This window comes from Dipteris shenzhenensis, chromosome 3, assembly GCF_047967505.1.
Source record: "Dipteris shenzhenensis isolate YYH24624 ecotype China chromosome 3, Dip_SZ_1.0, whole genome shotgun sequence".
Taxonomy (NCBI): domain Eukaryota; kingdom Viridiplantae; phylum Streptophyta; class Polypodiopsida; order Gleicheniales; family Dipteridaceae; genus Dipteris; species Dipteris shenzhenensis.
Genome location: NC_141598.1, coordinates 16,978,885 through 17,050,973, shown reverse-complemented (window position 1 = coordinate 17,050,973; position 72,089 = coordinate 16,978,885). Strand labels below are relative to the sequence as shown.

The following is a 72,089-nucleotide window of genomic DNA, read 5'->3' as shown; positions in this document are numbered from 1 at the left end:
GTTTGCTACCTCAAAATCTCCAAACAAATTTGGATCCTCGGGAACCTGGAATCAACGTCTATTGAGTTAACTAGCAAATGCCTTGACATTAAAGATCTCTCTCTCTCTCTCTCTCTCTCTCTTTCTCTCTCTCTCTCGTGCCCATCCCATTCTCTTACACTCTTGTAAACAACATCTAGTGCAAAAGAAATATCAAACTTACGGTAAATTCCTCAACACAAGATTACCTCCTCCACGTCCATGTGATGATCACAAGAACAACGTTGATTCATTCATAGATAGGAGCCTTTAAACATTTCTAAACAAAGGACTATCTTGGAACACCGCCCATTATACCCTCCAACTTCATTAAAACCTTTCCACGAAATATCGGCGCTCATTCCTCCACATAAATGAACAAAAACAACCTCATGATGCATGTGGGAACCTTTTACCCACATAAACCAAAAAGACGTCGAATTCCATTTAGCACACGTGCATTTATACTAGTAGCTCAAGTAATTGCACCCTAGGGTAATTATACTTCTTATTGTGCTGGCAAAGCTCTCAAATATCCTCGCCATACGAGTATCTCAAGTAATTACACCCTTGGGTAATTACACTCCTTATTATGCTAGTAGAGCTCTGAAATATCCTTACCATGTTCACAAAATGGGGGAGGGCTCTCTTAAGGGCATTCCTCTCTCTCTCTCTCTCTCTCTCTCTCTCTCTCTCACACACACACACACACACACACGAGCTCAAGCATTCAGGGTGGTAGCTCAAGTAATTACACCCTAGGGCAATAAGGAGTGTTCTACTCTTAAAAGAAATCTCAAATGCCATTAAAAAATGTCAAGAAAAAGAAAAAGGTCATTCGTGAATGTTATAGTGGTGTAGGGGCTCTCAATCATAGGGAAGTGTGTGGACAATGGTAAGCCATGTGAGTGAATAGGAAGAAAAAAGGGGAAGGGGGGGGGGGAATGTTCACTTCTCTCTAGTTGATTTGCGCTCTCATGATGAACCTGCACTCAGAGAGTCTCTTAATGAGCCTACACTCACATAGAGTCTATGGAAAGGCATGTAAATGAGCATGGAAGGAAAGTGAAATAATATTACCACTTTGTCTTCCCACCCTTTCAACAATTATGGCACATCTCAAAGTACACCCAACAACTTCCTCGATTTCATTTGTCATGACTTTGCCACCTTGCTTGAGTAATTTGTTGTGAAAGTATTAGTTAGATGATCTAAAATGAACTTGAAACAATATTATTCACACTGCAATAAAGTTAGAAGTTATTCCTTAGCTTACTGTACTAATCCAAAAATGTTATATTGTGATCCATATTAGACAACAAAAGGTGGTAACAATTGCTAGTTTTGAGTATCTCATTGATTCAATCAAACCCTGTATTGCAAATGTGCATGCCAATTGAGTTTCTTAACAAGCCAAAATATAGAAACTGAATTCTTAATGTATGGTCTCTAGAAACACTACTCTGAGGAAAAATCTTATAAAGGACTTTCAAGGGTCGAGGGTAAAGGGATGCTAAGAACTATATAGCTATGAGTCTTGGTTTGAGGTTCCCAAAAATATTATCACTATAATGTTCTTTTTCTTTTTTTGAAAAACATGCCAAGTGCATTGGTCTTTTTTGTTGGCACTACGATCTTAAAATCAACAAATGAAGTTTGTAGTGTAGAAATATAGCATTGGCCCTAACAAAGGCTCTTTAAGTCAAACACCACTTGCTCGAATAGGTTAATGGAATATAGCATTGGCCCTAACAAAGGCTCTTTAAGTCAAACACCACTTGCTCGAATAGGTTAATGGAATACCAATGGCAAGCTTTTTCGAGCTAAATTTAAAGAAAGAGTACTAGCTATGTTAAGCTTGCTAACGTAATATATGGGTAGGTGGGAATAACTTAATGGAGGATAGGTACGGTGGCTCATTGCAAAGGTTAGAATCGTCAAATGAATGGACCTAATTGGTGGGGACTTAGAACCTCCAATTAATCAAAAAATCATTTTGCAATATTTAGCATGAGCTCAGGAGCTATTAAGAAGGGTAGCTCCACAAGAGCATGCCCTAAACCATTTATGAAGAAATCCTCCTCTATAATTCCATATTTTGTGCAAAAGCTAGAACAAAATCTAGGTTATCCGTAGGAAGGAATGAAGTCATAAAACATGCACAGTGTGACATGATACACATTGCTTACTATCTTTTAAATACATTTTGTATTGTGTCACACTATACGTTTTGTATTGTGTTACACAATGCTTACTATCTTTTAAATACATTTTGTATTGTGTCACACAATGCTTACTTTCTTTTAAATACATTTTGTATTCTGTCACACTATACAAAATGCTTACTATCTTTTAAATGGACGAAGCAAGATAGTCAATGAGCATTGTCTAATTCTTTTGTACTTTACTTATATTGGTCTCCAAAAAAGAGAGTCTTGAGCAAGACAAAAAATATTGCAAGTGATATGATACCCATCAGAAAGCATAGGATGGTGCACCTGAGCACCAAGGGGTCTATTGGTACGTATACCACATAGGTATGAGGGATTCCAAAGAGTAATAAGAAGCTCCTCTTTTATGTATGTGTGCCACATAGTAACAAGAAATTTCCAACAAGTAATAAGAAAGCATAGTGGTATGCATGCCACATAGGTAAGAGGAATTCTAACAAGTAATAAGAAGCTCCTCTTTTTCAATTAAACTTGAAGTAGGCCCAAATTAGATCCTTCTAGTGTGGGTGAATGCATGTCAGAGCTCGGTGAAAGATCTCAATGACCATGAAAATCAAGGATTTAGCCTTTTTTGAAAGCCAAATGTACCAATACTTATATAACCATACTAGTTTACAAATATATAACCATCCTAGTTTACAATATCACCTACCTCAGATGTTTGTCCTTTCCACTTACACACAAGAGAAGATAATTTATGCATGGGACAAAATCTTAATGATTATCTGCCATACTCTTCTCTTTTATAGTATCGATAGGCTTCATTCTAGCTTTCAAAAGGTTATTAGACAAGTCCATGCCTTGTTGGAGAGATATCCTATATTTGTATTCACCCTTCCTTTACATCAAAGAAAGGACCATCATTGCATGCGACCCTACCTCATAGGCATTATTTCTCTATAAAGTAAATAAATTTGTCAAGATGCTCCACACATGTTATTTTCAATGAGGTGTTCATCTAATCTCTAGTCAAATGTGCTAATAAACAATGAGAGTCACAAGTTGAGATGTTTAAACTATGAGTTATGGATCATAGAAAGCTTCAGCCAATTTTATTTTATTATTCCCATTGAAAACACGAGAACTATTTGTACATGGCAACTTGCACAATGGATTGAGTCATGCGCTTGTATGTATTGTGACAAGAAAGTAGTGCGTATTCTTATAGCAATGCTTCAAATAATTTTTAAATGTTCATATTCTAAAGAAGATCAATGTGATGTTAATTTGACCTACGTTCAATAATATTAATAATGGTTGTTGTTCAATAAAGTCCAAAGAGACTTGGTCATAGTGGCCAAAATAGTTTAAGTCGCACAAAAGATGAATACATATGTGGAGTAGTTAAACAGTTCAATTGATGAGTTTCTCAAATAATTGGGCCAACATATCATCTTGTCAATTCCATTTGTGTGCCTCGTTTTCATGGCATAAAGTGCACCTTAATGAAGTTGATAAGTAGAGTGGATTGCATCATCCTATTTGAACAAGAGAAATAACTAAATTAGAAACAAATGTAGTACATTCATTCAAGGCATGCATGCTTTTTTGACTCTTTTACTAAGAAACTAATGAAGCATTTAGAAAGTAAAAGTTTCTTTTATGTGTACCATGCATCAATGAATGACTTCAAGATCTAACCTCTTACTAATTGTGTGCAAGTGATTAAAAATAGGAAGTAATAAGCACATTTATAAGACAATCTCAAGTGCCTCCTTTAATTCTGCACTATTGCTACAATAAGCTTCATGTTTTAGGTTTAAACACAAATCCCTCCTTTTGCCCCTACTTTAGGATACTTATAGAGGCACCACCATATGCTTTTACCTTGTACTATAGATGAGCATATGCCAGTAAATTGTAGAACCTATCAATAAAGGCTAGCACCATATTATAGGCATGAAGAAGCAACAAAGGAGACTCATACAACTAGCCTAACTTTAAATATGATTTTTAAATTGAGACACCAACCTTAGGCACCCCTTCTGATGAGGAGAATTCGATTTGGAGACTTTCCTCTTGGGTTTCAAGGCATTCATCACTACCTTCATATGGTGTTTTTTTTTTCTTAGTATTTTCATTAGTTTTGTTCTATTCCACCCTTCCTCCTCCATGTCCACTACCTCAACAACTATCTCCACTACCTCAACAACCATCACCACCACCATAGCTACCATATCCACCTTGAAAACCATCATCACAACCAACGCCATAACTACCACATCCTCATCCACTTTTATTCCTCATCTATAACCAATGGTACTCATATGGTATATGCATGCATATAGGAGAGGATGGTGGTGGTGCTAAGAGCACTATATGACAAGGAGCAAAAGACATGCAAATGCGAAGCACACATGAATAACATTTGTTCCCAAGCAACCCTTAAACCTTTGTAGACTTCATATCTAACATGCAACAAAATGTGTGAGTCCACCAAGAGAAGCTTTGCATAGAAATTTTGCAAGATACCTACTAGATATAGCCATGGTCGAGTGGCGACCTCATAAAATTACAATTGCAAGGCTGAAAAGTAGCCTCATGTGGGTAAGGCTTTATGGAATCATTTGTCTCATGCCCCTTAATTTATGGAATCGTGTGGGTAAGGATTTATGGAATCATTTGTCTCATGCTACCTTCACTTTTATTTACCCCTCCATGAACTTAATAGTAAAGTGCTTCCAAAACATTTGCAAACTGCTTTGGCTTTTTATTGTCCAAAACGTATGATGATCCTTATTCAAAATATTTTCTCCATTGTAGCAAAGCTTCATCCTAGTAAAAGTATATAGAAGTTAGGCCTTGAGTAGGCCCTTATAAGGCCACATTTATGTGCAAAAAACTACTGTCATAATCAAGTGTGCACTTATCAAGAGTAATGCTTCAACTCAAAGGGAAAAGAAGGCAAAATTATGATGTACATTAAAGCCCTTGTTGCTCTTTATGTCCATCTCTATCTTTAAATGCTCCTTTTTCTTTTTCTATTGGATGACATGAGCACTTTCCATATACTAATATATATCCAAAACATTATCATGTAGCTAGTAAGGTTGGGGGGAAATCCATTTGATCATGGGGATACTCCCCATTTGTGGCCATTGAAGAATTATATAAAGCATGGTGTGATTTATGTAAGATACTGAGTATCATGCTTGTATCATGCCCATTCAGTACCATATGCATGGCTAGACGACCATCAATGAATGTTTTCCTATGCTCATGCAAAAAACACGGTCTAATGTGACTTCGACAACACCTGAGAGAGTGTTTTTTTATGGTTGTGCATGAGACTATAGCACCCTCACTTTTGCTTGCATTGAGAATGTAAGACTCATATACATATATGCCCTTCTTGAATAGCATTGAGTCATGGCTAGTGTTATTCACAAAAGTAGATTATGCTCATCTTTTTTAAAATATATACATCTATAATGGTATTAACAAGGGTGGTCAGCCCCAAAAAGGAGGACCTTTATAAAATTTAGCCCACCATAGGGACGCAGCGCCCAAGGCCTACACTGCACACAGCGTTCAAACCCGCTAACCCACTATTAGTGACCATCCTAGTTCATACAGGCTTCTACTAACAACCTGCTCTTTTTCTTGGACTACCGACCCAAAGTTATATAGGTTACTCTTCATCGCAGCTAGTATTGCAGACTCCTTATGACCAAGAGGGACTTGATTTTGGAAGACCACTCTATTCCTCACCTCCCACACCACTAGGATAGTAGCCATCCTCACATAAACCCATGCGGCTGATAGGGTAGATTGCAAGCCATGAACCTCCCCTGCTAACAGGAGCAACCATCTCATGCCCAAATGGAACTTGGACATTAAGCCCGCCCTTCGAATCGTACCCTCCACTCTACACTAGACTTGGTGGGTGACAGGATAGAGCCATGGTAGGTGGTGAACCAGCTTGACTGACTTCCCACATAAGGGGCAGACAGGAGTGATTGATAGGTCTTTAGCCAGTTTCCCCCTAAGGGGTAACCGCTGCAATAGCACCTTCCAAAGAATGAACTTTGCTTTAGCAACACTGTAGTGCTTGCAGATTTTCTTGAGTCTGAGATTCCACCATCGAGGGCTTTGTCTGAGGGACCAATGGCAATTCAGATCCTACACCAAGGAATTACCAACTATCAGGTGGTAATAAATGAACCTGGCAGAACGTCTCCTCGGCCCCATTTTCCCTAAGGTCCACTGACAGCTAGTCGAGCAAACATTGTTAGTAAGCCACTGATTGGGAACTCTCCCCATCGCCGCTCTCAGGAGGTCCGATTCTCCGTCGTTGAGCGCAAAGTTTTGTTGAAGTGTCTCCATCGTAAACCCGTTAAGTCCTTCCAAATCCTCATGCCTTTGCAAAACAATCTCTTGGCCTAGGGGAGTTCATGGAGAGCAAACACCTCATCCATCATTGTGAATGAAATCCCCCACCAAATATTCTCATCCAGGCTTGCATCTCCCCTAAGACCAGGGCATCCCTTCCATTCCAAATGCTCCATGCATTCCTTCCATGTGAGGATTCGGCCCCGCTATTAGATCTAACCCAGCATGAAACTTGACAAAATCTTGTGATACCAAACCAAGCCAATAGGCTAGGTGCCGACCCCCCGCCCCTTCCCTTGTACAATGAAATATTTGGCATTCTAGGACCATGGGAGGGATGAGTCAAACACAATGGGTAGCCATTTGCAGATCAATGACGCATATTCTCAAGCGATGTCCAATAATCCTAGTCCACCTTGAACTTTAGGGACCTTCATCGTGTCCCAAGGGATTGTAATGGTGGATTCAATGCACAAACGCAATCCATCAAGTGTGATGAAAAAACAAGGGGGCACTAATTGCTTGACCTTGGCAAAGAGATTTTCCTTGAGAAGGTGCTTGTAATCTGCAGATTTGTAGATGTGTGAAGTGTCGATAACCAATTTTGGATTGTAGAAGCTTCTCAATGTTTGTATCAAGCAAGGCATGCCTCTCTTGAAGTGTCCTTCATCTTGTTTAAACTTTTCTCACATGCAACCATATGGAAGGCAATATGTGCCACACCATTATTTTCATCATTTTGAAGAAAAGATTCTCTGGCTACATTGCGAAACAACGGTCAACATTCATCAAATCCCATGTTGCAATCCCTTGATAGGATGTTCACTTAGGTATGTTGTACTTGTATGGTTGCCCAAAGAATAGTGTGGGGATGCTAACTCCTCACAAAATTTATCTTTGAATATGCTAAGAGGAGAACCACTCCAAAGGAGCAACAACTATGGTTTTGTCTTTAAAGTCCATGACTTACTGGCTTGAGTATATCCTATGAAGCAAGGTTTTGGTTTCCAAGTCATCCAGTCACATGTTTATGGGGTCTACCTCGTTGGTTGAGTGTCCTTGTTCTTGTGCTTGTAGGTTTTTGATATGCTCCATTCAAAGATGGTTAGCTTGACTTGGTTCTGCCTATAGAAAGGGTAGCTTGTTCAATGCTTGCATTGTGAGCACAGGGCACACAAGGCCCCTCTTGTAGTTGTGGGCATAGTGGAGCTTGTGTTTTATTGCAACTATAATAGTCACATCTTCAGCTAGAAAGTGAGGAAGCACGCATTGGGCTCTGTCAATGTCCACAAAAATGCTGACAATGCTACCACATGAACCTACATGACCCTCACATGTTGGATTCTAATGGAAAAGAGGCATGCCTCAATGCCATTAAGTTTGCTTGTGTGTGATGTTTTTAGTGCTATCAACATGTTCTTGATGGAAAGTGTGGATAGCTTGTCGTTATGTAGTTGTTTAGGCAAACGGAACACGTCAATTTGTCTTTTAGTCCTAGTAGTGCTGGAGTTGCAAGTTCATCAACTCAAAAAAAATTACCATGTAGATGCATTTAATTTAATCAACTCTGAAGAGAATGTCGAGTGGGAACAAACACAAGGAAATCTAGGTGTGTCCTCCATCTTTTTGTTGTAGAATGACTTCACTTACACCACCATTCTTTTCCTTTTGCTAGATCCTATTGCATGTTATGATTGTCCTGATCCTCTAGTATGACTTTAAGTGCTAGAGAAAGATCTCTCTCTCTCTCTTTCTCTCTCTCTCTCTCCCTCCCTCCCTCCCTCGCTCCCTCCCTCCCTCCCTCTCTCTCTCCCTCTCCCTCCTTCTCTCCTCTCTCTCTCTCTCTCTCTCTCTCTCTCTCTCTCTCTCTCTCTCTCTCTCTCTCTCTCTCTCTCACCTAGATGAGAGAAAAAGGTCTTTGAAAAGATCTATCCATTCCTATGCTCAAGAGTCCTTTGAGAAGGAATGGAAGAAGTTGGCATGACAAGCGCAAAAGCTCAGGGAAACACCTTTGGGGTTCAAGGAGAAGAAAAGACCTCTCAAGATCCTATAGAAGCACTAGTAACTAGTGGCGCGGTGCTTGAAAGAGGAGAATTCGAGCTACCAACAAGTTTGCATATAGTCTTCTCAGAAAAATTATATGTGCAACATATACTTTGTCTCTCATAAAAAATTTGGTTTTGGTTTTCTTTATGAACTTCATGGAGGATGTATTGGGAGAAATGTACATCAATAGTATTGTCACTACACACCCTTTGAAAACTTTATTGAACCTAGCTCAAGTCCTTGCAATACTGAAGGACCCAAGAATAAAAGGATTTAATGTGCAAGTTGCCCACGAGGTAACGAAGGGCTTCAAGGGCATCTTGGATGCAAAGGAGATTCCATGGAGCTAATGATACTGCTATAAATCTTGCCTAGTGGGAAACAAACGATTGTGCCATAGAAATGCTTGGACGATAGCATGGTGTAATTGGCATAGTCAAAAGCAACTTGGTATTTGGTCATTTGAGATGAAGGCTTTCACTAATGTTTATTTGGATGTCCAAAATGTGTGCGTTGCCATGATTGAATCCTATAGAATGAGAGAAGATGTTAAAATCAACTCTCGTCTTTGTATTATAGTTTTCTTAATTTCATTTAATGTATCCTAACAAGTTTCTTGTTCATGCAATAGAGTGGAATGATGAGGGAATGATAATGTAGTTTCTATTATCAAATGGCTAAAGATCAATTGGTCAAAGAGCGCAAGCTAGAGAGTGTGTGCATTTGCATTATGAATAAGGCCTTGTGCTTTATTCATGGATAAGGAAGTTGCAAAGATTTGTCAAAAAAGTATATGGTAGCTTTTAGTGTTTGAGATTCTGAATGATTTCCAAGAGCTATTGAAGTGGGTTCTAGATGGAATAGGCATCCCACCAACTACTTAGAGACAAGAGGAAGGGGAATGACTATTAGCGGATGAGCATGTAATATTTTGAAATAAAGGGCATCTTCCAGGTGATTTGAAGACACTAAATTGCTTCTATGGTTGTGATATAGGTGCAAATGAAAAATGCACGCTTGTACTACACCCACTCTAAATGGATGCAAAAGGGAAGCTTACAATGGGAAAATGGCATTCTCTCTTGTACCTAAAGCTCATCCCTTGACGAAATAAATGACCCTAGGTGGGAGCAATTTTTCTAATCTCATTGAGAAAGCACACATCGGAATTGTGCATGATGAACTAGGCACAATCAGCAAGTTACTATATTTGCATCTAGGTTATCCTTGGAATTTGAAGTGTCTACTTATTGCATTGTAAAAGCTAAAGATCTATTTTCAAGGATGGTATTTTATGGAGGCCATGTGAAACTTAAGGAGGACAATAAAATTTTGAGCAAGACACAAAAACCTCATACTACTAGAGTGTCCATGGGTGGAGAAATGGAAGGAAATTCTTGAGGAACCATAGTGCCAAGAAAGAAACACATATCTTGTTTCACACCATCTTGGGTTGGGAGTAGTAGATAGCTCTATGGAAGTGCACTCCCAACCAAGATTCACATCCTTAAACAACTAATTTTAGAGCAAAAAGTGTGTACAAACTAGATGCATAAATAAATTTGCTTTGAGTTAATGGTGAAATCATAAGGGAGGAGTCACATAGTATAAATTATCTGGTAATTGTACTTACATTGCAATTTTGTGCAATATCCTTATGTAGTTTTATGTTGCTAACACGATGCATATTGATGTGTATAGCATATTCTTTATGCACATGCACCATGCTTTGCAGAGAAATGGGGGACTCTATCCATTTGGAATCCTCAAGGCATGGAGACATGACAATATAGAGCGAATGTGGCATACTTCAAGAATTCAAGGCATGGTGGTATCACCCATAACAATGTGTTACGCACAATGGGTGACATTTTATAGATGTTTGCCATGCAAGGTTCTCAAGAATGAGAAGGGTCAAAGAAATTGAAATTTGCAAAAGCGATTCATCCCATGACAAAGACTAAGAGACGTGCTACTTGGAAATCATCCATAGGGAATCAAGGAGTTGCACTTTGGTTGCAATATAAGTTAGACACGGGAGTTGATGCACCCATAGAGAATCTGGAACTATTGAGTGAATGTAAAATTTTCTATGATGAATAAACCAAAATTGTTTTGAATCAGCCAATTATTCCAAAATTTGCAAAGATGTAGTTAGGTAAATGTGCCTATAGCTCTGTGTGTGTGTGTGAAGAAATCACACTATAGAGAAAAGGTAACCTACGTCAACAATTCAAGGCATGGTGGTATCACCTATAACAATATGCTACACAAAACATTTGACTAGTTTTACAGATGTTTGTTAAACAAGACTCTCACTAATGAGAAGGAAAAAGGAATTGAAAACTGCAAAAAAAGTTCATTCCATGGCAAGGACTCGAAGATGTGCTACTTGGAAGTCATCCAAGTTGAATCAAGGAGTTGCACTTTGGTTGCAATGTAGAATTAGATAAGGGAGCCCAAAAGCTATTGAATCAATGTAAAATGGTCTATGATGAATGGATGGTATTCTCTTTAGAGTACTTTCATTTTCATTTTTATGATTGATTCCTTCTATGGTGTACTTTTTGTGGGTGTGTTGTGGGTCATACAAGGTGGCTATATGTCTTGCAGCTCCATTGTGTATCTCTTTTATAAGAATTTATCCTCTACAATGTGTGTGAACATTGCTTCCTTCAATCACTTGTAGTCTTTTGACATTATGTATTATTATCTGTAGCTACATTAAAGAAAATTGTTTGTTACTCCTAGAGACATTTTTTGATGTATGCATTATTTGGGATTTTTTGAAGAAAGTAGCATTCCGTTCCCCTTAAGAATGGTTTACGTCCTCGAAAACAAAATTGGGAAACCTCCTCTGGAGATTGCTTACCCTTTCCCATGTTGAACTCTCTTTAGGTCTATCTTTCCACTTAACCAGACATTCTTGCCATATTGTGTGTCGTGTTCTTTTTTCTTGTCTATCTAAAATTCTTTCTGGTTCATGTGGTAAAGATGCAGGTTCAATGAGTTCAACTAGGACTTCATTTCCAATGAGATTATCATCATCTCCTAACTTTCTTTTTAGCCTGCTAACATGAAAACTGGATGTACACTACATCCCTCGGGTATAAGGCTAATTTGTAAGCAAGTTCTCCAATACGTAGGAGACTTTGGACATTTACTTGTCTTTAGATATTTTGAAGATTTAGGTACCTTAAGGTAGACTTTCTCATTTACTTCAAACTCCAACTTTCTACGGTGGGGGTTTGCATAACTTCATGCTCTATCCTAAGCTCTTCTTATGCTATCTTTAGCTAACTTAAGGGTTTGATTCATCTTTAAGAAAGTCTTTGGCCGCTTGAACCTTCTCTTTTTCGAGTCCCACTGTCATTGGGGCTCTTGGTTGAAATCCATACATCATCATGAATGGACTAAAACCTGTAGCTGAATGTTTGGCACTGTTATATGCAAATTCTAATATGGAAAAATATTATTCCCAATTACTTTGCCGTCTACTTACATATGCTCGAAGCATATCCTCAATGATCTGATTGATCCTTTCAATTTGGCCATCACTCTGTGGATGATCCATGGTGCTCATATTCAATGAAGTTTCTAACCTCTTCAACACGGCCCTCCAAAAATGGCTATTAAATTTGCTATCCCGATCACTAACAATACCGGCTACCGGTGGCCCATACAGTCTATAGATATGCTCCACAAATAGCCTGGCTAATTCTAGAGTTTTAACATCTTCATTAACAGAAATAAAATGAGCAATCTTGGTCAACCGATCCCCACACAGAGTTGTGTCCCCTCTGTGTCCTAGGTAATCCCACAATGAAATCCATGGAGATGCTTTCCCATCTGCTAGATGGAAAATCTCTAACGCGTGTAGGAGACCTCCTATCTTAAGGCGCTGAGCCTTATTGACCTGGCATTTTTGGCACTTCAATACATAATCTTGGACATCCTTACCTATTCCAGGCCAAAAGAATTGTCTTTTCAGAAGCACATATGTCTTCTGAATTCCCGGGTGTCCAACACTCGAACTATCATGACATTCAAAAAGAATTTGGCACCTAATGTCATTATTATCCGGGACACATACTCTACCCTTATAGAGCAAGTAGCCGTCCTCAATAGTATAATTTTTCCACTTAAGTCCTTTATCACCCATCTGTGGTGTGTCGCCATTTCCATGCAAGTCCTCAGTGAAAGCCTCTCGATTAGTTGGATCCTATTTCTAATTTGCTTTCCATATTTCAAAGAAGTGAGGATCAAACTCACATTTCCCCTTTAAGGACTCCAGGAAATCATTCTGAAATTGAGTAAAACTCAATTCATTAGCAATTGGCATTCGGCTAAGAGAGTCTGCTACCACATTGAACTTCCCTTTCCTATATGTCAATTGTATATCAAACTCTTGCATTAACTCAGCCCATCTTTCTATTCTACCTTTAAGCTCCAGCTGATTACAAATCCACTTAATGCTCTTTTAATCAAAGATGATCTCAAATTTTGCACCAACTGAGCCTCTGGTAATTTTCTCCCATCCACGATTTCCAATGATCCCCATCTCGTGAGTCCTCTTTCCTTTTCCATCACCCTAGAGATCTCTCTCTGGAAACCTCCCCCTAGCCCAATGCTTGCAAAGCGGCCTCCTCCCTTGGTGTCATGTGTCCCACTAGGGACCTTACCCTTCTAGCCCTCTCATGGGCTCCCCTTTGCACCTCTTAACTAATGTCTAGGCCTAGGCGCGACCCTAGACCCAAACCCTCTAGGCCTCATAGTATGCAAGCACCGTCAAGCCCTCTAGTTTCCCACCTAACCACAATCACAACACACGGTTCCGGGATTATGGCTGACGTAACACTTAAAGTCTCTGTTGATCGGATATCATCAAATCATGACTAGCTACAAAATACTCAAATGTGGAACCAAGGTGAGATTGGAACATTAAAAATCCAGCTGGTATATTCATGAAAGGAGCAAAAAGGTTAAAAATCCATCGGGGTTGAAAACTGAAGCCCAAAAAAGGAAGCGTGATGCCATCCAACCCAAGAGGATAGTCGATCGAGACTAAGGCTTCTCGACAAAACTAGCGCAAGATAAGACTATTGGTATAGAACTATTGACAGATGGTCGAAGAAGCTTACGACAAAACTTTGAAGGTCGAAAATGAAGTTGTGGGATTAGTTATGCTGCGTGATGATCCAAACACCTATTATGGCAGCATTCCCTAAACAAAAGAATGGAAAACAAGTTGAAGGATCTTCATTGGGCCTTTTCTTTCCCTTTTTTTGGCTTTGGTATCTCACGGTGCTATTGTTGTGTAAAGCAGAGAGTGGCCTGACCCAGTAAACATAGTTTGTGCCGTGGTTTATGTGATACGTGTCTTGGTTGGTCCATATTTGGTCAATTGTTGATCCGTATATTGTATTGAAATTAGTTGGTCCATGCTGTAGGTTCTCATCACATCTTGTAGTTCTTTTTTTTTGGATGATTCAGTACTATAGTGAATGTTGAGGTCTCCTATGATGTATGTTATCATCGCCGAGGTTATTATGTCTAGAATTTGTTTGATTATTGTTGTCATGGTTTGTGTTTTGGTTCTTGGGGCCTTGTACATGTTTACAAAAATTATTTGCTGGCTTTGTGTTGTCTGAAATTGTGTTAGTAGTGCTTCACAGCCATCATTTATAAAAGCCTTGTTGTTCTAGTAATGTTAGATGTTTTTTGTAGTATGTGGCAATACCTTGTCCTTTGGTCATTGCGACGTTGTGGAATCCGGGTAGCTCAGTTTGTTTTGTAAATCCGGGTACCTCCCATTGGATTGAAAGGGTCATTGGTAGAAGGCAGATTTACGGTGGAGTTTTTTGAAACGATCGGAGGATCTGGAAAAAATTCGCTTTATTGGATGGTGTTTGAAGAGAAATTATGAAGGGAAGCTGCAGATAAAATTAAGCGAGTATCGATTCGAAAAGGCAGGAGAGCAACACCTTCTGCAAAATTTATGTCTTCTGGATATTGCTCTGTGGCAAGAGGCGCCTTTTCCTGTTGAGAGCGTACGTCAGAAAGCAGGGCATCCTCCGGTGCACATAGTCGTTGGTCATTTTGGGACTTTGGTTCGTGGACATCTTCTGCAGTAAAAGAACAATACAAACTCCTTAGCAGAATCACTCTGGCACAAGGAAATTAGCTTTCGTAAGAAAGAAATATTTCGTGATTCGTGAGAGGAAGACACAAACTTAGACTTATCAGCTGGGACGGATTACAGACGCAGAAGCGATTTGTTTTAATCATTACCATCAGGAAGCAAAGCTAAACCCTCGTTCGGTGGCTTTTTGGATTCGGCCATGTTCACATCAACCCTGGTAACATCATGATTACATTAAAACCAGAAGCAAAATTGGATATAAAGCAAAATTGGATATAGACTTTAAAAGGAATCGCGAAAAAAAGAAATAGTTAGAACCTCTTTCAAAGTCCCCGCTGCTCGTATCCATGGAGCCCCCTGATCCCTGCGATTCATTCTGGGAAGGGGACTTCTGTTCGACATAAGATAATTGGAAACAAAGGATCAAGGACAGGGAGCAGGAAAGGAAGGATGAACGAAGATAGGCACAAAGTCGATCGATACAGCAAGGGAAAATGGAAATCGGAAACGGCCTTTTGTAAGTCACTGTCACGATGTCTGTTTTCGGAAACAAAGACCTGTGCCCATGCCTCTCAGGTGTGCCCATGCCTTTCCTGACCCTTCTAGCGACGTGATCGACCTCGTGCACAGAAATACTATTAAAAAAAAAGCTACTGAAACTGCGGAATGGAAAACGCAGACTTGGATGACTAACGTAAGCACGTGATGGTTTACATCCGTGAAACTGGGTCCCAAACCACCATCTCTTGTGCGCAGATCCCGGGGGTACTCCTCTGGCGCTTCCTGCAAATTCTCCAACGTTATTACCGGCCACTCAAGCAAAATCCTTCCTCTTGGAAATGCTTGTACAGGGTGAAAGCATGACTGTCACTGGAACAATTGTGAGGATACGCGAATGTAGTTGTCTGCATATAATTACAACCAAGTAAATACCATTTGGAAGAATCTACAGTATATAACGACAGAATTCAGCGTAGAAGGAGTGATCTTTGGTCCCACGAGCACGTAAGTAAATACAACGGAGCCAAACCACTGGCAAACGTGAACGCCCAGAACGTCAATGTCTTGCATTCACTCGAGATTACTTGGTCGTGACCTGGACCATACAAAGAGATCATTCCTTGCATATATCTAGAGGGTTCCATCTTTAGACAAAATCGCGCAGTTTGAACCTCATGGCCATCACGCGGAAGGTCGAGCAGTCGCAATAATCAACTAACCTAGATAAATCCTGGGATCATGCTTAAATTTGCTGCACACCTCTATGCTTCATAAAAAATTCAGCGAAGTCTTTGAAAAAAATTTAAGCTTCAAAATGAAGTGACACTCCGTACAAATCCATTTTAAGCTGAAGATGACAATTGCACAGACTCCCAGACTAATGCCAGGCCCTCCAGATTCTAGAGCAGGCAGACTCACATTATTTGGGATACATATTAGTAGTATAGTAGATAAATTTTAACTACTAACTATATGTATGTACATTATATGTTGAAGTCTTGGAGAATTGCTTGAGCTTCATGAATGCTGCGCTGGTGAAATTCTTGGGAGTCATATGAAGCCCAAAATTCTAATGAAGCTCAATCTGCTGAGCAAATTTAAGCACTGCTTGGGATACATGCGAAATGTTGCATGAAGCAACACGGATGCAGCCTTTACTTTCGCCTTTTGGCCCCAACTCCCTATTCTGAACAGCCTCCGCGTGCAGGCCATCAGTAGATGCACAAGTCACACCCCCGACTCTTAAGCGCCTTCCTCGACACCAGCGTACATGACAGGTTGGTGCGCATAGAGCCCATTAGCAACGCCTCGAAACAGCCTTTGAGGAAGGAGCACACGACTGCGTTCACCGGGTTGCTGCTGAGCTGCGGCCTCACCAACTCACCTTGAAATGGCACTCCGCCTGAGAATAGGGCTTCGGTTGAAAGGGCAACTCGGAAGCAACAAGAATTGTGTCGTGATCATGCAAGAGATGGATCTGGATGGCGACACAGAGCGATAGAGAATCCAGGCAATGAAAGAAAAGTGACAAATGAACGATGGGCAGAGGGAAATGTGAGCGACCTCGTAGACGTCCATGCAGCCAACAATGGCACAGCACGTGGAGATGCATGTGAAGAAACAGAAGCCCATGCGGGAACGAAGGAGCCAACACCGAAACAACATTTGTAAAAAACCCCATCGGCGGTGGAAATCCCCCCAAAAACATTTTTTGCTTTTAATCAAAGCCTTGAGCAAAGAGTTGGGAGATCACTCATACTTCATTTGGCACACGATGATCTAGACTTGCTACCAGCCCAATAGTTTAAACCCAATATTGCACAACATATGGAGTCAAGGTTCTTGCCCCAATATTGCCAACCCACATAACATAGAGTTGGCAGCCATTCGACAAACAATTGAAGACATTGCTGGCTGTGGATCTCAAGCACTTGACTTAATACACGCCAGGTAGCTCCTTCCATGGAGAATCATGACGTGAACGTTGGGATTTGACACCTTAGAAGCCAATGATTGTATTGTTCGGGTAGATGCTTTACTTTTACAAAGGTTCAGCTCAATGAACACAAGAAAAGATACACAATACCAAATAAAACGGAATCAGAAGAAAAGCACGACACTCGTACCAACACCTTGCATTCAGGATGTCCCTTCATCTGTGTCAATCTTCGGACCCATTTGACAAAGTTTTTACAAGCTCTGCAAGGAATAAAAAGTAAGAAGCAAGCATAATGAAAGTTGAAAAGGAAGTTCGAGTAGAAGGTACGGGCTAAAATGAAGATTGACAAGACTTGAAACCTCTTTGGAAATTCCACTATATGTGTCCATAGAGTCATTCGACATCCATCACTACAATGCTCTTTCGACTTGCACTCTCACTATCCAAAGGCAACGAACCAAAGGTGCGCTAACATCAATGTTATAAGGCAAAGAATTCGACGCTTATTAAATTCTAGAGACCCATTACTCTCAAGCATCGCACTTACCTTCCAGAAGTTGACCTTTTCCTTCATGGAAAGCCCTCCTCATAGCAGCTCCCTACAACGTAAACGTTCATGGTCGGCTCAGATTAGATTTGAGCTGTCCGATCGACAAATGTGCACGATAGAAATCACCCTCCCAACTTGGATCCAAGGGTGGAAAAGAGGCACTCGATGCGCACCGTTTAAATGTCTACATGCTCATTGTGATCTCAAGCATACACGCGACGTCAGCACGCCTCCCCATGGCATCCATGTTGGAGAATGTGTCGTGGTTGAGCATTTCGAGCAGGAAACTACTTGGAATTCGACTGGCGACGGCTGGCAGCCATTTGTCGAATTCCAGGCAATTTTGTGCCCTCCCTCCGTGAATTCCATCTCAATTTCCTACACACATGGCCATCTACGAGCGACACATCCATCAGAGGCCTACTCTGGGCGGGAGGGGCATCCGATTGGATTCGAACGCGGGAAGCCAGCTCGGGTGGGCGAACACCAACCAGGGTTGAAACCTGGGAAACCAGCTGAGGTTGGCGAACGCCAACCGCTTGAGCTGCCACTGCTATGCAACAACAAAAAAGAAGATCTTGGGAATGCCATAGCCATGGGTGACCCATAGCCATGGGTGACCTTCCCCTTTCGACTTTTTTGAAATCATCTGTTGCATGCCGCATGTTTTCTTCTAGTTATGATCTGGTTGCTTGCATTTCATGAACTATTCGCATGGAGATTGCTGTCGACATGCAGGAGCTTGGAGACAGCTGCGGTCTCTTTATGCGCAGCATGTACAGAACCTTGGCCAGATTTTCAACAGCCGTGGGGAAGGATCCTTCGACTGGTTCTCTTCGATGTGCCGCAAAATGTTCGTGTGCAGGTATTACAACACCCACCCAAAAGCTTTCAGTCTTCAGTACCTCCACCCATTGTGGAAATTGGTTTTCATTGGATCATTTGATTACAGAGTGCTTATGGCGGAGCTACTTCAGGGATCCCTCCCAGTGGTGGGATAACCGAGGAAACAAAGTTAAGTGTGTGAACGATCTGCACTGTTGAAGCCGTAGAATCAATCGTTATATTGGCGAGTCTGATGAGTCTGTTGCCAATTTTAACAGAGAAACCCAATGGCTCCTGATCTCAAGCATAAAATTACCAAGAAGTCGCTGTGGATAGACCCTTGGTACAATCCAGGTTGGGTCAAAGAAATGTGGGAGAAAAAGGAGTCCGCAAGCAACGGGGCCACAGCATCCAATCGTCAGGCAGGGCCAGACTCTGAAAACCGTGGCTTCGTTGAGGAGCTAGGAGATTGTGGCAGCAGTTGCACGGTCAGCCTCAGGTCTGGAGGGCAGGTGAATGCACAAGAACTGGGGGAGAACAGTGATTTGGAGATGCTGAGCTTAGAGGAGGCACTCACTTATTTGGAACAGATGTCCCAGCCACCTTCGGTTGAGAACTTTATATGCATTTTGCAGAAGTGCAGGAAAAAAAAAAATTTAGCGTATGCCAAGCGCTTGCTTGCCAACATGTGCAAAAGTGGCCTGGAAGCTAATAGATCTTTTGGAAACTTCCTTGTCCCATTGTTAGTGGATTGCAGAAGTATAAACGATGCTCAGCAGGTCTTTAATCGATTGGTTGATCGGAACGAGTACGCTTGGACTTCTCTCATCATGGGTTATATTGAGAGTGGTCATTCACAGCATGCCCTCGACCTGTACCAGAAAATGCTACAGGATTCTGTACATCCTAGCAAGTACACGTTTGTGGCCCTAGTGAAGGCTTGTGCTAGGTTGAAAAATATGGAAAGAGGCCAAGAAATACACGCTGAGATTAACAAACAACAATTGGAAATAGATCCTTTCGTTGGCAGTACCTTGGTCGACATGTATGCCAAATGTGGCTTGCTTGCAAAAGCACGAGAAGTGTTTGACAAGCTGCCAGTTCGGCATGTAGTCTCGTGGAACATATTGATTGCAGGATATGCTGAACATGGTTTTGGTGAGGAAGCACTGAACTGTTTCAAACAGATGCAACTGGAAGCCCTCTCTCCAAATGCTGGCACGTTCGTTTGCAGCTTGAAAGCCTGTGGCACAATAGGAGCCATAAACAAGGGCAGAGAAATTCATGCTGAGATTGCCAAACAGGAACTTGAAAGAGACCCTCTTGTTGGCAACACCTTGGTAGACATGTATGCCAAATGTGGCTCACTTGCAAAAGCACGGGAGGTGTTTGACAAACTGCCAGTCCGAGATTTAGTCTCTTGGAACATACTAATTGCAGGATATGCTGAACAGGGGCTTGGTGAGGAAGCACTGAACTGTTTCGAACAGATGCAAGTGGAGGGTCTCTTTCCAGATGCTTGCACGTTTCTTTGCAGCTTGAAATCCTGTGGCAGCATCGGAGCCATGGACAAGGGCCGAGAAGTACACGCTGAGATTGCAAGACGGGGATTGGAAAGAGCTCCTCGTGTTTGCAACACCTTGGTTGACGTGTATGCCAAATGTGGCGCACTTGCAAAAGCACGGGAAGTGTTTGACAAGCTGCCAGTTCGAAATGTAGTCTCGTGGAATATACTAATCGTAGGATATGCAGAACACGGCCTTGGTGAGGAGGCACTGAACTGTTTTGAACAGATGCAACTGGAGGGTGTCTCTCCAAATGCTAGCACGTTTCTTTCCAGCTTGAAAGCTTGTGGCAGCATAGGAGCAGTAGACAAGGGCCGAGAAATACACGCAAAGATTATCAGACAGGAATTGGAGAGAGATCCTCATGTGGGCAGCACCTTGGTCAATATGTATGCCAAATGTGGTTTGTTTGCGAAAGCACGGGAAGTGTTTGACAAGCTGCTAGATCGAAGTGTAGTCTCCTGGACTGCACTAATTACAGCATATGCAGAACATGGTCTTGGTGAGGAAGCACTGGACTGTTTTGAACAGATGCGACTAGAGGGTGTCTCTCCGGATGCTTTCACGTTTGTTTGCATTTTGAAAGCTTGTGGCAGCATAGGAGCCATAGACAAGGGCCAAGAAATACATGACGAGGTTTCCAAACAAGAATTGGAAAGAGATCCTTTTGTTGGCAGCACCTTGGTTGACATGTATGCCAAATGTGGCTGGCTTGGAAAAGCACGGGAAGTGTTTGACAAGCTACCAGTTCGGAATGTAGTCTCGTGGACTGCGTTAATTGCAGGATATGCCCAGCTAGGAGAAAGTAAAGTTGTTTTCCATATGGTTGATAGAATGAGTGAAGAAGGCATAAAGCCAGATGGGGTCACATTCCTTAGTGTCCTTTATGTATGCAGCCATGCTGGTCTTGTGGATAAGGGCCACAAGTACTTTGAGGCCATGAGCAAAATCTATGGTATCACTGCAACTATTGAGCACTACATTTGCATGGTTGATCTCCTTGGCCGTTCAGGCCAATTAGATGAGGCGATAGCAATGGTAGAGAAGATGCCTTTCCAACCTGATATTGTGGTCTGGACTACTGTGTTGGGTGCATGTCGAAAGTGGGGTAATGTGGTGCTTGGAAGACGAGCCTTTGAACATGCAGTACGATTGGATGAAAAGGAAGCTGTAGCTTATGTCTTGATGTCCAACATCTATGCAGATGCTCACATGCAGGAGGAGGAGGAGAAAGTGGAGGCAATGAGACTGAAAGAACAAGCATGGAAGAAGCCAGGGAAGACTTGGACTGAGATAGATGGAATTGTGCATACATTTGTAGCAGGGGATACAAGACATTGTCAAAGCAAAGATATATATGCAAAGCTAGAAGATCTTTCCCTCAAAATGGAACAGGAAGGCTATGTGCCAGATTCGCAAGGTGTCACAGGATGTATTCAATGATGCAAAGAAAGATAGGTTATGCTACCACACGAGAACTTGGCTATCGTGTGCACCAAAGGGGACACCCATACATTTTGTCAAAAATCTTCGGGTTTGTGATGACTTTGGAGTGGCCACTGCACTTACATCAAAGATAGAGCAGCGAACTATTCTTATTAGAGTGGTCAATCGCTTTCATGTCTTCAGAGAAGGAAAGTGTACTTGGGACTGTTGTTGATGTCGTAGCATGACGAGAGCCTGTCTCCCTCTGATCTGAAATGTTCCTGGCTAAAATGATTAAATGATTTGTGAGGAGGATGAATCTGTTGTAAAATTAAGCTGGTGTAGTTTCAGAATTGCAGTGTCTAGAAATCAAGTCTGCAGATTCTATAAATCAACGACCCTCTATAAATCAACGACCTCAAAAGGTCTCTCATTCCTTCAAAACTTCGTGCAAGACTCGGTGGTGACATGACCCTGGAACCTCTGCCTCAACATGTTCATCTGCAGATTGAAGAGAGTCAGAGTCAACTGTTCGTTCTAGAGGCTGAAAAGATGAAGCCCTAACATTCAATGCATCCACCTATCCACACATGCGCGTGCATGCACACACAAACATGCACGTGTGTGTACACATGTGTAGGCACATACGCACACGCTTGCACACATGCACACACGTCCACATGTGCATGTGCACACATGCATATGCATATGCTTACACGCACACGTGCACACAGCTCCAAGCACATTTATTGAACTACATCTTTACAAAATTTGGAATGAGCAAATCACTCCAAACAATGTTACTTTATCCATCATAGAACATTTTACATTGATTCAACAGCTTTAGGGATCCCTTATCTAACTCTACATTGCAACCAAAGTGCAACTCCTTGATTCCACTTGAAGACTTCCAAGTAGCACATCTCGTAGCCCTTGTCATGGAATGAACTATTTTTTGCAGTTTTCAATTCCATTTTCTTTCTCGTTCTTGAACTCTTGCCTAACAAACATCTATAAAACTAGTCAAATGTTTTGTGTAGCACATTGCTATAGTTGATACCACCATGGCTTGACTTCTTGAAGTAGGCAACCTTTGCTTATTGTGATATCTTCACACAACACACACAGCTCTAGGCATATTTACCTAACTACATCTTTACAAAATTTGGAATAAGTGACTAATTCAAAGCAATTTTAGTTTATTCATCATAGAAAATTTTACATTCACTCAGTGGTTTCAGTTTCTCTATGGGTGCATCAACCCCCTGGTCCAATTTTGTTGCTACACAAAACATCTATAAAACTAGTTAAATGTTTTGTGTAGCACATTGCTATAGTTGATACCACCATGCCTTGAATTCTTGAAGTAGGCTACCTTTGGTTATATTGTGATATCTTCACGCAACACACACACACACAGAGCTCTAGGCATATTTACCTAACTACATCTTTACAAAATTTGGAATGAGTGACTAATTCAAAGCAATTTTAGTGTATTCGTCATAGAAAATTTTACATTTACTCAGTAGTTTCAATTTCTCTATGAGCGCATCAATCCCCTTGTCCAATTTATGTTGCAATTAAAGTGCAACTCCTTGATTCTCTGTGGAAGAATTCCAAGTAGCACATCTCTTAGTCTTTGTCACGAGATGAATTGCTTTTGCAAATTTGAGTTTCTTTGGCTTATCATTCTTGAAAGCCTTGCATGAAAAACATCTATAAAATGTCAAACATTTTATGTAACGTGTTGTTATGGGTGATACCACCATGCCTTGAATTCTTGAAGCATGCTACATTTGCTCTATAGTGTCATTTCTCCATGCCTGGAGTATTCCAAATGGATAGACTCCCCCATTTCTTCCCAAACCATGGTGCATGTGCATAAAGAATATGCTATACACATATGTATCGTGTTAGCAACATAAACCAACACATCGAATGTATTTATCTTTAGTAGCCATCAGAGGATGTCAATGCAGGGATGCTCATGGACCTGAGCCTTTAAGAACAAGAGGCAAACGTAGTCAAAAAGTATGAGATTGCGAAGAAAACAAACCATCGATAGAAAGCAAGGCAGAAGCAAGCTAAGGCAGATCAGGCTTATGTTGTAGTCGACATGGACAAGAGGCGAAAGATAGAGAATGAGGTTGTCATTCTTTCAAAACAGACAAGCGGAATGGAATCAGTAGGTAGCAAGAAAGGATATCCTTAAACAAATTATTTTTCATCCTAGTGTCAAGAATTTATGCAATGGAAGTTGTAAGGAGTGATTGCATCCGACATCTACAACACCTTAACCCATGTCAAGCAACTGCAAACCTGTGATGAAGTTTTCTTCAAAACGTCTACCATGATGATGGTATTGAATTATGATGGACCAGAAAACTAGGAATTCAACATTACAAAAGCTTCGGAGATTTTGGGTGTCCATAAAAGGAACTTTTACTCTACAAAATCTTGTTTGTTCATCGAACATCGTGTAGTAGCATTACATAGGAGGTTCAGGATATTGTCTTTGTATTTTGGACTTAGGAAACAAGAGTTTCTCCCAATAAGAAAGATGTTTGTCAAAAGGGGATAGGTAAAAAGAGCTATGTGAAGCACCTTGTCCATCTTCTTGAGGAACCACTGGTCTAGTGCACTCACTACTTTGGCTTTCATGGGGCTAGTATTAGGTACTTCCAACTACTTTAGAAATTCATTGCCTCCCCCTAGGAATTCTATGGCTATGTGGATTGCTTTGGATTGAGGTTCTTTTTTACTGCAATGAAAATGTTTTGTGGCTACAAGAGGCCATAATGAAGAGCACATGCAATAAAGCTACTAGGTGCTTTTTGGCTACTTTGTAACTACTTTTTTACTATCTCAAGCAATAAAAACTCTAAGTAAACCTGTTTTTGGGACTGCTTAAGAATGCTTTGTGGGCTATGGATCCATGATAACCTGCTTTGAGACTCTTTGACAATGCTTTGTTTAAGACTGTTTGACACTGATTTGTTTGAGACTGCTTGGAGACTGATGATGCTTGCTTTCAGACTACTTTGTTGTCGTTTGATAATTCTTTCAAACTATTTTTTGATAGTTTGGAGCCATGATGGACTACTTTCAATATGCGTTGAGATGTTTTTGGATTGGTTGGAGATGCTTTCAGATTGCTTGGAGCCATGATGAACTACTTTGATAATTGTTTCAAACTGCTTCTTGACTAGTTGGAGCCATCATGAACTGCTTTGAGAGTACTTTTTGACTGGTTGGAGCAATGCACAACTGCTTTGAGATTGCTCTGTGAGTGCTTCCCTCTTGGTTGGAGCCATCGTTAACTTCTTTGAGACTGCTTTGAGATGGCATTCTAACTAGTTGGGGCAATGAGTAACTGCTTTGAGACTACGTTTTGATTGATTGGAGCAATGAGTAACTACTTTGAGACTACTTCTTGACTGCTTTCTGACTAGTTGGAGTAATGAGTAACTTCTTTGAGACTTCTTTTTTATTTCTTCCTAATTGGTTGGAGTAATGAGTAACTGTTTTGAGACTACTTTCACACTACTTTGTGATTGGTTGGAGCCATGATGAGCTGTTTTGAGTTGTTTTAAACTGCATCTTGATTGGTTGGGGCCAAGGTTATAAGAACCAAGCATGCTTTGAGAGTTGCCAAGGTTACAAGAACCAAGGTTTCCTCTGCGCCCACAATTGATTGTCACCAAGTTCAACTTTCTTGCCATCCAATAGATATTGGAGTGATGCACGAAGTGATATCGCAGTTTTGGCCGCAAAGAAACCTATGGGATGGTATAAATGTGAGACTTGGCAGCAATGAACTGTGGCTAAATGCAACCTTGGTTCTTGTAAAGTAGGTGAGTCTATTATGAGAGCATTGTTGTTTATTATGTAATGAGAGCAATATTGTTATTATGTAATGAGAGCACAATGTAGGTGACTTTAAAAAGAAAAGAAAAGAACTGTCAGTTTGTGTTACTACTTCTGAGACCTCCCCTGCTCTATACGTTGCCATAGGTTTAGCTCTTCCAGTGATTCAAGGACACCTTTCCACAAAACATAATTCAACAATGCCCGTTGAGTGCTTGAAGCCCCATTTCATAAGAAAGCTAAACGATAGGTATACATGCTGTTGCATTTATCACATGCAGATGGTTTTTCTCAAGGATGCAATCAATCAGCTAAGGACCTACAGTTTGGTGTTCATGGAGCATCTTGCAACTATAACTATGAGATGCAAAAGTGGGTGGATGCAAAGCTTTTGAACATCTTTGGGATTCTCTAGTGTGCCCCAAACTTGTTGGAGCACCATTCCATCATCGTCAATGTCTATTGGGTGAGTGCAAAAAATGTGATCCAAAGAAAATGTCATGTTACCCTTGTGAGATGAATGAAGTTTTCAAGAAGGTGATGGTGAAGGTCTTCGGGAATGTGGAATTAGGAATCACTGCATTATAAAGGTGCATGACACCCTCTTCGTCCAGCATTATTTTATGATGCATCATAGGTGGCTGAAAGATCAAGGGTTGGAGCTTACCAGGCATTTGGTTTGGTCAGATGGAGTAGCCTCCCAATTCAAGGCTAAAAGACCTTTCTATTTCATTTCCTTTTTTTTCCCTCTTTTCGTTTCCACATTGTTGCATCTCCATTTTCGTTTTTTCGTATTTCGCTCACAGGTTTGCAAATGACATGGAATTTCCTTGGATCTGGGCATGGCAAGGGCGAGCATGATGGAGCTGGGGCTATTGTGAAGAAAGCATTGACACATGAACAACTAAAGCAAAATGGAGCCACCTTAAAATGTGCAACTAATGTCTCGGGTTTCTTGAGGACCAACTTGTCACATGGGGTTACTACAAGCTATGCATCTAAGGACCAACTTGTCTCATGGGTTTCTTGAGGACCAACTTGTCTCATGGGGCTACTGCAAGCTATGCATCTAAGAAAAGGAATGTAGCACTAGTGTTTTGGGAGGTTAAGGAAGGAGATGTTGATAGATATATCTGATGGGATCATCAACTTGTGCCCAAGACACAATCTATGGACTATGCCATAGGAGCTACACAAGAGGCTAAATGGAGATAGCAATGAAAACGTTGTCATGCTGCTGCAATGCTTGTATTCAAGATGTGTCCACCTAGGAATACTACATCATTGTTCCTGATAATGTAGATGATTAAGGTAGTGATAAGGAGCTCATTGAGCCTATGTATGCACAACATCATGATGTGATTAGTGATGCTCTGTGTGGGGGACAATTTTGCAGTGAGTATAGAGATACAACATAGGAGGATTTATTCTATGGCCATCAAGGTCATCCTCGCTATAAGCTACTTGATCATAAATTTGAGGTCTTATTATACTCCCACCTTGTAAGGTCAATCAAGTTTCCACTAGAAGCCATTGAGGGAGAGAGAAACTATCAAGGCTAGAACAACTCGATGATGAACCAACACGCCATTCGTGTTCAAAACAAGAGCACGGTGTTCCTGTCTCTTACTTTTTTGTGTCTAGAACAAGAGTACGGTGTTCTTGTCTCTTGCTTTTGGTGATGTCGTCACGGAGGGGGAGCCAGCACAGGCCTACTCTCAACATGCCATTTGTGTCCAGAACAAGAGCACGGTGTTCCTGTCTCTTGCTTTTGGGGATGTAGTCAATTGGAGGGGGAGCTTGCACAAGCTTACTTTCCCAATTCAAGTTTGGTATGGCAAATTCGCTACTACAATGAATGACTCCTACCTTAACTTCTTTAACCTTGTGCGCTCTCATTTGTTGATCTGGATAAGACCCACCTTCTTTAGCAACACTCATCTTGGGCCAGAGTTTGAAAGGCCCTTTCACATATGTGACTAGCGCAAATTCTTCGACACCTATACAAACCACGACATGATTATGTTCTCATTCATAAACCCTAAACCTCTCTCTGTCTCTTGCTCTCTCCTAAATTTTTCAAAGGAATGCCAATATCTACACTCCCAAATTTTGGAATGAATAGATTTCTGTGATACAAGCATTGAAAGAAAAGCTATTAGTTAAGTTTTTTAACTTCATTGAGGGAGTGATCAGTTAAGGAGAAAAAAATGCCGACATCTATCAAAAGATCCTACTCTTAATTCTTCACATCTATGTATGATGATACTTATACATTTTGGTATGTTGATTAAATATTTTTAATGTGTGCTGGTACAAGGCACTTTCTCGTAGTGTTCAGACAAAGAACATCAACACTCAATTACATAAGGCTATAACCCCAACTTCAGTAACATGATGCTTGAATACATGTGGGTATAACCCAAACTTCTAATCTAAAAGCTACAGCCTCTTGTAGGTCCATGTCCTGTGGTTGGAAGCCGTACTTGCTTTGCGGCTTTGCCGCAAGACTCGACATTACTCGGGGTTCTAGCTTTTTTCCCCCTAGGGTTAGGTAGATCATCTGATGGACTCCCCTCCTCTTCATAGTTCTTCTTGGAATTTTGCTTTGACCATCCCTTTAACTAATTTCCAACAGTTTGTCCCTCTAGCTGCTCAGCTTTGTGGCTGTAGTATCTACTCTACATTAGTGATAGCATCTATGAAAGTTTCAAAAGATGGGTCACGGACAACTATCCCTGCATTGACTATCTCCACTTCATCTCCCAACTGAATTACATTCTCTTCTACAATTGTTGGCGTAGGACCTGGGCTTAGGTCGATAGTCTTTTTACGTATTCCGCAGCCCACCAAAGGCATAGGTTCAACGTCCTTCTCGTGTTCTATGCTACCCAGAGAAGGTCTAGGTTCAAAACCAAATGTGTGCACAGGCTCGTGTCTTCCAGGCTTGCCAAATGACCCAGCCTACAAATTATCGACAAATACTACGTTGCAAGAAAGAACATGTTAATTTTTAAATGGAGATTCAAGCATTACAAAGACACATATAAACCAGTGCCAAAAATACATATAAACAATTGCCAAAACACAAGGTATGAGAGACTAAACACAAAATGCATGCAAAGCAGTCCAAATTACATACAAAGGAGGCACAAATTACTCACAATGCAATAGCATACACATGCAAAGCACTACCAAAACACATGCAAAGCACTTCCAACGTAGTCACACTGCCAAAGCAGTCACAAAGCACATCTAGTGAAGTTTTAAAGCACATGCAAACCACAAACAAAGTAGTCACAAACACAAAGAAGTGCCCAAAACACAAAAACATTGCCCAAAACAACTATAATCTTTGCCAAAACCACATATAAAGTAGTGCCAAAACACAAGGTATGAGAGATCAGACACCAAAAACATGCAAAGAAGTCGTAAAGCTTATACAAAGTAGTCCACAATGCACAAAGGTATGAGAGACCAGTCACAAAGCGTTGCCAAGAACATGCAAAGCACGACCAAAGTAGTCACTAAGCACATCTAGAGAAGTTTTAAAGCACATGAAAACCACAAACAAAGTAGTCACAAACACATAATCAATGCCAAAAACACATAAAGCATTGCCCAAAACAACTATAAGCATTGCCAAAACCACATATAAATCAATGCCAAAACATGCCAAGCAATCATAAAGCACATACAAAAAGACTCACAAAGCAGTAGCGTACACATGCGAAGCACTGCCAAAGCAGTCAAAACGCAAAAGTATGAGAGACCAGTTTGATTTTCCAAACATTTTTGTTACATTTGAGGAATTCCATGTGGCACTTGCACAAGACTCTCAATTGAACATAATATGTAACCACATGGTTTGATTAATTCAACTAGACCTTCCTAACCTAGCCAAACCAACCCAACTCACCTAACTAGAAAAGGTTGGTTCCAACAAGCCCAATTTTTGTGCCCTTGACTAGAACTAAGGCTAACCAAGGTATTTTCTGTGATAATGGATGACCGAGACACAATCTTAGATGATGCTAAACATCGATATATTAACTTGACAATGTATTGAAAAAATAAGTGTTCCTTGCTATTGAATCCACCAAATTGTCAAATGGCGATTTCAAGCATACTAGTTTTCCAAGTGCACAATGAGTCTTGTTCTTTACTTGATAGCAATGAGATAACAATCCAAAGCATTCCTACATGCTTACTCAATGCACGCATACTTCCTTGGAGAAGATTATGACACTTACAAACTACTTCGAGCTGTTTGATATATTCATGTGCTTCGTACATTGTAAAGAAAATCTCGTTCTTATAGCAATGAAATAACAATCCAAAGCATTCCTACACACTTACTCAATGCACACATACTTCATTAGAGAAGATTATGACACTTACAAATTACTTGAATATACTTCGGGATGTTTGATCTCGCTTTGACCTATTCAACCATGCTTTTATATAAACATGAAAATTTGTGTGAAAAACCCTCTAGTAAATCAAATAGAGAAATGGTGAGTCTATTGGAACCAATCTGGAGAGTGGAACTTGCATAAAGGCCTTGTGGTAGAGTAAGTGAAAAATAAGCCATGGTTCCACTTTCTCATAAAAACCTCTACTCCAAATGGCCATGAGAGGGTGTACAATATCCTTCTATGTCATTTGGAGCGACTAAGAAGGATATGGGGCCCATCTAAGGCCTCTGTGCATCTAGATCTCCAAATGTACCATGTGGAGACAATCTCCCAATTTGAGCCTATAGAGGGTCCTAGCGTTTGTGTAAGGAAACCGGCACACTGTCTAGAGTGATAAACAGAGGGAATGGCCTAGTCCAAATCCACTCCCTCATAAAAGTTTGATTGTGTAAGCCAAGCCATCATCTCCAAAAGAAGTTTACATGGGGTAAGTCATAAATACTTCCAATATGCTCTACATTAATGTGATTAAAGACTTTTTATTTGCTCCCCATCAAGTGGGAATCTTAAGAAGGCTCTAGAGTTGGTCACGTGTTCCTTGGATGGTGGTCCAAAAAGAAGAGAGTTCTATAAGGAGCTAATTCATTCACTCCCACTCTCCACGTCCCAAGGAAAGTGTGGAGTAAGGATGACCCATGATAGGTGATGGCTGTGGGTCTACCTACGATCAACCACCATTGAATCCAACCACTCCAATCATGTGAAGAATACCATTCTCAATAAGCTCCTACTCTAATAGTCTAGCTAGTCTCAAGCCCTCTATGGCCTTGTAAGAGGGTCCCTCCTCCTAAGAATGCTCCTCAATCTTCTCACTATGGAATGCTTGAAAATACAGAGCTTTTTCTTCTTTCTACAACATTTTAGTATTGTTGTGCATAGCAATCCACGTTACATACTCAAGAATTTTGCATGCTTGAACATTTCAATTTAATATGTTTAGTTCCCCCATCAGGAGGCAAATGGACTTTTTACAAAAGAACCTCATAAGAGGCATATTAGTAAAGGATTAGGGGACTAATGCAAACCTCCTGGTGGGGTCCCAAGGCATTCCCCCCCCAAAACAAGAGAACAAGTGTCCCAACCCTTGTTGCCCAACACTTGTCGCAATTCCACATCACCAATCTAGGGGGCCACTACTCACAGCATTTTCAAAATTTTAATGGACACTTCGTGTTGCCCCCCTCATCTCTATCCACCTCCCTCAATTCCATGCTCCTTCCAAGCCTACTCCTTCCCAACTCTACCCCTTGTCCATGCCTCTTGCTCCTCCTTGCCTACCTGAGTCTATTACCAAGATATCCTCCTCATATAGGAACTTTCAAATAAGGTATCACCTAAACTTAGCAACCCCTATCAATGCTCAATTGTGGACCCATTCCCAAGTGTTTCTTATTGCTCTTGGTGATAATTTGGCCCTTGACCCCAACAAGAAACAACACAAAAGTAGATAGTGGTAAATCCCATTCTGTGGACCCATTCCCATGTGTTTCTTTCTTGCTCTTGCTGACACTATGGCCCTTGGCCCCAACAAGAAACAATACATAAATAAGTAGTGGAAAAATCCCATTTTGCAACCTAGTTTGAGTAACATCACCCATAATTGTATCACATCACCGATCAAGGTAGCATTCATCAAATAAAAGATCTTATAGCATATGTTCCTTTGAGAGACATGAGCATATGTTCCTGAGAGACATGAGTATCCTCATATTGGCATTGTAGTAACTCAACCTTGGCTTTGATGAAAAGTAGCATTCCACTTCAAAATTGATGTCAATTTGGGTTTTGGTCAAGTCGATTAATATACCCATCAATTGCCAATCCTCATAGTATCCACCTACTCATTGCTTAGATTAGATTTAACCTCCATTAGGTTACTACGTCCATGCAATTATTGATTCTAAATGTTTTTCAACACAACTAGAAAATACTCCTAAGAAATGGATATTCAACACAATTACCAAATACTCTTAAGAAATGGACATTCTTTCTAATTTCATCAACTTTTTATGTTAAGGGAAAAATAATGTCCCAAATTTGGTATCTTGAGGTCCTTGAGGCCTAAGTCTACTTCACTCTTGGTTAATTTGAGTATGCTTCTACTCGTATTTCTTGTGAGAAATTTTTTAATTGCATGAGGAATGGAGAATGAGAAATGGACTTTGAGCAACAACTTGATGCTAACCATATCAATGCAAATCAAAATGAACATGTGGTGCAAATCTCATCTATACACGATTCTAGATTCATATTATATATATATATATATATAAAGCTGCTAAAACTTTAGATGTAGCTTTGAGAAAAAAGAGGGCATAGATCTTAATGAGTCCATGGCTGATGACAAGTTCAAGGTATGATGGTGGGCTCAATGTGAAGGTGATGATGAGAATGGAAAGCTTTGGCAATGGGGATTGCAATAATGCAGGTGAAGGTGGGAACAAGGCATCCCGAGAGAGAGAGAGAGAGAGAGAGAGAGAGAGAGAGAGAGCAGGCTCGACATCCCTTTCCAAATGCTCCGACCAGCCCCGACTATAAGATAACATTTGTACGGCCTATACTGAGTGCAACAAGGTCATCTTTTTATTCCACCAAACCATTTGGAAATGTTAAGCATGTAAACCTACAATTGTAAAATGATTCCTATATTACATTAGAAAGGTACCAATCACAGTAAGAACTTGGGATGAAGTTTTTCTTGCTTTGTCCCCCAAGTTCTTAAGACTAAAATACAACTACAATGGGTCATTGCGTCTCCACTTAACCGCACCAGCAATTCTGGTACAGATGGTATACATGAAAAAACACTGAAATTTCCTCCTTTGAACCTCAATAGGGTTTCAGTACAGTTTCTACAGCATATTGACTTCTTGAAACACTGAAATTTCCTCCTTTGAACCTCAATAGGGTTTCAGTACAGTTTCTACAGCATATTGACTTCTTGACACATTGTTGCACTTTCTTATTACATATTTAATTGATTACTTTTGGTGAGGAAGAAACACACATTGACTTCCAATCCTCTATGCCCTAAACGATCGCATCCTATCACAAGACTACCATATGCGTCACATTTCTGGCATCAAACGCAGATAGTTATTAGAACTGCATCGCGCATAAGCCTTGTTCTTTAATTCCAACAAGCAGGGCATTGCCAAGTAATTCCAAATCACAGGTACCCTTTGAATACTACAAGCTGTTCATGGTCACCCGTTCAGTATTCCATCCTCTGATGCTCCTCACCTGTAAGACAGGTCACATGCAAAGAGCCAAACATAAAATGTCCAGCTATTGGATTGAATGAGCTTAACAGTGAGCTGTGAAATTGCCGAACCTCAGGACAATGCAATGAATACATCATGACGTTATCAACATTATACCTTGTTTCATTCATGTGAGCTTTTTGTTATCTACTGCCTTCAAGGCCACGGCAACCACCTGTTACGTGACATCCTGTTTACAACATTTTGAGCATGAGCAACTGCTCACCTCTTACCATTTACCATAATCAACAAACTAAAATGCCAATGACTAGCATACTCCCTAGCCCTACATCTCATGAAAAGATGTCATTGACTCATTCACACCCCACATAGACAGATTGTCTGGCACCCAACGCGATAGAAAGCTTCAATTACAAGAGACCATAGTTCACCAGGGAATAAAGGAACGTAGTCAAAAATACTCTTGTTGAGCCTTCAATCGTCAACTTTACAAAAATACAAAGAAAAACATTTCTATATTTCCCCCTCATCCTCTGAATCGTCATCAAGCAAACCTGTGACCGCCAGATTCCTTAATAATATACCTAAAAATGGATCCCTCAGAAACAACCTCTTTGTTCTTATCTGCTTGATTCTTTCGGGCAAGGAAAACCATCCAGGAGATCCTGCTGTATTCTCTTCCGAAGAAGAGGATGAATGGTTTCTGGGTGTGGAGAGGATCTCCCTTTTCCATGAGAGATACTTCAATAGATATTGATCATGTCTGTCTAAAGCTTCAAATTTAAAATTTGAAACTGTAGTCCCACATACACTGACATAAGCGACACTGCACACAAAAAATACCATTTTTCAGAACCTGGAGTTGTATAAATGTCCATACACCTTGCTATTTCCTTAATAAATTAGTAGCCATCTGTCCATTAACAAACCCGTCCTACATGTACAACTAAGACCACCTTCCTCTTCCTCTGTTTGCTCAATGACTAAATGATTAATGGCCAATTTCACTAATCTTTCTTCCACTTTCTGACCCTTGGAAAGATATCCTACATAAAAGAAAAGTCAAAGCCCCTCCAAGCAAAACGATTTACCAGATGTTGGTAAACATCCTTTCTAACAAGGGCACATAGATACATCCATACATACCTAGATAAATCCGGGAACATGACCCAACTTATCCTCTAAAAATAAATCATCAGGGCCATTCCCACAGTTCAAAAAATTTAACTCAGGGAAAAACGTACAGAGTTCCAAATTTTGGCTCATGCAAATTATAATGCTCTTAACAAAAGGCATACCTTCTGATAGGATTTATATGAAACAGTGATAAAAAGAGCTTACCAAATGTAATAAAGTCCATCCGTCAGCTGAGTCTGAACTCTACCCATAAATTCAATCTGGAAAATACCACCCATGCAAAGAACTGGTCTAGGGAGCTTAAACGTCTGCAATGTATCCTCCTGCCAAACACCCCAGTTTTACGAGCATTATTGTAAAGCATTAGTCTGAGAAAAAATATGCCAGAAGGTAATAAATGCCTGAAAGTTCACCAACATTTGACCCAAATCAGTGTTTGTTTGTATTGGCTTAGACCTTTGCATTATAAAAGTATGGTTTCTGAGCAGAAACGGGTCAAGTGATGCATACACAAGGAAAGTGCCTGTAGTGCCTCCCCTTAAAAAGTATTTCCTTGCTTGTGGAGGGTTTTTCACCTTGTGATGGATAAGGGTCCTGGAGTTACTGATGACTTTGATGTCATGCAGGACATGTTTGAAAAAAGTCTAAGGATTGATCCATCAACTAGTACTATTTCATGTTCTTAAACGTTAAAAAATTACCTTGTCACAAAACATTCTAGTATTGCAAGTATGCTGGGGTATGAGAAAATACATAAAGCCCTGAAATGAAGATTTAATTTTTGAAAATGCAAAGAGCTCTGAGAAACTCATGCTTTGAATCGCAAATATGCTTGAACAAATGAAAAAGAAATTATTTTGAGAAAAATACTCTCAGAATATGATGAATGCAGGCAAAATCCCTAAACATAAAAATTTTAATATTCAGCGTGATGCTCACAAATATGCTGACAAAAATCTGAGTTGGGATACATCCAAGTTGTCTAGATTAGATATTTCCCTAGCAAGCTTACAATAAAATGTTGTTCTAGGCTTAATGTTTGGTTGATTGTGTGCATGCGTGAGGAGCATGAGGCAAATTTTTAAAAGAAAGATTGGTTTCTAATAAAATAAACTACTATTATTTATTTCTTATTTAAATATTCGCATTTATGTTAGAATAACGATTTATTTCTAAGACTATTTAGAAAAATTAAAATTAACAGCTGCCTTTAGCTTTTCACTACTTTCTTTAGCTTGTTAGGTTTTCTAGCTGCTAATATCCATTTTGTTCCTATAGTGGTTTCTAGCTTACATTGGACTGCTTGACTGGAGATATTGTTCTTACTGACAAGCAAGTGAGGAAGAACAGGAGTTCAAACAGAGAGGGGAACCTAAGAGGGATAGAGAGAGGAGGAGGCACAAATGGGAATCTCCTACTTCCTTAACATCATATTGGGAGTTTATGGACATTGTTGATGCCTTGACAAGCACATCCACATGACAAACTACAATGAAATCATAGCCTAGAGGTTTTACATGGTTAGATGACGAACCTCCATAATTAGGTCGCACGACATCAGTAATCAAAAAGGACAGAGCTGGATTTAGCAACTCTCTTACGATTTAGACACTTTATGGCACCAAGATCTTGACCAACAAAAGGTGATTGCAAAGAGAAAGGCAACTTTAGGAACAGTTATCATCTCCAAACTTTGAATGAGAGAGACTCGTGGTGATTGCAAAGAGTTGGGAACAATTCAAGAGGCAACTTCAGGAACATATATATATACCTAGATGAGTCCAAGAACATGCCCAAACTCATCCTCTAAAAACACAACATAGTGCAGTTTCAATCTCATGATAGTCGCTCATAAGTTAAAAACCATAAACTCCATCACGCATAGCAAGGACTAGCTACTATGACATCCACACTGACGTCATCAACGCCCAACAGTGGGTGTAGACCATAGTATAAACATATGCTCTCACACATACAAATCCACACAGACACACATACTTGAGCATCCATTTATACAAAATCTTCGTATTGAGTTTCTCTCAGCACTCCAGAAGTGAAGAGCAGAGTCAGCCATTACGAAGGCTAGCACTAAAGGAGAAGACTAATCAAAAGATAATCCAAAACCTCTTCATTCAAGCTACAACTACTTTGCGAAGACTAAACGATTTCATTTTAGTCTCTCCCAAACGAGCATCTAAATCTATCTGATAGGGCAACGCACCACTTAAGATAGAAAGAATTATCACAAAACTAACATGCCACAACATGAGGTAAAATTTGCACGTCCGCTAATACAGCAGAAGTATATACCTAGATGAGTCTAGGAACATGCCCAAACTCATCCTCTAAAAATCAACATGGTGCAATGATAGTCACTCATAAGGTTGAAAACCATAAACTCCATCACGCATAGCAGGGACGAGCTACTATGACATCCCCACCGACGTCATCATCACCCAACAGTGGGTGTAGACCATAGTATAAACAAATTCTCTCACATACAAATCCACACACCCACACATACTTGAGCATCCATTTATACAAAGTCTTCGTACTCCAAAGTTTGAATGAGTGAGAGCATTAACTTCAGACACAGATCGGGAGAGACAGCTCGCTAGTACATGGATCGCTTTTGGACGACTCTTCTAAAGGTATAGTCTTTTACGTCCAAAAGTAGAAAGAGGCAAGTGTTGGGAAAAGTGTAATCAAGGGCTTGCTCTATGGTGCATGTGTGCATCTAGGGGAGTCACATGTGTGTTTGTGTGTGTTGTGTTGTAAAGGCACATCAAGTGCTATGATGTGTCTAGTGTGTGACCTAAGTGATGATGTAAGCCAAAGGCCCCCACATGGGAGGTTCCTTTGATTTAGGCCAGTCCCACTGATGTAGGGGCTGATTGCCACTTATGTAGGGAAGGTACTACCTTCTCCCCCTTTCTATAAGAGAGAGTCCTCTCTCTCTCAATCCATAATAGAGAACTACCATTTTGTTTCATTGTGCTCTCACACCTTTTTCAAGATGCATCTATTCTATCCTACGGGATTCTACAGCAAGCCCCAAAGTACTTGGGAAATTGTTTCACAGCATTCATACTAAGGTAAAACGTTTTAATGTGAAAGGGTGGAAAGATTTACTGTGGTGAAGTGAACTCTTAGGAAGAACAAGGGGCGGAAATCTGATAAACCAACAGCTCGAAAAGGACAGCAAAGGCGCAAACAATAACAGATGGAGAACAAGATTTAGATGCAGCCCACACTTGTCTCACAGCATCAGGACATCTCTGGGATAAACCGGCTCTGTTCTTATTTGATGCCGATTCTGTACACAACATTATTTCACCAAAACTAGTCTCTTCACTTGGGTCAACACTTGATACTGAGACTGGGGACGACGCACAGTAAATGTTCCAAGATGGACCAAGTACCACACTTATTTGCAGGTTCACATAGAGTGATATGTGAATCGCATATGCTTTTGGGACAGCCATGGCATTAAACAATGGCATCCCACTTACAACTATCAGAACAAGATTGTCACCCTCCAACGACGAGACCGAGACGTCACTTTTATGACATTATCTCAACAAAACCTTCACTTGGATTGACACTTTATACCGAGACAAGGAAAGATGCAGAGCGCACGCTCCGAGATGGACCAAGTACCATGTGTATTTGTGAGTAACATACAAGGATATTTAAATAACATTGCCTTTTATGGTTGGTCCACTCGCACATGTTGATGTGCTTTTGGGACAGCCATGGCATTATGTGATGCAGCCCACAAACAACTACTGAAGCAAGACTCTTACCCTCCGACAACGAGACCGAGATGTCACTTTACAAGCCATAGTTTCAAAGGCCTTATGTGAGAGTGCAGCGGAAACTGAACAGAAAAGAGAGAGCAAACCACTCCACACAAACTGCACTGAAAGAGAACGAAAGAGACTGCAAGAGATCTCAGGGAAAACCCTCTGAGCTGCTGGGCAAAACTTCCATCCCCTCCATCGGCTGATACAAGCAGGTCAACCTCCTGCCCTAAATGGACCGAATAGCATGCCTCTAGAGGGCCGACCCACCAGCTCCATGGGAGCCGACCTCCCTGCCATATAAGGAGCTGATCCCCCTGCCATATAGGGGCTGAACAACCAGCCTAGGTGGCCGACCAGCAGGTCGGGTCTACTGCCTCAAAGGGTGGCCACACAGACCCCCTATGCTGGCCTGACCAGTGCACTTCCAAAGGAGCTGCCACGGAGCAGCAAGCAGGCCCATACGAGCCTAGAACAGCTCATGGGAACACCCGCATGCAGTGCAACAACTAGGTAGCCTACCAACATGCCCCATCGGGCCCTGATCCATGGGCAGAACTGTGCCTCAATGCCAGCACTGAAAACACCCAAGTGGGGCCTCCACATAAACAGACCCTACTCTACACTATCCCACTAAGGGTGGGCACACCCACAACAAAGGCCCTCACACTCTGCCATGGTACATCAGGAGATGATCAACTCTAACACCTTATACCTATGGTAAGTCATATTCCAGTTAAGAGAGATTTTGAGAAACCTTTGTGTTCTTATCTGGTTTATGTGTATGAGTCAGAAAAAGTTGGGAACGAGGATAGCTTGAAGTCTCATAGGAAGCAATTTCTACATGGGTTTAATGAGTAACCTGAAGGCCTAACCATAAACTTAATAACTGATAATACATCACCAAATAGACCTCCTTATCGTATAAGCAAAGCCCAACAAGACAAGATTTAGAAATAGGTTCAAGAGTGATTAGAAGATTATTTGATTCGACCTAGTAGCTCGCCCTTTATTCTCCATTACTTGGATGAAAAACAAAATCCCTTTTAAACCATCCAAGAACCTTTAACATCCACTCTAGTTCTAGTTACGCATTATTGGAAAAACCTTTTTTCTACAGGCAGATGTTAAGTAATGGATGTATTGAAGCTAACTTATTGCATAGCCATGCAACTGCAAGCAACTCTTGTTAATAAACTTCACAATTTAACGAAGCACTTTGATATCCATCATATGCCAAGAAGGATAATGTGGTTGCAAATGCCATGTCAAGAAGGCCACAGGTAAACCTTATTTTCACCGCACTTACTGATTGTGACTTTTCACGTACCTGCAAAGAACTCATCAAAGGAGCCAGTCATGAAGACTATTACCTTCAAGATGGATCTCTCTGAAATCAAAGTCATACTTGTGTGACTAGGAGCTTGTAGGTGACCACAATAATCGCAACACTCTCAAGCTGTCACATTGTAGGTGACGTACCCCCATGTCTTGTGAATGAAGGATTACGACATTTGTCAATCCTCCCCCCCCCCCCCAAAAAAAAACTGAGAGCCCCAAATGAAGAGAACACGGTACACCGGCAACATCTTATTGGAAAGAGGGATGCCACCTGGTCAGAGAAATTGGCTGTCACGGGGACAGACTGAAAGTAGAAGCAGGGCTGCCACATGGGCAGCATGCGGGCTGCCACGTAAGCAGTAGATAAGGGGCTCCATATAAGGGAGCCAACCCGGGCTGCCAGGGTCATTATATAGGCCCTGCAGACAGCAATGACCAAGACTATCAGCAGTCTATAGCAGCTGGTCGGGCCCACAAGCAGGGCCAGTCGGGTTGCAGGTTCGCAAATGGGCACAACAACAGCTGGGCCAGTGGCAGGCTGCCACATGGCCAAGTCGGCCTGGTTTCTGCCAGACTTGGTCAGCCTAGTCTGTGGTCTGGTCGCCCAGTCCCTTGGGCATCCCAGCCCTATAAAAAGGGGCCCTGGAGGGGCAGGTAACTATTCAGTTCAGGAGTGTGCCTCAATTTGGGCTGCAGTTCCAGCAACAGGGAGGTCCATAGAGTTCATTCAAAGAGCCTCGCAACAGGCTGCGGCCGTGCAAGTAGTCAAGGATTGGCTGAATGGGACGCTAGAAAGGCAAGAGGCCGACTCAAATAAAGAAAAAACTCCCTGTCACTTCTGAAATAGGATAGGGAGGGGTTGGAGAGAGGTAGGGACTCAGAGAGGAGGGGAGAGGGGTAGAGAGGGAGGAGAAGAAGCAAAGGGCGAAGAGGGAGGAGGACAAGGGACGGGGGGTTAGCAGTAGAAAAAAGAAGCTAGCAGCAGTAAGGCAAGCAAGCAGAGTTAGCAGCAGCAAAGCACATTTTATAAGATTATGGACAAAGCTATCAGTCTGTATTGGAAGCCCCATTGTTCCAAAACTCATCCATGATACACACACATGCTTTGTGCATGAACGAAGCATCTTTGATAATATCTTCTTATTTTGGGAGGCTTCATATTAGGCTATCCAAAGTGGCCAGAGGCTAGCCATTTTATTCTTGGATTTCAAGAAAGCTTATGATAGAGTAGATTGGGGTTTCTTGTTGGGTACCCTTCAACATTTTGGTTTTTCATATGCTTGGATCAGAGGGGTTTCTTCCTTGTACAGATCAGCCCACAGCCCGGTGCTTATGAGGATCATTCAAGGTTGCCTTATGCCTCATCCATTGGCTGCAGACCATAGTTACCAGGGAACGGGAAGGTTCTGAACACTCGGATAGTTTCGGCAACGTTCCGGGAAGGGGGAACGGGGGGACAGGAGCCGGAACATCATGTCATATGACACGTCATCAATTCATATGAAAAAATACCAAACTATGAAACGAATACTACTTTTAGCAGCTCTCAACTTTCATTTCAGTTTTAGGAACACCAAATTTAGGTTCGAAATGCCAGATTTAGGTCTAGAACGCTATTGGAACTCCAGATTAAGGTTTGGAACGCCAGATTACACGTTCCTCAACTCCGGAACGCCGTTCCCTGGTAGCAACCTGTCTGGAAATGTTCCGGGGATGTTCCAGATGTTCCCTGTCAGCCCTTTGTCCGGAACAGCGTTCCAGAGGTTCCAGATGTCAGAATGCCGTTCCTTGGTGACTATGCTGCAGACAGAAGCAGCAAGGAGGTCAAGAAGCGGAATACATTTGGCTGTCCACTGGAGCAGCAAGGAGGTCTGTTTTTAGGGCACCTGCTCAGCCCACTTAAGCACTTGGGGAGCACGCAGGCTGACAGTGTTTTGGAGGTGTCAAGAGGAGATAGGATAACAATAACTGTGGTGCCAAGGGTTCAAATTGGCTAGATGATGGCACACTGTGCACACCTTTGTATAAGGTTTTGTTCGTCTTTGGAGCAATACATATTTACGGTTTCTACTCTCATGTGCACGGTTCATTAACAGTCTGCATCAATATTCACTTGAGTACACAATAAGGAAAAGGAGTGAGATTTGAGTTAGTACTATGTGATTTTTATGGGCAACGTTTAAACAATCTTCCGCTGCTGTGGAAGTGTTGGCTACAGCAAGCAACCTCCATCTCTGTTTTCTAAGATGGTATCAGAGCCCTAAGGAAGACTCACAAGTGTGGGAATCTTGAAGGTGGGAACCTTTCAAAGAAGATCTCAGTTCAGGCTTGTAGAAATCATCTCCTACATCTAAAGGACAGGTACACTTGGGAGAAGGACGGTGATCGAGATTCATGTAGGCCATCTTCTGGTGGTTCTAGTGATGCCCTATAGGCCATGGTATGTGCCTTGTAGGCATAAATGTAGGCACTTGTAGTGTTAGTGCCTTTTAGGCCACATAGGACACTTAGTCCTATGTGACACCTAGGACACTTAGTCCTAGGTCTAGGTACAAGCACCTTGTACTTATATTTTTTCATTATCTAAGATTTGACGTGACAGACTCTATCGACTCTTTGTAACCTGCACTCTCTCTTTGCCTATCGATCCTACAGTGGTATCAGAGCCACATTTAGATTCGTCTCCTGCACCCGCTCCTCTCACCCGTACTGCTCTCTGTACCTGCGCCGTACAATTGTACGGTTCCGTACCTGCTCAACATCGTACCTGAGATCCTCAGCATCGTACCAACTGTTCACGCGCTGTTGTATAACAGTACCTGCGCCATCGTACGTCCGTACCTTCACTCGTACAAGAGTGTACCTGCATTGTCGTACGTACGTACCTGTGTAGGGAAGGTGCTGCAACTGGTTCGTACACTTGTCGTGCAAGGTTGTACCTGCGACGCACAGTGATCCGTACTGTACCTGCGACTTACAATCACGTATCTGCATCGCCGTACAGCATACGTACATTGACTCTCTACTTTTCTGTACAACCGTACGCTGTTCACCAACTGTCTCGTACAACCGTATGTTGTGCTCCGTACTCGCCCTGTACCTGCTTTCGTACAATCTCCATACAGTGTACTTGTGCCGTACATTGGATTCCGTACAGCGTTCTTGCATCTGTACAGACACGTACTTGCTTTGGGATCCCTGTACAGGTTTGGCACGTGTGAAATTTGCAGAACACTATCAAAATTTGGGGCTTTTGAGGATTTTTGTTATCCTTATCTTCCTTCTACTGTTTGAAATCATCTCAAGACATTTCAACAAATTGGAAAGCCTACATTTTGAGGTTCACACTTTGGGACAGATGCACTTTTGCAGGACATTGAGTCAGATTATCATACATTGGGTCACATTTGCAAAAATTTCAGTAAAATTTGGGGCTTTTCTACATTTGCCCTCTTTTTGGCCTATTTTCCCTCATTAAATTTGGGGCTTTTGCCAGATTTGCTGTTTTTGCAGTGAGCATTGCCACTGTCACATTTGGGTCAGATCTGCATTTGCCCTTTGATTTGTGTCAGAAATTTGCAGATATTTGCTGTCATTTTTGGACGGTCAGCTTTTTGCAGTGATAGCCTTGAGGCTTTTGGGTTTTCAGGTCTTTTTCAGGGTATCACATTTGCTATGGCTGGGAACAATCAAGATTTATTTGGAGTTCTTCGTGCAGATGATAAATTGGATGGCACCAACTATCCGATGTGGTCTTATCTCATGAAACATATTCTTGTTGCAAAGCATTTGTGGAATATTGTTTCTGGGGCTGATCTGAGGCCAGCCAATGCTACACTGGTTGCTTCTACTGCTGGTCCTTCTGCAGGGGGTACTCCTCTTGATGCCTCTTCCTCTAGCACTCTTGCTGTTGCTCTTTCAACTCAAGAACGGTCAAGATGGGATGCAACAGATGCAAATGCACATTCATGCATTGCTTTATCATGCAAGAGAATCATTATTCCACACATCCGGTCTTGCAGGACAGCAAAGGATGCTTGGGATAAATTGGCTTCTCTCTATCAAATTCGCAATGAAGCTCGTGTTGCATATTTGAGAAGGCAATTACAGAAAGTCAGTATGAATGAAGGTGAGTCAATGGATTCATACTTGACAAAGGTCAAGGACCTCATGGAATAGCTTGCCAACATTGATGAGGTGGTGCCAAATTTACAGCTTGTCAGTACCACATTGAATGGACTGCTAGATACATATCAAGGGTTTGCTACGACCCTTCGATTAGTGGCCATGGGTAATCCAGACCACTATTTTTTTGATCAGCTAGTTACTTTGCTTTTGCAGGAAGAGCAAAGTAGAACTAATAGACAAGCCATTATTCCTAATCATGCATTTGCTTCACAACAGACAGGAAGAGGGAAGGCTTCCAAGCCTATGGGCAAGCCAAAATCTGCGCATAGCAGTTGCAATTCCTCCCATGCATCTAAAAATACAGCAAATAAGGCAAAGAAGAAAAGATGCAACTATTGTCGCAAGCCTGGACATGACATTTCAGAATGCAGGAAGCGCATTGCTTCGGAGAAAAAGAAAGCCGGATTGACAGTTAATGCCTCACATGCTATTGAATCCCATGAACCAGAAGATGCTTCACATGCACATGCTCTTCAGGATGATTGGGCATGGGCTGTCCATTGCTCATTTGATCCATCCAAAGCTGATGAATTCTTTACTGCTAATGATGCTCAGTCCTGGTACTTTGATAGTGGTGCTTCCAAGCATGTCACTTCTTGCAGACAGTTGTTTCATTCTTTCGCTGATGCACCTTGAGGGGGGACTGTTACGTGTGCTAATAATGCTTCATATGCTGTAAAAGGAGTTGGAGATGTGCAGCTCACATCCATTTCAAGCCATCCTGTCACTCTGACAAATGTTCTTTTTGTGCCTGGCATTGAAGTCAACTTGATTTCAATTTCAGCAATTGCTACTTCAGGTTTCAGAGTAATTCTTGATGGCTACAGATGTCTAGTTTATGATCTTCGTGATGACAATGCCATAGTTCTCACTGGCACTTTGCAAAAAGAGCTTTATCACCTTGATCATCATTCAGCTGCACTTTCTATTGAAGCATTGGCTATTTCAGATTCACAGCTCGCTGAATGTCATCTTTGGCATGAGAGAATGGGCCATCTCAATTATAGAGCTCTTGCAAAGCTACATTCACAGCAGATGGCAAATGATGTACCTCAGACTCACACAGTTTCCAAACATGTGTGTGAGGGTTGTCTTTTGGGTAAAATGCATCGATTTCCTTTTCAAAAGAATTGTCCAAAACTCTCACAAAGGAAATTGCAGCTAGTACACAGTGATGTCTGTGGCCCAATGAGGACAAATGCCATTGGGGGGTATAAGTATTTCATGACTCTCGTTGATGATTTCACAAGATATTGCTGGGTATATCCTTTAAAGGCCAAATCTGAAGTTTTCTTATGCTTTCAGAGATGGCTGAATATGGTTGAGAATGAATCAGGATGCAAGCTTGTCACCCTCAACACAGATAGGGGGGAGAGTATATGTCAATTGAACTAAAATAAGAAGGGGAATTGGTGTGGGTTTTCTCTACCTTGTAGGAATGTTTCATTGAAGTACGAGTTGACCCTGGTAAGACAGTTAGGGCAGGGATTGACTTAGTGTAGCCCAACCTAACCTACTAACTGTCTTCACAGGGCATTATTCACTCATACACTACTCCTTACACTCCTCAACAGAATCCTGTTTCTAAAAGGAAAAACAGGTCCACAATGGAGATGGCCAGATGCATCCTTAAGGCCAAGTCTTTGCCCAATAAATTTTGGCTTGATGCAATAATGTGTGCCAACTATGTGCTGAATAGATCACCTACACGGGCATTGAAGACTATTACACCCATAGTTACGCTAAAACGCCGAAACGGCGCAATTTAGGCCAAAAACGGCGTTTCCTCCATGCCCGACCCCCGAAACGCAGCCAAAACGCAAAACGCGGCCCGAAACAGCGTGCAAAAACGCCGAAACGGCATCTGAAACGGCATTTCAGAGCCGAAACGCGCCGTTTTTGGTGCTGTTTTGGGCGTGACCTAAAAACACGGACAGAACAAAAAAAAAATGCCTCACGCTTGCTTCTCTTCGTCGCGTTTTTCTGCTCGCCTACCTGCTGCTCTCCCCCACGATTTCTTGGCCCGCACTTTTTTTGAAGGTAGAGCACTCTAAATGTGTGTATGCATTACTCTAAACCCCCTTTTGTAAACCCCCTTGATGACATGGCGTTTCCCCGTTTCACCCCCTCTCAAAAATCCCGTAACGTTTCCGTTTCCCGTAACTATGATTACACCTTATGAAGCACGGAAAGGCAGGAAGCCTTCACTTTCACACATGAGAGTTTTTGGGTCTCTTGCATATGTTCATGTACCATCTCAGCTAAGACATAAGCTTGATGACAAGGCAATCAAATGCATATTTATTGGTTACAGCCAGGAGAGCAGAGGGTATCGGTTATATCAACCAAATACTGGGAAGATTATTGTCAGTAGAGACGTGATATTTGCGGAACATTCAGCTTCTCCTCTTGTGGACTGCAAAGCAAAGCCAGATGTTGACATGTTTGATGCCTTTGAACCTTGGTTACCTCTGCCATCATCAGAAGAGGATTTTGACCAGCAACATGAGCCTCCTGCAGGCCCTCCACTAAGCAATAATCAGCCACAACCTCTGTGAGGGGGAAGAGAAGTTGGAAGGGAGCAAGAGAGTGAGAGTGAGAGAGAGTGACACTCTAGTGCGGGTGTGAAGTGATAGTGAGCCACACCACAAACTCACTTATGTTTTATTAGGATTAGGTTTACCCTATGACTGTCTTAAGACAGTCATAGGTGTCCTATCTTTAATTCTTTAATTAAGGGTTGGCAATGTGCCTTTACCCCCAACAACCTCCCACCTAAAGGCCAATGTGCCTAAAGGGGAGAAAAGAATAAAAATTACAGCAATATACAGTTACTGTATACAAGACCATAAAGTAAGAATGGTCTCATCCTAATCCCATGATGTGGCGGCAATGTGCAAACCGCTCTATAGGCAAGCTCTTAGTGAGCAAATCTGCAGGATTATCATCAGTATGTACTTTCACAAGCTCAAGTCGCTTGTCTTCCAGTACCTCCCTGATGAAATGATATTTCACTTCTATGTGCTTGGTCTTCTGATGAAAGACCGGATTCTTTGCCAACATGATAGCACTCTGACTATCACAATGCAAAACTGGCATGTCACCTGTAATGCCCAAATCTCCCACCAGCCGAGTAAGCCATATTGCTTCCTTGCAAGCCTCAGTGGCTGCAACATATTCAGCTTCTGTGGTTGACAGTGCAACGCATTTCTGCAACCGAGACACCCATGATATAGCACCTCCTGCAAATGTGAAAATATAACCGGTAGTAGACTTCCGGTTATCTGCATTCCCTGCATAGTCTGAATCTGTAAAACCATGCACCAATGCATCCTGCCTACCATAGCATATGCACAAGTCTTTGGTACCTTTGAGATACCTCAAGACACCTTTCACTGCTTCCCAATGCCGCTTGCCTGGATTTGCCATATACCTGCTGATGACTCCCACCGCAAAAGCAATATCCGGACGAGTGGCAACCATGGCATACATCAAAGATCCAACAGCAGATGCATACGGAACCTTGGCCATTTCAGCCTTATCATCATCTGATCTGGGGCTGTCCTTACTGCTGAGTTTTAAATGTGGAGGCAACGGGGTACTAATGGACTTCCCCCCCTCCATTTTAAACCTCTGCAGTACTTTGTCAATGTACTCTTTCTGTGATAGAAACAAAAGTCCCTTGGACCTGTCACGAGTAATACGCATGCCAAGAATATGATTTGCATCACCCAAGTCTTTCATGTCAAAAGACTTATGCAGTTGTTTCTTCAAAACACTAATCTCATGCTGAGATTTACTGGCAATAAGCATGTCATCCACATATAGAATGAGTAGCATCAAACTGCCATCCTTTGCCCGTTTGGTGTACAAGCAATGATCGGTCTCACACCGATGATACCCTTGGGACTGCATGAAGGCATCAAACTTCTTGTACCATTCCCTTGGCGCCTGCTTGAGTCCATACAAGCTCCTCTTGAGCTTACACACAAGCTGCTCTTTCCCTTTAACAGCATATCCCTCTGGCTGACTCATATAGATCTCATCATGGAGATCTCCGTGAAGAAAGTCTGTCTTCACATCCATCTGACATAAATCCATGTCATCATGAGCAACAAGAGCCAACACTGCTCTCAAAGTAGTCATCTTGACTACAGGGGAAAAGATCTCATCAAAGTCAATGCCTTTCTCCTGCTTAAATCCCTTGGCAACCAATCTGGCCTTATACCTCGGTAAAGCATTTGAATCCACTTTGACTTTGTAAACCCACTTGCATGGCAAAACTTTTCTGCCTGCAGGTAACTGCACCAAGTCCCATGCATCATTCTGAAGTAGGGAGTCCATTTCTGACTGCATGGCTTTCTCCCACTTCTTTTTCTCTGTTCTTCCCATAGCTTCCTTGAAGCTGGAAGGCTCACCACAATCAGTCAGCATGATAAAATCAGCCACATTATTGGCTCCTGGAACAAACCTGGCAGGAGGCCGTTGTGCACGGGTGCTCCTCCTCACAAAATGTTCCGGATTAGGCTGCTGTTCAGCCTGTTCTTCATGCATGACGGGTGGCTGTACCACCATATCTGGCTGTTCTACAGCCCCATCTGTTGGCACATCCAGTGGTGCATCATTGGCAAAATTATCTGGCTGATTTTCAGCCTGTATACCCTCTTGAACAGGGTGATCTGCAGCAGGCAGCTGCTGCATATAAATGGGCATTCTTTGCTGTCCAACATCATCATAAATAACCCTCCTGTATTCCACAGGTTGCACGGGTTCCTTGTGTACACTATCTTCTTTAAAGATGACATCATTGCTGCGTATAATCTTCCGTTTAACGGGATCCCATAACCTGTACCCCATTTCACCTGTCCAACATCATCATAAATAACCCTCCTGTATTCCACAGGTTGCACGGGTTCCTTGTGTACACTATCTTCTTTAAAGATGACATCATTGCTGCGTATAATCTTCCGTTTAACGGGATCCCATAACCTGTACCCCATTTCACCTTCGTCACCATAACCCATAAAGATGCATCTGATAGACTTTGGATCCAGTTTGGTGCGTAGATCTTTGCGTACATGAGCAAAGCACTCGCAGCCAAATACACGTAAGTGCTTATATGAGGGAGGCTTGCCAGACCACACCTCCTCTGGCACTTTCAACTCCAAAGCCTTATTTGGTGACCTGTTAATAATGTGAACTGCTGTTTGCACGGCTTCTGCCCAAAAGCCATGGGGTAATGCAGCATAAGACAACATACATCGAACCTTCTCCTGAATAGTTCGATTCATCCGCTCACTTGCACCATTTTGAGATGCATTATGAGGGGCTGTATTGATGCCCTTAGCTTGGCAAAACTGCACAAAAGCATGTGACAAATACTCACCCCCATTATCGGATCTGAGGCATTTCAGCCTACGACTTGTCCGATTCTCAACCTGAGCGACAAACCTCTTGAAAGCATCTAAGGCATCTCCCTTATGCTTCAAGAAATAGACCCACACCTTACGTGTGGCATCATCAATGAAAGTAATAAAATATTTTGCACCCCCTAGTGATAGCTGTGGCATCTCACACAAATCAGTGTGCACTAGATCAAGTGGTGCTCTATTTGAGGAGTTCTCCTCTTATGAGGAGTGACAGAGTGCTTGCCAAAAATACAATGATCACAAGTAGGCAAATCTGAAAAAGAGAGAGGCGGCAGATAACCCAAACGTGACAGTTCTTGCATTCCTTTAACAGACATGTGTCCCAACCGGCTATGCCACAATGAAACCTTTGGCAGCTTGGTTATGGCAACAACATGATTACCCACACTGGAAACATAAAGAGGATACAAGGTATCACTCTTAAAACCCTCAGCCACTACAGTCTGACCATCAGTAATCACCCATTTGGAATCCCCAAATGTGATGTGGTAACCACTGTCATCTAATAAGCCAGTGCTAATCAGATTTTTCTTGATTTGCGGCACATGGCGAACGCCATCAAGCATAAATGACTGTCCATCAGGAAGTACTATCTGTATACTGCCAATCCCTACAATCTGACATGCATAGTTGTTCCCAAGATGAACAACTCCATGAGTACCTGTGTAGGAAGTAAACCACTCCCTATGAGGAGTAACATGAAAAGAGGCACCTGAATCCAAGAGCCAGGTGTGCATGTCATGGCCATCAATAACCAAAGCATGTGCTATTACAGCAGAAGAGCATAAAACATCATGTATGTCACTGTCACTGTCCTCTGCTGCAACATTCACTGCATCCAAGTCATCTGCCTTGGCCTTGCCTTTGCCTTTGCTTGCATTTCCTGCATCCTTTGTTTCAGCCTTCTTGGCTTTCTGATCCCGTATGAACTTGAAGCACTTCGACTTCACATGTCCCTTCTTGCCACAATAAAAGCATTCAATGTCCTTTTTGCCACGGGACTGACTGCGGGATTTGGACTTACTAGCAGATCTCCCCTTCTGCTGAGTCCTGCCTCTGTCCTGTACCTGCAAAGCATTTGAAGACTTGCTGCCCGCATTATTCTTCCTGCTCATCTCCTCCATAAGGAGAGAGCTCTCTACATCAGCATAAATAAGAGTGGCATTCGAGTTTGACAGGGTGGTCTTGAAAGTGTCCCAACTCTCAGGGAGGGTACACAGCAAGAAAGTAGCCTTGAACTCCTCATCAAGGTTCAACCCCTGTGCAATCAGTTGTGTAAAGATAGCATTGAACTCACTCAAGTGTGAGGTCATAGCTGTACCTTCCTTCATGCGAAGATCAACCAGCTTCTTCAGCCAATAAACCTTACTGGCTGAGCTCTTTTGGGCATATAATTCTTCTAGTCTTTGCCATAGACCATAAGAGGTCTTTTCAGCCCGTACATTGAACACAAGAGTGTCTGAAATAGTGAGCATGATAGCTGCCCTCGCGGACAAATCAAGCTCTTCCCAGTCATCAGCTGCCATATCAGATGGCTTGACACCCTTCACCCTTATGGGCTTAGCAATCTTCTTTAACAGAAGTACATTCAAGCACTGTTCTGCCCATAATGCATAGTTGTGTGCTCCTTCCAGTTTCTTAATGTTCAGAATTGAAGAATCACCTCCTCCTGATGCCATATCAGATGAGGAAAGTACCTGACTCCCTGGAAGTAAAAAAGGCTGAATAAAGGTTCTGATTTCTCAGAAAAGGCCTGCTCTATTCTAGAGCCAGAAGCACTCTCAATGGTGCTGTTTTTACTGTCAGTAAAATCTGCAGCAAAACAGTAAATGTCCCTGCAACTACTGTACCTTCTGACAAACTGTTCTGAGCTCAGAGAGGCATAAAAACAGTAATTTCAGACTGCTGCTGCTGCTCAACAAGTGCTTAACAGTGCACAATCATCTGACAAAACCATCAACACTGCTGTAAACACTGCTGTACTGACTGTACTGATCACTTCTCCCACCTCAGATGAGGTATTGCACTGAGTTAAATTGCAGAAACCACTTGACTAACACCCCAAAAAAAAAACAGTAAATGACCCTTCAGCCTGTCACAAAACCTGCAACAGTAAATGGGATAAATCCCAAGCAATCACCCTTATACCAAGGGGAGAAAATGCATCTGAAGATCTCTGTCGGTAACCCAAGTGCTATCAAACAAAGTCTCGGCAAAAGCCCCTTGATCTGACACCTGAATCAAGTGGAGAACACCTCAACACTGAGGTAGCATGCAATATGAAATCTCTCTGACACTTGTACCTGACAATGTGCAATGCATAGACTGCCCCTGTGTACTCAGCAACAACACAAATCAAAAAGTACAGACACCAAGAAGAAAATCTTTTGAGCACTGTCAACAATGGGCAGTTAGGGACCGAGTAAACTCGATGCGCCCTGACCAAGCGTGGCTCAACTGAGATTTTCAAAGTGCGTACAAAGAATGTGACCTGCAACAAATGTCACCAAATGCACTGCGGAAACAAAGCAAATGTGTGCTCCCTGGCTACACACTGCCTCAAGGCATATACTGCAAACACATCTAGGCAAAAGCCCTTTGAAATGGTCACCCAAAACTGAGAATTGCACTCAGTAAATGCATAGAAGCTTCTGCAAAACAAGCATCTGACCTTCCTGAATGACAAGTAACTGCACAAACACCACCACTGTGGCACAAGTCACCTCAAGCGTGAGTGACACGAGAGTACCTGATGTACCTCAACAAATGCACAGTATACTGCTAGAATGTTTCAAGAATATTCCTCTTCCAATCAGAAAATGTGATGTACTTTTCAGTACCTGCAAAGTACCTGCTGTACTTTTGTCCCTGCAGAGTACCTGTGTACTATCGGTGCATGCTTCCCCCAAAAAAAAAGTCGAGATTTTTGCAGCACAAAAAAAATTTACTGTACTTCTGTACCCTGCTGTCGACGCCAACCGTACTGTACTTGTAGGTGGATGAAGGACTGTCGTACAAAATGCCAAGACTCCCGTACAAAGTTGTACGGCAGTCCGTACGACTGTACGGACTGTCCGTACAGCTGATGTATGAACGGCTGCAAAAAACACAGCAGCTATGCTGCTGTACTGCAGCAGCTTGACGACGCCCACGCCCGCAACAAAAGCCTGCAGGCCTACGAAAAATGCGCCGCCTTAGATCTGCCGTACGAAATGCGATGCCCTTGGAGGTGACCCGCGAAATGCGCCGCGCAGAAGTCCTGCAGCCCGCGACCGCGCCTTCACTCTGATGCCCTCGAAAACGCGCCGCCTGCGATGCACGCACCCGCGACCACGCTGTCGCTGCGATGTCGAGCCCGTCCGTACGGTCGTACGGACGACGTACGGCCGTACGGATCTGTCCGTACGTCCGTACGGTACGGATGAGGTAGGCAGTTGAGAGGGGGAGAGAAGGCTTGATAGGCTCTGATACCAGTTGTGAGGGGGAAGAGAAGTTGGAAGGGAGCAAGAGAGTGAGAGTGAGAGAGAGTGACACTCTAGTGCGGGTGTGAAGTGATAGTGAGCCACACCACAAACTCACTTATGTTTTATTAGGATTAGGTTTACCCTATGACTGTCTTAAGACAGTCATAGGTGTCCTATCTTTAATTCTTTAATTAAGGGTTGGCAATGTGCCTTTACCCCCAACAACCTCATGCTGATTTGCAGGTTTCTCTTCCGGCACAAAATGATCCCACTACTCATGATGCAATCATTGAAGAAACAGCTGTCAATAGACAACAAAGGCAAGTTCCCAGATGGCTTCTTGATACATTGACGGACAGCAAACAAGATCAGCCTTTTGCTGCCTGCACAAGATCAAGGAATAGACAGCATGGTCACTTTCTTGAGTTTGCACTCCTTGCTACAGCTTGCAATGAAGAGCCTTTGTGCCATAAAGATGCTTTTGACAGCAAAGAGTGGATGGATGCAATGAAAGCTGAGTTACAATCTATTGCCAAAAATGACACATGGGAATTGGTAGATCTCCCTCCTGGCAAGCATGCCATTGGAACGCGGTGGGTCTACAAACTAAAAAGGAAATCTGATGGCAGCATAGATCGATACAAAGCCTGTCTTGTTGCAAAAGGGTATGCCCAACAACAAGGCATTGACTTTGAGGAGACATTTGCTCCCACATCCAGGATTACTACCATTAGATGTGTCATTGCCATTGCAGCCCATCATCATTGGCAAGTGCACCAACTTGACATTAAGACCGCTTTTCTTCATGGGGATCTGCAGAAGAAGTCTATGTCACACAACCTCCTAGCTTTGAGGTTGTTAATATTGAAAATAAGGTATGCCGGCTTAGAAAAGCCCTTTATGGTTTGAAGCAGGCACCCAGGGCATGGTATGCAAAAATTCATGCACACTTACTATCCCTTGGTTTTTAGAATAGTCCCACAGAACCCACTCTTTATGTCCGTGGGAGTGCATCTGATTTTTTAGTGCTGATTTTATATGTGGATGATATGCTCATCACGAGCCCAGATACTCAGCAAATTGCAGCTTTCAAGGCTGATTTGCAGCAGATTTTTGACATGTCAGACATGGAACGGCTCCATTATTATTTGGGATTTCAGTTTGCTCATGTTGAGGGGGTATCATGATGTCTCAGTCCAAGTATATTGGACAGCTCCTTGACCGTTTTCAGTTTGAGGATTGCAAGCCAATCTCTACTCCAGTGGACCCTAGCTTCAAATTCTCAGCTCATGATGGGAGCCCACCATGTGATATCACTCTTTATCAGCAGGCTGTTGGATGCCTTATTTATTTATGTCACACCAGACCTGACTTGCAGTATGCAGTATCTCAGCTCAGCAGATTCATGCACATGCCCAGTTCACAGCATAGGCAGGCAGTGAAGAGAGTCTTCAGATATCTCAGAGGCACTCAGGATTTAGCCCTCTTCTATGGTGATCAGGGTTCACTTACCATGCATGCTTACACAGATAGTGACTGGGCAGGATGTTCCGACACCAGAGTGTCACATACTGGCAATTGTTTTTTGCTTGGCAATTCATGTATCTCTTGGCTCAGCAAGAAGCAACCAACAGTTGCCACGTCTAGCTGTGAGGCTGAGTACAGGGCAGCTTTCACCGCTATAGTAGAGTGTGTTTCGCTTCGACAGTTACTTACAGATCTTGCTATTTGCCAGACAACCTCCACTATTGTCTACACTGACAGCCAGAGTGCTTTCCATTGTGCGTAACCTAGTGTTTCATACGCGTACCAAGCATATTGAAGTTCACTATCATTATGTTCGAGAGCGGTTGTCAGCAGGAGACATAGAGTTGTCCTATCTTCCCACAGAGGACAACATAGCAGATATGTTTACAAAGGCACTTCCTCGTCCCAAATTCGAAGTCTTCCGACAGGCTTTACACTTGGTTGCCTTTGTTACATGATCTGACATCCCTTGTACATTCATAGGTAGCTATATCCTTTTGGATGAACATGTGCCACCATGACCAAAAAATACCAAGTATTTTGAGACATTTCCAGAGTACTTCAGCCCATCCCATGGAGGGGGGTTTGTAGGCCATCTTCTGGTGGTTCTAGTGATGCCCTATAGGCCATGGTATGTGCCTTGTAGGCATAAATGTAGGCACTTGTAGTGTTAGTGCCTTTTAGGCCTTAGTGTCCTATGTGACACCTAGGACACTTAGTCCTAGGTCTACGTACAAGTACCTTGTACTTATATTTTTTCATTATCTAAGATTTGACGTGACAGACTCTATCGACTCTTTGTAACCTGCACTCTCTCTTTGCCTATCGATCCTACAATTCAAGCAGGTGTACCTCAAATTACAAGTTCTGAAAAGTCGGGACTCCGAGAAGCTCGATGGTACAAATTATCCTCTTTGGAAGATAAAGATGATCCGAAACCAGCTTACGATAAGGATGATCTAGGAGATTACGACAAAAGTGGAGCTAAAGATTCATGATTCCCCAAAGGACTCTCTTTCAATGGAGCGACGCCACGATTTGTATTCCTTCTCGTGCATTGTTAACTCAATAATATGTTTTTCATACCTTGCATGAGTTTACGTAGCTACTTGCCATATCTCCTTTGGGGTCTCACTTCCCTGATACTATAATTCTTTGACCTACAAATATTAGGAATATGAGTGCTATTGTGAATTTTTGTGTACCATGCAACAGTTTACGTACTCTGAACTTATTACTCACCAAACCTCGTCTGGGGTCACTTGATCCTATAATGCTTTAAATCTTCTCGAGGAAGAAGAAGGTAACTTTTTGACTAAATTTTTCCAAAAGCATGCAAAGTCTTCACACCTTAAATTGCTTTAGTCTTTCTTCTCAAATGGGGAGGAGTGCAAATTAATGAAAACATGATACAACTTCAAAACAATGAAAGAGGTAGTCAGCATTCTTTGCAAAAGTTCTTGTGAAAATAAATAATATTTCAGCACAATATCAGCTCCATCAAGGTTGTTACTGTAAAAAATAATTGTTTCAAGTTATCGTTAGTAATGAATGGTTTATTCGCCTTGAAAACATTACCCGCTTTATTGATGGGCACTGTGAAGAACCAGAACCCAAGGTAGTGGTGACACCAGTGGATCCTGATGCAGTCAGAGTATGGGCATTACATGATGCAGAGACCCTAGCCATAATGATTGGTATGACTACAGACTTGGTCCTCCTGCATATTCAATTGGCGGACACAGCGTTTCAAGCATAGACCACTCTAAAGGACATGTACGAGATCAACAACCCAGCTAGAATCCTGGACCTCAAGACAACTCTACGAGGAGGGGGAACTCAGTACACGATCACATCACTAAGATGAAGGTAGTAAAGGTGGTAAGGGATATGCTGTCAGCAGTTGGTCAACAAACTGATTCAGCACGGATAGCCAAGCTTTTGTTTGGCACGCTCCCCAAGAGCTGTAAAGGTTCTATGACAACCATTATTGTAGGGCAACGGTCAGCACTAGTCACATTCAAAGAGCTAGTGCCCCTACTCTGCAGGAAGAGTTTCCAGAGAGGAAGTTAGAGGGATCCGGTGACAAAGCCTTTATTGCACAAGACAAGAGCAAGGACACAAGAAAGGGCAAGCCTGCCAACCACAAGCCCAACAACCACAAAGAATTGCGAGATGGACCATCAGTTGGAATGGAAGACATTCGACTCTATCAAGCCAAGGCAGACACATGCAACTAAGCCTACTCCTTCGGCACTTGCAACAGTAGAAGACAACAAGAGAGAGATCTGGAATCACAAGTATGGTCATCTTAACTTCAAAAGCCTCCAATTGCTTCAAAAGAGAGAATGGTCATTAGATCGCCCCCAGTACACTTAACATTCAAAATCTGTGAGCCCTGCATGAAAAGAAAACAGTGTAGGCAAAGATTTAAGAAAGGAGGTGCTTATAGATATCTAGAAACCATACATGTGGATGTTGGAGGGACTAGATAGACTCAATATTTAGGAGCAGCGCCATATCTTGTTGATGATATCCTAGAAAGGTCTGGGTACATTTTATCAATTAAAAGCATTTGGGCGTTTTCTACATTTCAAGAACATGGAAAGAGAAACAAGAAAACAGATTAACACTCTCATGTCCGACAGAGAAGCAAAGTTATTGTGAAGAGAACGGCATACAAAAAAACTTAAACTTGTTCACACTCCTCAACGAAGTGGAGTGGTGGAGAGCAGAAACAAGCCAGTCACTCAATGTGCCAGGAGCATGCTCAATGCAAGGCAACTGCCCCAACTAAGTTTTAGCTGAGGTGGTATTTACAGCAGTGTATAGGTAACTGCCCCTACTAATTTTTAGCTGAGGTGGTATTTACAGCAGTGTATTTGTTGAATAGAAGTCCCATTATGCACTTCAAGGAAAAACTCCAAAAGAAGCATTTACAGATAAGAAACCTGACGTCTCACACTCAGTTTTTTGAATGTACAGCTCATGTATACATCTTGACAAGAAACGAGGAGAAACGAGGATGAAAAATCAAACAACAACTTTACATTCATTGGATCTCGTGATACAAATAAGGTCACCAATTGTATAATAAGGAATCCACAGATGTTATCATGAGTAGGTTGGGTTTGATGCAATGAGTGGGAGATACATGCCATCCGATCATCACATTCAAGCGGATTCTCTAAGAATTGAGAATGAAGAAGAACCATAGTAAATTATAAATCCCATTTGTAAAGATCAAAGAAGAGAGGGATCAGCTCAAGAAAGAGTACCTCCTCAATCGCCAATATATAAAAGAACTTCACACGCTCCTCTCCAGCTTAGTTTCTTTTGGGGATGCACCAAGGACCACTAGTTCCCCTATGTAGGGAAGGGCTTGGATCGCATGATCTATTAGCTTTTGGTCTCATAGGCCCTTTTGATGTTTTGTTGACATTGACAGATCTGTGTCTGTGTTAACTATCTTTAGTATAAAAACGTTTCGACTGTTATGCATAAGTGCATGGTGACTCGTCTCACATGATAATGAGCCGAGGAATTGATAATGTACTATTCATCACAAGCACACATGAGACCAAGGTTTTGTTCGCTGTTCTTCTTGTTCCAATCCTTGCAAGAATCTTGTTTCCATTCAAGCAATCAATAGGAATTGAATGAATCTGGAATATCAAGACATATGGATTTTAGATAAAAACAAAAAAGTGGCCACACCATCATAAAAGGGTCTCGAAAAAATGATGGCATTAACTACTTAGGCATACACCAACTCTAGCAAGCTGTGGCATGGAGGCACAGTTCACACTAGGGGACCTTCCATCCATGTTCGTCAGACCAGAGGCCCGACCCACAAGAGTGGTGACAGTGGCACTTGTTTGCCGCAGGGCCATAGCCAAGAGATCACAGCGGATCTCACATGTCGATAGTCACCAGTGAAATATCATAGGTTATATGCCACCACATCAGCTTTTTTTTTCTTAGACCTGTTGGTAGGGGTATTGTGACACAAGGGGGTGATATAATCACATTAAGAAAAGGATTGAGATTGGATTTTCCACCCATACTCAATCTGGGATGGTCTGAGTTGAAGAGGGATTGGTTACCCCGATTCACTCATATTGTCCCCCAAGTTTTTTACTTGCAGTATACTTTGGTGGTATGGGACACTAAGTATGTTACATCTAAGATTCTGTGATGTGGTGGTATAATCCAACGTGATGCAGTACAAGTAGGATGAATTCAATTGGGGGCAAGCTGATTAAACACTTTACAAGGACTGACTAAGATCTTTACCCTGAGAGAAGCCATGTGTCTTTGGGTTCAATCCTGGAGCTCCATAGTCTATACTCAATCTCAGAGAGGGTTACCCCATCTGATCGTCCACCGACCAGGCTGGTCGGCCACTTGCTGGCTGAACTAACCGGCTTAGGCCAGGCATTTTTAAAGGTCCATGTGCCCAGCACATGGGCTGCTGATGCAGTCTGCAGACCCCGCCTATATGCTGCTCCAGGAGGCGCCTCCAATGCTGTGCCATATCATCCTGCTGCATGGATTCCAGGCCACGTAGGTCCTCTGGTTTTCCCCCCCCCCAGCCCCCATAGTCTCCTGCCCCCTTGTCCCCTCAAATCGGGGGCTCACAGGTGGGGCAGTGACATTCTAACAATAAGTGCATGATGATTTCTCTCACAGACAGAAAAAAGAGTAAGCAAAAAACGTGAAATATTTTCTGACTGGATAACTCCTTTCCAGATTAAATTTGCAAAGCGAGGAGCCCAACAAGAAAAAAAAATGTGGTGGTGCTATTTCTAACCTGTGCCATCGGAAAGGCAGGCGACTCATAAGTCCAAACATAGTCATCATTATTTACTTTCTTTGGCGCTTCAGATATACAATCCAGAAGTCCACTCCAGCGTGACCGTGGGGACCGTGAATAGCCAAACCGAAAGACAACTGACTTAGCTGAATAGATTGGATCATCAGGCTGAAAATAAGCTGATAAGAGAGACAAAAACATGAACATGAGCATAAGTGATAAGAGCTGACACGCACAATGTAAACAACAAAGAATCACCAAGCAAAATTTACTCACCGAGAAAAGGTCGAATTTTCACTTCATGTACAACACACAAATCAGAAACAAGTCCGTATGTCAGGGTCTCTGGCACATCAGGATTGACTTGACCTCCACTTGACCAATAAGACGGTGTCTGTCCATCTGAATACATGGGCCTTGGAAACAATGTCTGAGCGATGCTCTCCGTTGGAAAATTGTCAGTGCTTGAAGCATTCAAAGGCTCACGTATGCAGCTCTTCTCGGAAGGACGACCCTGAAGCTCACAAAGCAACTGGTTATACAAACGACTTTCTTCTGAACTCTGCAGAGATGTCCATTGGCTTGCCCCTAATGCACTAGAAGAGCACTCCTGTCTACCAGAGTCAACAATGCATTTGAATTTTGCAATCTCAGGAAAGCACTTGATGCACATCTGTCTCCAAAGGCCACCTTCAGAAACTGCATAAATAGAGGAAACACTTACTTTCAAAGAGTTTTGCAGAATTAGCAGAGAAATTTACATGAAAGACATCAAACCTAACATTGTTTGACGTAAGCATCCATTTTGTTGAAATCACTGCAAAAGATGTTGATGGACACATGCAAAAATTCATAGTTCATAAGGGAACACAAGGAAATGGACTCCTCCCAAAAACCTTGCAGAAACAAGACCATCATGAGGCCTACATATTGCTTCATGTGCACGTGTGCAAGTGGGAGTGGGTGGGTGAGCGGTGGTATTTTTGCTAGCTGCTGCTTTTCTCTTCTTTTTCATTTTTCCATTTTTTCTTTTTGAAGGGCAGGAGGGGGGGAGGGGAGAGGAAGAGAGTTTGGGCCAAAAGCAGGGGTGGAATGGTACCATGAAAGAAGAAAGGGAGTTGCAGAGAGGATTAAAAACTAGAAGATGGTTGTTCGACTTTTCCTCGGCTGGGAGAAACACCAGAATTGCTCCCAATAGTTTCCCGTAACATAGTTCCAACACTTCTTTTTTCTTTCTTTTTTGGGCATTTTCTATTAAGTATGACCAAAATATGTAGAGACAGCATCAAATCACCATACAAAATCATGCGGAAAAAAAGTGAGGCTGTCATAACCAATTTTCCAACAGGCCATGTCTTGAAAGGTTTGAGAAGGACTGGGCTACAGTTTACAACTACAATTCTATGATAGAAAACATATTGCTGAACATTATTATTATTCTTTCTTACATCCAACAAATCCTATATTGCATTAAAAGATATCGAGAAACAAAGAAAAGTTACCGTAATTACGCCATAAGCGCGAAACACATGCTGCATGAGCTAAATCGGTTGGAGTATCAAGAAAATTCAGCACATATATGATAGTGTCACTGTCCAACTTTTGAACAGTGTTTTCATATGTATCCCAAGACTCGCTTTCTGGCTCTTCCATTGTGCAAAGTGAAAGCCTGCCACAAAAACACATTTTCAAGGGAAATTAGACAACATTAAATCAACGTGGGCTTCTTCAGTTGTCAAATACATGAAAGTAGCAGAATCAACCGAGACAGCAAACAAAATGCATGACTGTCACATTTCAATTGGAGAGGTGACATGACTTTGAAGGGACTGGTTGACAGAAGCCTTTAAAGGTACCATAGCATTATCTATAGTTAACCAACTTTGCATGTGAACAAAAATATAGGAGGGGATTGCGTGTGAATACATGTGGATTAGTTATGACGGCTGGTTTGCATTCTTCCGTCTTGAATTTCTTCAGTAGTTCCCCTGTGTGCTTTGTATTGAGGCAAATGTGTTCTCATTGTTGCCAGTGATGATCAAGTCACTGACAAAGTCGGAGTTGCAGAGAAAAACAAATCTTGGAATACCAATCTACGTGCTTGTTTGAACTCATTCATTGATTTGATAAACTTGCTTGCTTTTCTTGGTCTGTCTTCACAATCATTGTTAGCCGCCTCATATACACCTTGTCTTCTTGCTCACCATCTGAAGGCTGATTTAACATCCATCTTATGGAGCCTCCATCCATGCTGGACCACCAAGGCATTTGCAACCCTCACTGTGTTGTGCTTTGGCCCCAGTCCAGATGTTCAAATTAGTCATGACTTCCTTCCTGTGTTTATCTACACTGCCATCTACCTTGGGTTGACCCATGTGCAACCCACAAGAATTTTGCCTGAAGGCAGGTGTACCACTTCTCATGTTTCATTCCTCATGATGGCATCATACTCAACATGCATAACATTCAAAGTTAAATTTTCTGCCTCTTTGCATATTTTTGGCTTCACTACAGTTTTGTTCAAAGTACCCCTAATTTGTGCTGGCCTGTAACTCTTTCATGGGTGCTCTCAGGCATCTCCTCCAAACTTGAGACTTCCATGATCTTCAAATACCAACTAGGCAGCCAATCTAGCTGGCTGTAACTCTCATTCTGCATAACAACTCCTAGATGGCAAGAAGTGCTCAAATCTGCTAGAAAGATCAGTCGCAAGTAGCTAGACATGGGTTTTGTGCAAAAACACGCACTTGGAAAGTGATAGGGAGAATGATGGAAGTAGGAGGTGCAAGAAGGTCGCCTCAGCAAGCTCCAATTACTAAAAGATGAACAACTCAATGAGAGCCATGAGAATAAACTAGGAGTTCAAGGAAAGGTAAAACCTAGAAGGCTATCAATAGCTAAATCTTAGCTTTTACTTAAATCAACAAGCTGAATTGATAATTGGGAACATTTTAATGCATATTAATTATAAAGTAAGCAATCTGACATAAATAGGGGACATTCAATTAGCTGATTCTAACCCCTCAACCTATGTACACAATTAATTAAAGTCGGGCTAGAAAACTCAGATTGAACCTAAATTTTTGCCACAGGAGGTCTTGATGTGATGTGATGTGCATGTGCACGATCAAGGTGCTAATTTAGAATCTTGAGCAATCTCTCAAAGGGATGAGTGGTTCCAAAGATCACGACTCCTCACCGTTAGTGCACACCGACTAGACTAACCAAAAATGAAAAGTAGAAGACAGTAGAAATGAAAGTCTTTATACCAAAAGGTTCTAAGACCATAAAAATGGCAAACATCACAAGTCACCTTCTAGTTCTTATAATCTTTACATGATTACAAAGTACATAAATTATTCTGTTGAAAAGATCCGGTCACGCTCAACAGTAGGCATAATGAGATCTAGGAGATTCATAAAAATCAAAAAGGGTAATGAAGGTCGTCCACTGGGGCCTTATGCTTGCTGGTGATTGAATTGGTAGGGGTTAGAAGATGATATACTTAAAAAGCTGCCAGCATAATTATATTTCCTATTGTACAATGAAAGGCTTGGAGGTATGAGCGTATGTGGGCTGGCTGGCCTCTAAAAGTGGAGCTTTTGTATCCCATGATCTTTGGATTTGTTTCATGACAGAGGCTTGCCCAGCCACAGCTATGCTACCACTGAAAATTTCAAGCAAGGTTCTCAAAGTGGCCTTTTGGATACTACAGCTTTCAATTTGAGCGATTTCAAAACTAAAGAAGCAAATTTAAATTGTACAGTGATAATGGGTACTAAAAGTTCATGGTAGTTGGTAATCTAATAGCTATGATACACGAGATCCACATCATAAAATCAAAAGTTTAAACGATACATTTCCCAAAAATCCCAAAATTTCGGTCCAAAATATAGCATGCTTGCCCATTCCTAACCGTAGGAATAGTTCTCAAAGAGAAGACAATTATACAGAACATCTGGTATCCTCACGCTGATGCATTACAAAACGATGGCCACAACAAAACAGAATGACAAACTACTTTCATGAGTAATCTAATAAAACACTGGCCATCGTGTATGTCTTCTCTAATTAGGTTTGATGTTGCATGCTTTCTTCGTGCTGCTTGAATGACTTATAATCTGCTCCATTTTTACAGCACAATAAAATAGAACATGCAGTATTCTAACGTTTATATTGCTAAAACGCTCGTAGCAATCTAACACAATCCATCAACGTAATTAAGTGCAACAAACTTGAAGCTCCCTAACTAAAAAGAAAGGATTGCAACCAGCACTCAGGTTCCCTCTGCTATTGCAGACGCCCTCTTCTTCCCTCCGCTAAAGCACCAACTTCGCAGCTTGCTCAAACAGGCAAATTCTTGAACATTCACCTGCGAATGATGATCAATTCATTTCACCTACAGCTAGCTCAAATGCCTACTAACCCTGTCTGAAATTGATCAGAAAATTGCAACGAAAAGACAGGGTTCTCTTCAATGCTCCTTGGCCAAACGTAGAATGAATCCTTCCTATATTGGGCCATGTTTGATGAAAGCTTAACTACCGACATATCAAGACACCACTATCTCTACCATTTTCCCCTTCTGTCCAAAAAAGAAATGCATCATATCCGCGTCCAGGCGCCAAAAGTTGGAGTGACGAACGATGTCAATGACAGCCACGGCGCAGTAAGTCAGGGATGATCCGACTACGTCACCGTACCATCGTTAAACAGCCAGAAAGCTGAATTGCACCGTGCGGTGCTTTGCAAAGAGCGACCAACCCCGAGAGAGTCCGAAACTTTCGGGGCAGTGTGACAGGAGGCGACAAACCCCGACCCATTTTCGGTTTCAGAAGACGACGAACACCAAATCCGACCTCACAAACAGCGAGCGTGCAAGACGCCGAGCACCGACCCATTTTCTATGACGGAAGATGACGAAAACCAAATCCGATCGCAACATGAGCAGAGCACTGCCAAACAGGAGAACCGAAATGCATCGAACAAGATGCAAGGAAAGAGAAGAAAGGGAGAAAGTTAGAAAGGCAGAAGGGAAAGGGGAACCTGTGAGAAATGGAGCTGGCGGTAAGAGAAAATGAAACAAGATGGAAACCACCAAGACTATGGAGATGAAGAACACCTCTGGCTAATTTCTATACAGAGATGTAGGAAAGGCAGACAGTTAGAAAAGGAGAAGGGAAAGGGTTACCTGTGAGAAATGGAGCTGCCCTTTCAGAGAAAATGAAACAAGTTGAAAATCACCAAAACCATGGAGATTAACATCACCTCTGGCTCTTTTCTATACACCTTTTCTTTCTTTCCTTCTTCCTTTCTTTGTGTTTTTTGGGCACCCTGCCTGCCAGGGAAAGGCTATTAATCCTTTTCTTTGTTTTGAGATGATAAAGCTTCTAATTGTGGCTTGCCGGGTGGCCTCTTTGGAGTGGTAGTTTGGTGATTTTTGGACACGTGCAAACGTGTGATTGGCTGTCCGCCGCTGCGATTTTTGTCCCCATTTTTGTCCCCCTTTCTCTCTCTCTCTCTCTCTCTTCTTCATCTTCTTGCTTGCTATTTGTGTCCCCATTTTTTTCTCCCCCCCCCCCCCTCTCTCTCTCTCTCTCTCTTCTTCTTCTTCTCTCTCTCAGCTTCCAAGGCAGGCCTCATGAATGTTTTTATTATTAGCACTAGAATTGAGTTGAGTGGAAGTTTTGTGATTATTCTTAGTTTCTTAGGAATTTTTATTCTTAGTTTCTTAGGAATTTTTAATACGAATTTCTAAAATTCTTAACCTCTACTTTTAGATGGCTCTTGGCTTTTCACCTTTTAGCTTGTTTGTGGCTCTTGGCTTTTCAACTTTCAACTTGTGTGTGCTATTTACCCCCCTCCAACATGGCTTATAAATCAATTTAGGGGCTCCACTTTCCCTCCATGCTTGAGCTCTCCCTAGAACGATTGCCTTGGCTTCCTCCAACTACAAGTCTTCAAGTCACTTCAAGCTTTCCGGTCGCTGCTCCAGGTCTCGCATGTTTGTTTGTGAGGAAGGCGCTAAAGTCGATTCCCTTGTTAACTGTTGAGCCGTGCCTTAAAAAAAATTTGCTATCCATAAAGCCATTTGCCAGAAAAGCAAGTTCACCTATTTAAAACAAATTCGCTTTCCTGTTGAAAGGGCTTTATGCCTGCCTAATGGGCTTTATGCCTACCAAAAGGGTTTTATGCCTGCCAATGAAGAGATTGTCATCTACTAGATCTGTTTATTAAAAAAAACCACAGAAAAAATAACGCCGATTTACCCTTCAGTTTTAAATTATAGTTTTTCTTTTCAAAAAAGGCAGTGGCTTTGCAGTCAATGTGAGAGCATGTAAACAACTATAGAACCTTCAAGAAAAAATAACGCCGATTTACCCTTCAGTTTTAAATTATAGTTTTTCTTTTCAAAAAGGCAGTGGCTTTGCAGTCAATGTGAGAGCATGCAAACAACTATAGAACCTTAGCAAAGCCTAATGGATTTTGCGAGTCCTCAAAGCATTTCTTTTTTATTATTTCTTACTAAACAATCGGCAGTGTCTAAAGACCCATAAAACCCATAAGTTGGAGCCAAGTGCTTTCATGCATACATGCACCCTTGTTATGTGTTTTCTCCTATCTATCTTTTTGGGGGACACCCCATTCCTTTGCTCTTCTTCTCTCACACCCTCTCCTCTTTTTCGCACATTCTCTCTCTCTCTCTCTCTCTCTCTCTCTCTCTCTCTCTCTCTCTCTCTCTCTCTCTCTCAACTTTATTGGCCTCGCCTAAGCTTTCTTTCGCCTTCTATCACAAAGAAATTCAGAATTTTTTGGATTACTTTGCTTCTGGAAAATCGGTGTGATACTCTGATTGGCTGTCGCCGCCGTCAGGTGGGAGTTAGGTGCACTAATGGCTTTCAGACAAGTTTGGCAGTGAGCATTCAAGACTTAGGGCGCCTCGGTTTTATTAGCATTCCGCCTCTCTCTCTCCCCATTCACTACCTCCTTTGTTTTACATTGTGGGCACGCCTTATGTATGACAAAAGTCATTCATTTCTTTCACTTGTTTTATTCCTATACCATGGAGGCTAATTAACTTATGTTTGTCCATAGATTAAGTAATTTATTTGGGTTACTTTATTTATTTAAGCTATATTTAAAGGAGTGCACATTATTCAAGAGGGTAGGCTTCCATCCCAGAATGTTGTCTTTCCCACATGTGAGCCCTACCACTAAGCTATAGAGTGGAAGAACATACCTAGTGCTAACTAAAATATTATAAATGGTTCCTCCTCCCCCTCCCCCTTTTGTACGTGAGTTCTTCTTTAAAGTTAGTACCCCTCCCCCTTTAGCCAGGTAGCCTAGAGGCAAGTTTTTGTTTTTTGAGCTCTCATGAAGCCACTTGTCACAAGTAGAGACATTCATCTTCATGAAAATCTAATGGTGTAGATTCTCTAGATTTTTTGCTTTATTAAGCTTTGCTTTTTGAGCATCAAGATTTCTTTCCCTCTAGCGGTTATACTTTGTTGGACCACAAATCAATCCTCCCATCCTCGCTCCTCCTCCCATTCTTATGGAGATTGCACTACTCTTGTGATTCAGCCTGAAGTTTACAGCCTATGGGAAGCTATGATGCCTTTTTGGGATTCCCAGAGACGGCTTCTGGTCGGAGATTTGAGCAAAACAACGCTTTTTTAGGTATTGCAAGTCGTTTATGAATATTCATGAATGGAGCTAGCAACAACGTCTTGGTTACTATGTTGTATGCCCTATCGCTACTTTGGTTTTAAAATCATCTATATTATGTGTCGCATAAGCAAACTACTGTATTCAACCACATCTTCCACCATATCAACTCCTCGCCTTTTGATCATAACGATCAGCTTTGGCTAACGATTAGCTTCGTAGTGCCCTCTCAACATTAGTCTGGCAACCAGGACTTCATGTTTGTATTCATAGCTCATCCAACCTTTGACAACTCATGTTCTCATGGCTATCAACGTTGGCTAGTGATCAGCTTCCGTGTGCCCACTAAATCTCAGGGTAGAACCTTAACAACTAGCCACTCTTTGGACTTCACGCTGCCTTCCTTTGGCAATTCGCAGCTCATGCTACCTATGATAGTTGATGTTTTCATAGCGATCAACTTCCACACGCTTGGTAAAGCTTGGGACACGAGCCTATAAAAGACTAGTGCTCTTCTGCCAACTAGGAGTTGATGCTGTCATCATCTCACAGCTCGTAGCCCATGTAGTTGTTGATGCTTGTTTTCGCCACTTGATGCTTATTTCTCATAGTGACGGCTTGGCTTACAATTAAAGCTCTAGTAACCCTTTGGCAACCATGAATTTATGCTTCCATGCAAGTTTCTACAAGCTAAAGGAGCAATACTGTATAGGGAAAGTGTACAGGGAAAGACAGGTTCATGCCAAAGAACAACACTACCATTGGATGGATCTAGGAGCCTAGGGAGAAGCCCATGGCCTTTAGAAAGACCAGAGGGCCGACAAGAACACCCATGCTAAAAGCTGTTGAGCCAGCATACAAACTTTCATGCTCAATGAAAGATCATAGGCTCAGAACACCAAAGCTCGCAGGCCAGGAGAGAAATGATGTGAAAGGAGCACCACAAACATGCATCTATAGTGCACCAAAAAGAAAAAGTGTAGATCACTTCCCCGAACTTTACGTTATGCTCGCAAAGAATGTAGAGTGCTAACTGATACTGTGTAGAACTTAGTAGCACTAGATCACCTGAATGATGATCGGAGGAAAGCTAAACTACATGCTCTTACAATGTATTGGGCAAGCACCTGGAACCCAACTACCAGTAGGTCATGGCAACGACCGTAGTAAAATACCAGACAAGAGCACATGGAAATCAACCAAAGGTGGAGGTGGCTCCTTATGAATGCTCAAAGCGCAATAGAGGCAAGGGATGACAAGAAGCTTGAGAAGCCTTTAGATGACATGATCTATGAGAGAATGAGAGAGAGGATCTTGCTTGCTTCGCTTTTAATAACATCACGACTGTGGCGAGTGCCAACAACCTCTAGATGAGCTATGGATATGTCACAGAGAGGCAATAGAACTTAAACGGCAGCATGAAGTAGAATCTTCTAAAAGCGTTTGTTGAATAGGCAGGAGTTTGAAGAGGAATGCACCACCACCAGGCCAAACCGGATGAGACACTGAACCTTACGCATCCATCAATGGCAAACGGCTGCCAATCTAAAGCAAGAAACCTCTAGTCAGAGCTGCTCATGATTAAGAAGCTCTTATCAAGGCGACCACTAGAGGGGCAGTAGGAGACAACAATAAAAAGAACTGAGATGATGGTGGTAAACACACATCAAACAAACTCTCACTAACTCTCTGACATAAACCAATAAGCACTCCTAAAACATCCCAATTGCCAAATCCAAAATAAAAGAATAAAATAACAAACCAACTACCCTAAAACATCCCAGCTACCAAATTTAAATTAGCTCCAAAATAAAAGAATAAAATAACAAACCAAAATTAACACTACAACAAGGAAGAGACCCCTCCACAATGTGGTTTATGAACACACATTCACCTCCTCTACAAAACCATCAACTTAAGCTAGAAGCTTGAGGATGGAAAAAATGATCCATCCTATAAAAAATCAAAGACTAATACAAATTCTAGAGCACCACTTTCTTAATTTTTCTTATCGTTGCAACGAGAAATCAAAAGCATATTGAATTAAAGAAAGAATTTCATCACCCAATAGGATCACAACAAGCTCATGAGATCAAAGACAGAGAACCCCCATAAATCTACATAAAAATCCGAGAGGAATCCATCTAAAATAATGGACGAGGTACTTCTAGCCAAACTCTTTGACACTCATAAATTATATAGTAATCTATAAATATACTAGAGGCTCACATAGTAAGGAATGAAATCAGAATGCTATTAAACTTCATTGTAAGAATGCAACCATCTTTCAACAAGCAAGAAATTATATACACTTACCAGCTTATCCAGCCAAAAATTCTAAGAGGATATCTCTCAATAAGCCTCATAGCAAGAATATAGGAAAGTAGGGAAAGTTAACCACATGCTCAACATCATACAAAGAGAGTTCAAGAGCATATATATAATCTATTAATGGAACCATGGTGCCATATGTAAGTTGCTCCCACTTTCCTCATCATAATCTCACACATTCTTAAGGGAGGAGTCGTATGCTGGTGTTTCTCATTGTGATGGGGATGAGTATGAGTAGGAAGGTGTGCCAAGCACCAATGTGTTTCGCATTCTAATTCATCCTTTCAATACCGCATGGCACAACCAAATTGCTTCGCTGCTTGGTGGCATCGACGCTTTGGTTGGCATTGCTACTAAAAACCTGCAGCAAGTTCATAACTTGCTTGGTTGGCATCGGTCTCTCCTTTCCTCATCTATAGCCTCCAAACTTCTTGCTCGCCACCATCAATTCTTATGATGCTTGGATTGCATGGACAATTTTCCATGAATTTTACAGTCACGTATTTAGTGCAAAAGCCTCCCGTTGAGCTTTGTGAGAATGCTCTTATTTATTCAGTGCCTGATCAAGGCTAGCTTTTGCAAAGTAGCCTCTAGAGAGATGATCAAACTTTATTGGATCCTCTAATTACCTTCAATTCATGACTCTACAAGATATGTTCGTGAAACCGGCCTTTGACTCAAATCACATAAAATAAAGTCTAGCATTAGGCGCAAGTTATGAAGGCTTTGACTGAGTGTTTGTAGGGTGAGGTTTGTTGATATTTGCAGACTATCACATCTTCTCCTCTTCTTTCATTTCTAGAGTCTTCTCCGTTTATGAATCCACCGTCTAGGGTTTTGAAGTACCTTCGGGTTACTCAGATGCATGTTTAATGGATCAACACTAGCATTCGTGAAGATGGAGGTCCCTTTTGAGCATAAGCTATTTGAGAGCTGTTCATATTGACTTGCTGCTCATGGGTGGTTACTTTACAATTGGGTTGTCCTGACCTTACTCAAAGGTCCTTTTCTTTCATTAGCTGTTCTTCTAGTAAGTCTTTTATTTCAGTTGTTTTTTCTTGCTCCCTTTTTTGTGGATGTTGTTCTTCTGTTTTGTTGTTTCCTTGCATGGTTAGCAGTTATTTTTAATGACATACTTACATATATATTCTCATTTTGAAATTTAATTTTCTACACACACACAAACACGAAAAGTATTCATGGTTCTATAATTAGGATGTAACATATTCTGGTTCATTTTTGTTTGTAGTGGTAAAATATTTTAGAATTGTTTGCTCATTTTTATCCTAAGCTTCATGTTAAAATTTTGGTGTATTTATGGTAGCCATGATCCTTCAGTTTATTTTATTTTTAATTTTTAAAATTTTAAGTTTTTTATTAGAGCTTTTCTAGAATAGCATGTAACTGCTCTATCTTTTCTATAGCATTTTCTATATACTTTTATGTACATATTTGAATATATAAGGTTTAAATTTTATTTATATTTTTGTATTTGTATTTTTACCTTTTCCTATAGATTTAGCAATTAATATTAAAGTTCTTTTTTTTCCCCCCCCTTTTTTTGTCTTGTTATTGGTCCTTTAGGTAAAAGATTTGTCTTCCCTATTCACACACACACACACACACACACACACGTATAATTTTTATTTTTAGATGGTAGATTTCTTCTTTTTCTTGCTTTGATCATTCCAAAATGATGGATTAAAACCCATAGCCATGATTAAACATGAGCATTTAACACTTTGGACATTAAAAATACATACTAAACAATAGATGTGATGTCATATTGGAAAAAACATCTTATCTGGTGACCACATTATACCCATCAACAACTTCTACATCAATTTAAACAACAAAATGGCATTGGACAAGGTACATATAATGGTGCATAGAACTAGGCATACATAGTATTATTTCGTTGCAAAGTCCAATCACATGACATGGCAAAAACAAAATAGATGTTCACTACACATAGCATCGTTATATGTGAATTTTGTTATATTTAGTTTTGTGACATGGATAACAACTGGGGAGATGCGTACTAAACCTTCCTTCCCATCATAGCATGTATTGTTCTAACAAAATGCTATGTTGGATGGTGGCAGGTTAGTATCTCTCCTTCAATTAAATATGACAAATTTCACAAAGTTCGAGGATTATACTAGCGTATTTATATCAGCAACGTTATTTCAATTGATATTTAGATTTTTGGGAATTTCATAAATATAATACTAGAAAAAGAAATTTACCAATTGATTGAAATATCGCATGACAATTTGAAGCATTGCAGTATTATACAAAGTAATGCTTAGAATAAGATTTGTATTGAATCATTAAGATGAATTAAAGTTCAATAGTATAGAGAATTTGTTTGCATATGTATTGTAAGGACACACACAACGCTTACTGACTTCATAGAGGTATCCTTCAATGGTTAGAAAGACAAATAATTGCTTTGAAAAAATCATAAACAAACCATTTAACTAAGACAAGTCCACATGGATGAAGTGTTATGGTTGGCATGCAGATTTGATATCTTTGGGTATGATACACCTTTATTGGCCCCTTCCCCAGCTGCCCAGGCATTTTTAGTCATTATATTAGACCTAGGGTTTCATAAGAAAGTCCAAGGGCTTGACTTAGATACTTTCAAAAATGACCTTGAATCTCCTCCGCTGCTACTGGCTTAGCTTGCAGTAGAAGATTGATGCAAAATATAGCACTTGAATTGCACATATAAAAAAGCTTCACTCATAAAGTTGGTGAATCAACTTGAAGAGTTGATAATCCAAGATAAAAAACAACAATAACATTTTATGATTACAACTCCCCAGTTAGTGAAAAGGTTTTTCAAAATCCATGGAGTAAAGGATGTATCTTCTACTTATTCAACAAAAGAGAGACTTGTTGGAGACACATCTCCTTGCCTAGTGGGCACTCATAGCTTGAATCTATGGATGATCTCACTAAAGAAGAAAGAGATATTACTACAGAAAGATACCATAGTCTGCCACCTCTCAAGCTCACCACTAAACGATGAAATTTCATAAGCAAGCCTAGTGAAATTCCATCTGCAAACCCTTATATTCTTGAGAGACTAATGGAAATAAATTTAGCATTGGTGAATAACAATTTGGTGATTACTCAATCTTAGCACCAATTTCTATTGACATGCGGGCAATAATGGGGAAATTTGAAAAAGAAGGACGAGGTTTTAAAGAGCACTACAAATATTTAGCAAA

General features: G+C 41.6%; 2 protein-coding genes across 8 annotated transcripts; one reads left to right on the top strand and one right to left on the bottom strand.

Moving 5' to 3' along the window:
- Positions 1-18,024: 18,024 nt before the first annotated feature.
- Positions 18,025-21,741, top strand: LOC147903449 (pentatricopeptide repeat-containing protein At5g27110-like). Its single transcript, XM_087398986.1, has 3 exons — positions 18,025-18,624; positions 18,712-18,773; positions 18,863-21,741. Exons 1-3 carry the CDS (start codon positions 18,474-18,476, stop codon positions 21,590-21,592), a joined length of 2,943 nt encoding a protein of 980 aa, XP_087255112.1. The 5' UTR covers positions 18,025-18,473; the 3' UTR covers positions 21,593-21,741.
- A 10,807-nt stretch (positions 21,742-32,548) lies between these two features.
- LOC147903448 (F-box family protein) lies at positions 32,549-64,163 on the bottom strand. 7 transcript variants are annotated; one of them, XR_015543695.1, is made up of 9 exons: positions 64,040-64,163; positions 60,351-60,517; positions 59,125-59,547; positions 58,846-59,027; positions 34,485-34,603; positions 33,728-33,969; positions 33,300-33,372; positions 32,858-33,162; positions 32,549-32,785 (listed from the first exon to the last, which is right to left on the bottom strand). XR_015543695.1 is itself a non-coding variant. In XM_087399036.1 (8 exons), the coding sequence occupies exons 2-7, from the start codon at positions 60,499-60,501 to the stop codon at positions 33,326-33,328; spliced, it is 1,164 nt and encodes a 387-aa protein (XP_087255162.1). In that variant the 5' UTR covers positions 60,502-60,517; positions 64,040-64,163; the 3' UTR covers positions 32,795-33,154; positions 33,293-33,325. The 7 variants fall into 7 exon arrangements, 4 of the variants coding, with proteins under 4 accessions (XP_087255162.1, XP_087255149.1, XP_087255178.1 ...); XM_087399036.1 differs by lacking the exon at positions 32,549-32,785 and having other exon boundaries at positions 32,795-33,154; positions 33,293-33,372; XM_087399023.1 differs by lacking the exon at positions 32,549-32,785 and having other exon boundaries at positions 32,795-33,162.
- Positions 64,164-72,089: the final 7,926 nt, after the last annotated feature.

What these genes read in the sequence shown, in the direction of transcription:
- LOC147903449 (XM_087398986.1), top strand. Translation starts at nt 18,474, where the DNA reads ATGGAGATTGCTGTCGACATGCAGGAGCTTGGAGACAGCTGCGGTCTC. An exon ending in CGCAAAATGTTCGTGTGCAG is followed by an intron (nt 18,625 to 18,711) that starts GTATTACAACAC and finishes ATTTGATTACAG; the next exon opens with AGTGCTTATGGCGGAGCTAC. An exon ending in GGGATAACCGAGGAAACAAA is followed by an intron (nt 18,774 to 18,862) that starts GTTAAGTGTGTG and finishes CAATTTTAACAG; the next exon opens with AGAAACCCAATGGCTCCTGA.
- LOC147903448 (XM_087399036.1), bottom strand. Translation starts at nt 60,501, where the DNA reads ATGGAAGAGCCAGAAAGCGAGTCTTGGGATACATATGAAAACACTGTT. An exon ending in CTGCCTTTCCGATGGCACAG is followed by an intron (nt 34,604 to 58,845) that starts GTTAGAAATAGC and finishes GGTGTTTGGCAG; the next exon opens with GAGGATACATTGCAGACGTT. An exon ending in TCTGAGGGATCCATTTTTAG is followed by an intron (nt 33,373 to 33,727) that starts GTATATTATTAA and finishes TGTTGTAAACAG; the next exon opens with GATGTCACGTAACAGGTGGT.